This window comes from Equus caballus, chromosome 1 (genome assembly GCF_041296265.1).
Source record: "Equus caballus isolate H_3958 breed thoroughbred chromosome 1, TB-T2T, whole genome shotgun sequence".
In the NCBI taxonomy this organism is placed as follows: domain Eukaryota; kingdom Metazoa; phylum Chordata; class Mammalia; order Perissodactyla; family Equidae; genus Equus; species Equus caballus.
The window spans coordinates 5,363,924-5,436,012 of record NC_091684.1 but is presented as its reverse complement, the minus strand read 5'-3'; the positions used below and the strand labels follow the sequence as shown (position 1 = coordinate 5,436,012).

At 45.1% G+C, this 72,089-nt stretch overlaps 2 long non-coding RNA genes across 3 annotated transcripts; one reads left to right on the top strand and one right to left on the bottom strand.

Annotated features, from left to right (window-relative positions):
• Positions 1-2,124: 2,124 nt before the first annotated feature.
• On the bottom strand, positions 2,125-7,791 carry LOC138920757 (uncharacterized). The gene is made up of 4 exons (XR_011432521.1): positions 7,524-7,791; positions 7,265-7,381; positions 6,461-6,609; positions 2,125-2,996 (listed from the first exon to the last, which is right to left on the bottom strand). It is a non-coding gene; the product is annotated as an uncharacterized lncRNA (long non-coding RNA).
• A 21,322-nt stretch (positions 7,792-29,113) lies between these two features.
• On the top strand, positions 29,114-51,911 carry LOC111772761 (uncharacterized). Of its 2 annotated transcripts, XR_002806782.2 has the most exons (5): positions 29,114-29,267; positions 39,961-40,169; positions 40,698-40,762; positions 47,195-48,509; positions 50,650-51,911. It is a non-coding gene; the product is annotated as an uncharacterized lncRNA (long non-coding RNA). The 2 variants fall into 2 exon arrangements; XR_002806785.2 differs by lacking the exon at positions 47,195-48,509 and having other exon boundaries at positions 29,127-29,267; positions 50,650-50,996.
• The last annotated feature ends 20,178 nt before the right edge of the window (positions 51,912-72,089 follow it).

Here is a 72,089-nt window from a genome sequence, read left to right as displayed (position 1 = left end):
GTGGGGAAAGAATAAATGGTGGTAAAGAACCAGGCTCCTCACTGTGATTTTGAGAGCATAATTAATTTGCTGGTAAGCCTCCAAGTGGGCAAAAAGAACCCCAACCCATCTGGAATTTTTTGTGCTGCTGTACAGGATTGCTACTGTGCTGCTGAAGAGGTGAGGGCCGGGGCCGGGAGGGCGCGTCAAGGGCAAGAAGACAACAGGGAGCGTTCAAAGCTCTGCATCACCCTTTCTCACCCTGTTTCACTCAAACTCAAACGGAACTGGCTCTGCCGCTTCCCAGAATATCAGGAAGAGTAAGAACCATAGGCAAGGACTTCCAAACGCAACGCACCTGCTGGATCGCAAAGGGTTTAAGCCAACGTACAGATCGAGTTAATTATTCATTTGAAATATACTCAGGTGAATCATCCTAACCCATGTTCAAATATATGTTTTATTTTGCTATATTAAGCCAATTTAAAAATAGAGCATATTTACTTATTTCATAGTGGGGATCATAAAGTCAAATATGCACAGGGGCAGCCAGGTAAGATGAGTTAGTGAAACCAACTAGGGATTGAGGTTGGAGAGGAAGGGCTGGCGGGGTCATGGGCCGACAGAGGCCAAATGCCCCAAGTAAGGGGTTGTTTCCACCCAGTGTTTACTTGATGGGAATGTGGGCCCAGTGTTTTCAAGGTTTCAGCTCTGTGATGACTAATTTCAAGTGTCAACTTGACTGCATCATGCAGTGCCCAGGCATTTGGCTAAACATTATTTCTGGGTGTGTCTGTGAGGGTGGCAGAAAAAACTCAGCTATCAAAGTGAAATGGCTCTTAATTTTTATCGAGTTCTGACAGTTGTAAGTACAGTGAATCAGGAAAATGGATTCAGCCGCCTCGGTTTTCTCCTCTGTTAAATGGAGATATTTCAACCCCAATGGCAGAGTTATTGTCAGGACTAGAAATTATGTACATTAACTACCTCCCAACAGCTGGCACCTAGTATAGAGTTTCCAGTGGTTTCATTATTTAATTGTAATTAGCTATGCCTAGAGATAGCATGAGAATAAAATTAGATAAATTAGACAAAAAATATCTGTGTGGAAAGGATCCACCATTTCTCACCTGCAGGACAAAGAGTGGTCTCTGATCTTATTATGCCCTCAACGGCCTCATTTGCCAGAAGGCCTAGGTTCTTTGTGAATAAGTATTACATAGGAGATAGCAGCCCAGAGCTGGGACTCCGGCCCTGATACCTTTGCTCAACAGTCTTGTGACCTTAAACATGTCACCTCCTGTCCTTTGCGTAAGTTAGGCCCTGAGACTCCCCCAGGAGGAAGTGGGGCTCCTGCCTGCTCCTGTCACAGGACTGTGCTAAGCTCAAGTGAGACATGAAGTGAAAGGCCTTCGGAGTCTGGAAAGTGCTGCAGAGATGAAGGGACCGCTGGTATTGCTGAGAGAGAGCTTTCCTGACTTCTGCAGGGCGCCCTGAAGCACTATTCCCTGAACCAAGGCCAATTTACACCCATGCCCCAATTTCGATTTTGCCTGCTTTAGATCCCATACATGTATTAACAGGAGAAGGCATCCTTCGATTAGGATTCCAGCCGCCTCTTAGTTTTCCTGCGTCTGCATTTATAGTGGACGTGCCGTTAGTCTTAGAGTCACCAGAGCACATGGAGCACTGGGCTCAGGCCTCGCCGGGACAGCGTTCCTCTGGATGTGTTTTCCTCCTGATCTTATGCCTTCGGCTGTGTCCTACAGAATCCACCCAGGCTTCAGTGGTTTCAAACTTTTAAAAAGAAAGTGTATGGTTTTACAAATTGGAGTGACGTGTCTACAAGTCAAGGATGCCAAGGATAGCTGGAAGCCACCAGAAGCTGGGAGAGAGGCAGAGACAGTCTCCTTCAGAGCCTCCAGGAGGAACCGACCTGCTGACACCTTGATTTCAGTCTTCCGGCCTCTGGCTCCCTACGCCATTTGTGGCACTTTGTCAGGGCAGCCCCAGGACATAATACCCACTTTTCATCAGCTGAATGCTTCTGGTGCCCTAGCCCAAAGGCACCACCTGTCCTGTGGCCTCTCAGTCCCTGAAACCCTTTCTGAGGGCTGTAAAGAAGAAATTATTCTAACACTTGTTGAAACAGCAAAGAAGAGTTTATTCAAGACTATTAAAACAAGGGCTGACTCTATTGTAACAGGGAGAGAGATCAGCTCAACTCCAAATCCAGCAAGGACAAGTGGGAGCTTATAGCCGCGGAGCAGAGCGAGGGGTCATAGGATGGGAAGTTACTCGGATAGGACATCAGAGGTCCAAGAATGCTCGCTCATGCAGGCTGGGAATCCTACATCAAAAGGGGGCATGAGGACTGGATCAGATATCAAGGATGGGCATTCTCGCTAAACTGACTTCGCAGCATACTTGCTAAGACTGTGTTCTGCGGGTGGAGGCCTGGTTGAGAAGAGAGCTCGGGAGTCTGCCAAGATTTGGTCAAGGTGAGAGTGTTTGTCAGGGGGATGGCATCCTCAGCCTCAGGCCTCTCCTGGGCCCCCTTCACCTCTGAGGCTTAAGCTGTAGATGTGGACTTGCTCCTACATTCGCCAGGAGAATCCTGGCCCCTGGGATGGGCAATCGGCTTGCTTGGGGTTACTTCCAGCCAGTGCTCAGGGCCTGGGGATTGGAAGGAGAATCCCCAGGTCCGACTGCTCGCCTGCCTGGCTGATGCTGTGGCAGAGGTAGCCCTTCAGACTCCCCGCAAGACCATCTCTTCCCACTCTCCCATCCTCCATTCTTGCTCCCTGGATGTAGTGATGCTGGTGTACGACGGTCCTTCTGTCCTGCTCTTGCTGTCGCAGGCTCGCAGGTGCTGCGGCAACACTCTGATTTCCAGAGTTCACAGACACTTCCAGATGGCCTCTGCAGCTCCAGGACTGGACATGAGGGAAGTCAGTGCCCTGTTGCTGATCTATGGGGGCTGGTGCTTCAGTCCCAGTCTCCTGCTGCTTGTCTGCCTGGAACACCACCCAAATCAGTTCCCAGCAAGAGCCGCCAAGCTGCCACCAGGGCGCAGAGCAGTTTAGGCAGGGTACCATGGGGAGTTCTGGGCTTCCGCTTGTTCACCAAGAATTTCTTGCCCAGTTCACACGTGCACAAGATTGTTAGAGGTAAAAGAGAAGATATAACATCATGGCCGGCAGTGGGTGGCGACAGCAGAGCCCCTCACACAAATTTCAGCAACACGAGATAAAGGGAGCCCAAGCAGAAGGAGAAGTGGGACAAATTGACCAGGAAAGCCATTGTGAACACCGGCTTCCTTGACTTGTCATGAAAGGTGGAAGAATGCTGTAGGCAGAATGGAGGCAAAGAGACCATTCTACGCATGCACCAAGGACCCCCAGCCTGTTCCAGAGACAAGGGTGCAACATCCAGAAGGGCCGGGCTGTTTGCAGTCAGAACTCCCACAGAGCAGAAAAGCCCCCTCTGCTTGGTCAGAGTGGCCTCATGGGCCTCAGTTCAGAAGCTAGAATCTCAGAAAGAAGGTTTGAAGTGGGGGATGAACACAAGGCTGCGGATGGAGCAGTTAGAGGGCTGCTCTAGGAGAGGGCTGGGGGACCTGGGTCCAGCTATGCCCTTTGCTGTGGTTTGACTTCTTAGCATTTTCCCATATTCATTTGTCAATTAAAATTTTAAGATTAATCAGTAATATTTATGACTGGTGATAGAATAAGAAACTGGAGAGAGAGAAACCATTTAGGAAATTGTCTCAAAAATTCATGAAGGAGGTAATCAAGCCCCAGAGCAGGAGGCTGGCAAGAGAAAGCTCCATGCTGGCCCCCCTAGTCTTTGGTCCCATATCCAAGGACGACTGGAACATTCCAAGGGATTCTCCTTGACTAAAGAGGCTACCAATTTGACTTAAGTGAATGAGTTCAAGGTTTGAGTTTAGACCTAGCAAGTGCAAGGTGACTGACGTGTAGGTGAGGAGAGAGCCCAGGTGTGCAAGAGCTAGGGGCAAGGATGTGGACAGGGAAGATCGAGGAAGATGAAGGTAAGAGACCAAGTCACCAGGGCCCAGAGTCGCCTGCTAGTTCTCCTCTTCAGCCTCTCACCCATTTTAAAATTCCTTTTCTGGTTTCTCTGAGGGTAAAGCCATAATCCAGGGCATGCTGAAGCTCTTCAGTGGCAGGGAGAATCCCACTTCCGAAGCATTCGTTCATTACACTGCTGGGTCATTAAAGTGCTGAACATCCTCTTCCCTTCTGCCAAGCCAAGGTCTGCCTCCTTCTAATGTCTGTCCATTATTTCCAGTTCCATCACGGGGGCACCAAAAGATATGTCTTTCTCTCCCTCAACTGCACCAGAGTTTTCTTACTCTCCTGCTCACTTCTGCTACCCACTTGTGGGTTTATTAATGACAATTAATACATGCTCAGATCTGAACATGTCCACAAGTAATGACCTTCAAGAGAGTGTGGCTCTCAGTGTAGGGCAGGAGGTGGGGGACAGTAGCTAATGGTCAAGGGGAGAAGGAGGGAGTGAGAAATGGAGGCAGGGAAGAGAGCATTCCCAACCACAACGCCCAGGAGAGAAGGCAGAAAAGAAATCAATGGAAGCTTGCAGTGGCTTCTGGGCTGTCACGGGCTGAATTGTGTCCTCCCCAAATTTGTAAGTTGAGGTCCTAACCCCCAACAACTCAGTGTCACTGCATTTGGAGATAGGGTCTTTAGAAAGGTGATTAGGTCTAAATGAGGTAATTACGGTGAGCTCTCATCCATTCTGACTGGTGTCCTTAAGAGGAGGTTAGGACACAGATGTACACACAGAGAGAGAAGACCCTGTGAGGACACACGGAGAGGACGACTATCTGCTAGCCAAAGAGAGAAGCCTCAGAAGGAACCAACTCTGCTGGGCATCCTTGTCTGGGACTTCCAGCCTCTAGAATTGTGAGAAAATAAATATCTGTTGTTTAATCCACCCAGTCTGAGGGTCTTGTTATGGCATCCCCAGCAAAGTAATCCATGGCCAAGGGGATTCTGGCCAAGACAGGAGGGGGCCATCCTACCAGTGTCTCCTTGACCCAGGGATGCCTGAGCACTAAGTGTGCAGGGATGTTGAGAAGAACCAGCCAGAAAACTTCTGATGCTCCCCACCCCCACCCCCAGGACTTCTCTTCAATCTTTCTGAAACAGAGTCATCTGTCGAAATGTACATTGTGAAAAAGTTTCAGGCTATAGGTTTAGGAGGCCATGAGAATGGGCTGGTCGATAGGGGTACCAGTAATGCCCTACCGGCGAGAGTTGAGGGTGGGAAAGAGGGAGCACACACAAACTGCATAAGCAGGTAGCCCCCACCCCATGCTATCCACTGCTATTGCACTCCAGTGACCTCCCTGGGCTCACACCTACAGCCATGTGGGCAATCCTTTAGGTGCCGCTGCTGGAGGAGGGAAAAATGTGAGCTTGATTTTCTGATTGGTCACCCTGGCATGTGGGTGCAAGCTAAAGATGGATGAGGGCATCTGCACTGCAGGCTCACCCAAGAGGGGCCTTGAAAGATCCCCATGGCAACTGAAAATCCTCCAGGGGCAGAAGCGCAGCCCATACACCTGGTCATCTACCTTGTACTGGCCCAAGGCTAGAAAGAGTGGATGAATGGGGACGAGGAGGAGGGAGGGACAGCCATGTGGATATGGGGGTGCAGGCACAAGTGTGAAGACACCTGTGATACCATCCAGAGAGTATCTACGGTCCTGGAGGACTAGGCTCAAAGCACGCACATAACTCAGCCAGTTGACATGGCCCACCCCAGTTTTGGAATGTAGTGGCCACAGTGGGAGAGATGTAGGCTACACGAGGCCAAGAACATGGGTTCTTCTTACGAGGAGTGATCTAGCTATTGCTGCTCCCGAATGTCCAACCTCCGCCCCTGATAAGGCATTATTCCTCGAGAAGTTGACTTCAGTGGGTCCCTTCCACGTGGAAGGGCCAGATGTGTTTCTTCTTATAGGAATAAACACACCCTCTAGATATAGATTTGACTTTCCTGCCCACCGGGCCTCAGGCAGCACCACTACCCAAAGGTTCGTGAGGGTTTGATCCACTGCTATCCATCCCACATCCCACACATGGTAAGGGACTGACTTCACAGTAGAAGAACTTTGAGAGCAGGCCCACGATATCAGACACAGAACCGCCCAGAAGCTGCCATCCTGATGGGGCACTGGAGCGAGGGTCTGCTGACACTCACTTGGGGACAATCCTCTGTGGGGATGGCATGCTCCCCTCCAGGAAGCAAGGTACTCATGGAAACAAGTCCCTTTACAGTAATTCACCGCTTGGGATAGGTGGGGTGGGAGGAGGAGTGACCCCACTTGCCATCACTCCCAGTGCCCCACCAGGAGACTTTGTGCTTCCTGTCTCCACACATCTGTGCTCTGCAGGGTTAGGGTCTCAGTCTCCAAAGGAGGCATACTTACCCGGAGATACAGCACAGTCCCTCTGAACTCTAAGCTATGGCTGCCACCTGGGCATTTCGAGTTTCTTGTGCCCAGAGATCAGCAGGCAGGGAGAAGGTCATCATCACGGCAGGAGAATTGACCCTGGTCATCAGGAGGAGGTTGGTCTGCTGTGACACGGGGGGCAGGAAGAAATGTGTTTAGCCCCCAGTGACCCACGTGGGCACCTCTTGGTGCCCCCTCGCCCAGCTGTGATAGTAAATGGATGAGCACCAAGTCCTGCCTGAGAAGGACACAGAGACCAGCAGCTTGACCCCTCAAGCATGATGGTCTGGGTCACACTACCAGGCTGGCCACAAAGCCAGCAGGTGTGCTAGATGAGGAGGAGAGGGACCTAGAATGGGCAGTGGAGGAATTGACAACGAGAATCTGTCGTGGTCCTGGGACTGCTGCAGTGGTGGAGGCTGCCTGGTCTCAGTGGAGGTACAAGGCCTTGCCTTTTCAGTCCAACGCAAGACAACTGCAGGGGCCCCTGTGATCAGAGCTGCCCATGGGGTTGCTGCCCAGCCTCCACTGCAGTCCGCTTTGCCCTTTCCCCTGTGCTGCTTCCTCTCCTTCCTTCTAGAGGGGTTGATTCCTAACACCCTGCCCGCCTCACTCCATCTCAGCATGGGCTTCCAGGGAACGCAGCCTGCAGGTGGAACGAAGCAGAAGCCACGGTGTTCATGTTAAACACCGTAGTAACCTTGAATATCATGATGTTATTAAGAAAACGAAGACCAAAAGACAAGGACGAGATGCCATGAGCCCCAGTTATACACTTACATAATCTGCACGCACATCATCCCAGAGTGGAGGGTTTCTGACAGAGCTGGCCATGCAGCTTCTGACACACACCTGATTTCGGAGCCCTGCTGACTTCTGAGGGTTGTGTCCTGGGACCTGTGTGCAGGAAGCCAAGTGGAATGAGAGGGTGACCAGTCTGTGTGTCTACCCTATGGTGGCATCTATCCAGTCAAGACTGGCCCTTTTTTGTAGTAGGTAAACTCAAAGGGGAAAAAACCAAAACCAGAACACTTCTCACCTTGGGGGTACAGCTTCTGCTGTTTGCATTTGCACCATTCCACGGAGGCGCTGGTTAAAACCCGTCTGTTCCCTCACCTCCTCTCCTGAGACATCTTCCTTGTTTTCTGCCTCTTCTCTCATTTCCAGAGCTGAAGTCACACACACACACACACACACACACACACGCACGCGCACACACACACGTGCATGCACACGATTTCCTGTGAATCCAAAAAACAAGAAAGAAAACAAAAAGCTGGCAGATGCTGATTTTTCCGCTTAACTGCACATATTTTATAGTATTTCTCTGTGTTTTTCTCCCAAGACGCCCACCTGACCTCACTCGCTCTCCAAATTCTCTCCATTGTGGCCAAATGTCACAGACCATGTGAGGCGGCTTCAGCCCAGGAAAATATGCTGTAAATGCGGGCATCTGCCCTTTGATCTTAACCCTTCTCTCTCCTCTGGCAGCAATTTCGTTTTCCTAAACGAAAAGCTCCTTCATTAGCAAGGTCTTTCTGACACGCAGCACGGAGAGAACCATAACACGCCCTCACTAGAATCTGAAGGAAAACACTCAGCGTTATTGGTTTACATTTGCATACAAAAGTCCTGGCATTTCAACTAGTATTTCAAGATCTGGGGGGAAAAAACACCCAGCTGTGCCTCCCACAAATAGTGGGAAGACAAAGAACATGCTGAAATGATCAGAGCTCTGCCATAGAACTACAAATTTTAGAAGTATAAAAAAAGGAAGGAAAGATAATGCCATCACAAAAATCTAAACACTTATTTCAATAACCAAATTAAAGGAAAGACACTTCTTTTGGCATCATAAATACACATTGAGCTATGATTTCATATTCACATCGAAGTCTACCTTATTTTTTTTTAGAGAGACTTTCAACAGTTTATGCAAATACCAACAGTTTTCAGGCATCCTTCGTGCCAGACACAGCCATGTTCCCAGCTCCAACAGGACTACCATAGTGTTTTATTCCTAAAATGTTTCTACCAGACATCTAAATAGATGTCTCAATTTTAACCTAATTTGGAAAGAATCTTATGTGATGGTAAGCTTCAAATCTATGAGTTCCCTGCCCCTAATGGCACAGAGATGTGGCTGGAGGGGAAGCATTCACAATTGTGCTTCTTATGAAACTCGTGAATTTTCTAGGTTTCTCTATCACCTGTAACTTTGCTTATTTTCACTTTGCTGTTTTAAGCCTGTGTTCAGGGTTTCTAAATGGGAAAACTGCTGTGAACATGAAAAATTTGCTTCGGAAATCTCCTTTTTGCTACTTAGTACTGGGACCAACTGCTGCTTTTAATCTTATACCCACTGGGACTGTGCAGAACTCTCTCTAAAATTGCAATGTATACAACTCCCGAAATTTTTTAAGTACGTGAAAAACAAATTAAGAATAAGTTTAAAGCTTTTGATTTCTCCCCTTCTCCTCCAATTCAAAGATACCTATAGGAACTTCAGGCCGAGCTACACTGAGGGAATCAGGAGCAGATGGCGTGAGGATGAAATGGTCCCTCCCAGCCACTGGTCTCAGCTGCAGGCTGCATGGCCCTTCTTATTGCTTCTTCAGTCTGCAGGACGTTTTTGTTCTCATTGTCTACCTCTACGAAGATGAATAAGATGATGCTGTAATGTGTAAAGCACGTGTATGCTGCTGCCCGAATGTGAAGCTTATTTTTATGTATTTCGTCTTAGTTATTTCTGTGCAAGCTAACTATAAATTCTTCGGTGAGACTGAAATGGTCTGAAAGGTAAGTTTGTGTGATGGCATGGAATATGGGTACGTATATTAACACATAATTTCTGGTGTCTGTCTTTTTCAGTTGGAAAATATTTTATTGTTTAGCATACAACACAGCTGTAGAGATCTGTTATTTCAGCATCTCCTTAGCAACAGATGCTAAAGTCCCTTGTGTCCAACTCTGCCAATCTGTGGATCAGGCCACTCTCTGTGGCTCCACTTCTCCTTCTGGCACTAACTTTCTGAGCCTTTCTAGAGCAGACTGCCAAGAAGGAATCAAATTGGTTCTAATTTTTTTTAATCGTGGTAAAATGTATACAACATAAAATCCAGCACTAACCCTTTTTAAGTGTATATTTCCATGACATTAAGTATATTCATATTGTCAGGTATCTTATTATTTTCGGTATTGATTTCATACCCATTTATTGAGCCCAGCCCTGGGCCAGGCGGGCAGTAAAGCAATGAAGGAGTCAAAGTGCTTGTCTTGCTGTAAGTTGATGGGGCTGACGTCCAGGTACATCAGTTTCTGAAATGGTCTTGGTAAGAAGAAAAGCAGAAGTCATGTGGCAAGTCCATGATTCTAGAGAAAGTAGTCAGGGAGGACCCCCTGAGGAGGCGCTCCAGGTCTGAGACATGAAGAATGAGGAGGACCAGCTCTGACAAGCTCTAGAGAGAAATTCTGTGAGTGTAAGAAATGCCAACTGAAGGTTTTGAGAAAAAACTGCTTGGTATGTGTGAAGGACAAAGAGGAAGCCACTGAGGGGGAGCTGGAGAAGCCTGAAGCATGGCCACAGAGGCCATCAGAGGCTGGACAGGAGTCAGATTCTCCAGCCAATGTTGGGAAGCCAGGGGAGGGCAGTAGGGGGCTGTTAAGCAGGAGCTTGTATAATATGCTTTATGTTATGGAAAGGTCCCTCTGGCCTCTGTTTACAGGATGGGCACTCAAGGGTCCAGAGTGGAAGGAGAGAGTGTCTCAGAGGCTCTTCTGGAAGTCCCGAGGAGAATGGTGTGGCTAGAATCGGGTTGATGGTGGCAGAGATAGAAATGTGCGTAGAGTCAGCACAGGACTTGCTGTTGGAATGGTAGTGAAGTGAGAGAGCAAGAGAGAAATCACAGATTCCTTCTAGGCTTCAGGCCTAAACAACAGAATAAATGGTGGTGCCATTTACTAAGTGGGGGAGAGTGAAAGAGGAGATATATTTTTATACGGAGGGAAGCGAAAGTCAAGATTTCTGTTTGGGACAGGTTGGGCTGATGGGTAGACTTAAGAATCCAGTGCTCAGTGGAGGAGTCGGGCTGGTTGACATGCCTAGGGGTCAGTGGAATATAGAGAGTGTTCAAAACCATGGGGCAGATAAGACTTCTTAGAAAAAGAATCAGTATCTATTTTTAAAGGGCACAGAATCAGCACGTCTTGGCCTATGACCCTGGATAAGTCCCTACTCTGTTTTCCATCTGAAGAGCAAGGAAGTTGTCTGTGCATGGCGCCAAGGCTCCTTTCCAGTTGTAACATTCAAAGACTCTTTTTTAATCTCCTTCCAAGGGCCTCATCCTTCACGCACAAAGATTCCTCTGGGCCATCTACCAAGTGATGGCTCCTGGCTGGAAGGCGGTCATGTAGAAGTCCACCATTGCTCTTGAAATTTCCCGCTGACAGAGTTCACCACTAGTAAGAGGAGAAAGGTAGTTTTCTTGTAGGAAAATGATGTTTCTGTCTTATTCTTGAAGAATATTGTGGTTGTGGTCGACAGCCTCTGTGAAGATTGGGGGTGGAGGAGAAGGGGAAGTTGAACGAGCCAGGTCACAAAGTGTCACTTCTCTACATGTTCTCAGTGGCTTGAGGTCTGGGTCATCACTGTCTCCCTCTGAAACTTCCTCTCTGTCTCCTGCATCTCCCCCTCTTCTCCCATCTTTTGCAGCTCCCGGGGGACTATTAACAGTGAACCAGTAAGATAAGCAGGCAAGCAAGTTGGAAGCAAGTCTATCTCAGAGTTTATTATAAAAAACAGCTATTGCAGAATGTTTCGTAACTCCTCGGGGGAAATACTTCCAACAACTATATAAATCCCCTTGGCCTTTGGCTCTGAGCAAACATACCATGGACTCAAAAAGGAACTTGGTTTAGGCTCTCCAGCCTTCCCTGTGTCCAATCCATCACCATCATATTGATAAGTGTTCAATCTGTAGGAGGTTTAGACAGTGAGAAGAGAAACTGCCCCAGAACCTCAGGGTTTTTTTAAAAAAATGATTCCCTTTGGTTTTGTCTGATGTCACTTAGGTTGACAGGATGGTCTTTGTGCAGGAGCGAGAGGATGCAACAAGTTGTTCAGATGTGGCTTCAGATCCCAGGTCAGGCAGGCACTTCCAGCAATGTGGCTTCCAACAAGTTCCTCTGTCTGAGCCTGATTGCTTATCAATACAATGGGTAGACTATCTAAGGCTCTTGTGACTATGATTGCTCCCATCACTCTCAGAATTGTTATTAATATTATTATTATTACTAGTAGTAGCTGGAGTCCTCAAAATTCCCCAGTCTCTCAAACTGATCAATTTACTCACCATATACAATCATTGGTTTTTCACATTTTCCTGACAATTAATATTGTTCCAAGAACAGTGTTTGGTAGTGGGCAAGGGTCTAACCACAGGAGAAGGAGGTACCCAGGTTAGAGCCCGACACCACGTGTTGTGAGGGCACCATGTTTATTCTGCGGGAGGGAGAAGTGATTTCTTAGGTTGGAGAAGGAATTGTGAAGTCCCGCAAAGCTTTAGCTGGAGTTCCCTCACCTTCATTACAGAGGGAGCAAGATGTTAGTAAACATGTAGAAAGTGGTCCACGGACGGGCCTGCAGGAAGACCTGGTGGTTGGCATGACCTCACCGGGTCTGAAGCAACGGCCGAGGCAGAGCTAGGACTGAGCCGCGAACCCTGATAATCAGCCACCAGCATGGGGAGCCCATACAACTGCGGGGTCAACGGCACTGAGCAGATGCATAGTCTTCTCCTCCTCCCTGCTACTGGGCAAACAATTCAAAGTTCTTGCCCCGGCAAAGGTCACCCAGTACAGACGTCCCTCAGTATCCACGGGGGATTGGTTCCAGGAACCCCATGGATACCAAAATTGGCAGATGCTCAAGTCCCTTATGTAAAATGGCCTAGTACAATGAATACAGTTGGCCCTCAGTATCCACAGGCTTTATATCCTCGTATTCAACTAACTGCGAATCCATTCAGAGTCGGTTGAATTCACGGATGCTCAACTTGTGGATACCGAGGGCTGAGTGTACTGCCATCTTCTGCTCCACAAGGGACCACAGGCTTCAGTTCTATATAGCGCACCCTGATTCCTACAGTGGGCGAAGTCCCATGGGGAGCTCACTCACCAATAGGACAAGCCTCTGTGACTACCGTGTGTAGATACCTCTCCCATTACCAGTTGGGGTGCAGGGAACTGTGATGCTGTGGCCTAGCAAAGGTACCTACAACATCTTCATGTGAGATTACTTGAGCAATGCTGAGAGTAATCTCCCGAGAGGGGAGATTTGCATTGGCCTTGCAGGCTCCCACTGGCAGATATGGCAAAGGACCTTGGAAGAGGGAAGAAGGGTGACTTCTTAACAAGGAACAGCCCTAGCTGGCCGGGCCCCCAGCTCCTCCACCCAGGCTAGGCGGCATGCACAGATGCCTCACTGGTGCTGAATCATGCTATTGGATTCTGCAGACTCTCAGGGAGCTCTTCCCAGGTGCCTTCCCAGGTGTTAAGGACAAAATGGAGAACATGGCAGGCAAGGCCCTCCTTGGGAAGGACTGGGTAGGTGAGGGAAGCTTACAGACAAACACCAACTAAAGAAACAGAGCAACAAGGGGCCATTAGTCTTGAGTGTGGAGATGGCCGTAAAGCCAAGGAACGTGCTGTAGATCTCCAAGGGCGCTGCTCAGGGTCTCTGGGGAGCCTCTCTGTGGATGCCAATGTCTAGGGGAGGTCTGCGTGCTCTGTGGGACAGGAGGAAGGCCCACTGGGGACAGCTTGACTTTTTGAGGAACAAGGAGAAGACAGGTAAGATGGGGCTGTGTAGGGATACAAGATGAGATGGAGAGGGCCCTCCAGCCATTGCTTTTCCTCTCTGTATGATGGAAGCCATGGAGCGTTTTAAGCATTGTCATGACATGACCTGATATGCTCTCAAAAGAAAGGATCTTGACCGCCCTACGGACAGTGGAGGGTAAGAGGACAACAGTCTGGGTCCAGTTAGGAAACCACTGTGGTTGATCCTGAGAAAGACTCGTGGGATTGGCAGCTTCAAGGAGACAAAGCAAGAGAATGAGGGGTCAGGAGGACGGAGCAAGTGCCACGCCTTGCTCTCGTACAGGCTTAAGTCACCCTGCCTCCACTGGGGGAGCTCCTTGCACATCTTTTGTTAAGTAACTATGACTGCTTCATCAGCACTTTTTAAAGGGCTCTTCCTGTGGGGCCGATGGGGTTGTTGAGAGCTACTCGTAACCGAGCAAGTGTGATGGGAACACCGTGTGGGGGATCTTAATGGAGGACAGTGTTTTGCCAGGTTCAGAAAGTTCTCTGGGAGGGTCATTAACTCTGTTGAGCCATGAGGGACCATTCAGCATACTTGGGAATAATCCACAAAACCGGGCTCTGACTGAGGGCATGAACTCGCTCTGGTTCCCACTTATCCTAGAGAAGTAAGCGCTTGATTCCCTGTAGAATCGGTGAATGGTAATCTCAAACCTGTTCTGGAATATTCAACTTTGAATTTCACTATCATGCTACTCTAAACAGAGGTGGGGTGATATTCTCAGGAACTCCAGTTGTGCACCTTTAAGATGCCACTTGGTATTTCTGTGGATGGTTTCCAAACAGTCAAATCTTCAGGCAAATCACTGAGCTAAAAACATAGTAATCAACTGAAGATGCCCTTTGATATTAGTACTGAACATTTCCCTGTTACAGTTTAATTAAAATCATGTACCAGGAGTGTGTCTTAACCTAATGACTCTTTTACAGATCTACACGGAGAAAAATTAACCTTCACAGTCTTTTGTCAGTTTACTTAAGAAAAAGAAAGTCACAATTTATTATAAATGAAAAAAAAATCAACCTTATATGTTCCTCTACTTTCCACTGAGAAAAACTTTTCAAAAAATAGAAGATTCTGTAGGAAAACTTAGAAAGTTTTATTTTAAAAGTATATTTTAAAGTATAACTATGCGTAAGAACCCTGGTTATGTCATCTGGGCACTTCCTGAACATTGAGACCTTCAATAATTAATTTTAATATGAAATTAGGCTGCCTATGCAAATTTCTAGCAACAGCTAAAAGCATAGACTATTTAGATTTAAAATACAACAATAAGACATTTATTTCTTACAACGTGTACAAATATTTGGGGGATTTTTTTGATTAAGTGGCAGAAGTTCTTTCTTTCCAAATAGAGTAGACCTCAAAGAAGTTTATTTTGCCAATATTACTGGCCTGTAAAATCTTGGACATAAAGAAATATAAAAGGACGGATCAAGTAAAAATCTTTTCCCACATCAAAAACCTAGAATGATGTTAAAACCCAGCAAAACAAACAAACAAAAGATTTCAATTCGCGTACCATGAAAAACCTGCCATCCGAAAGATATATAAAACCTCTAGATAAATTATAACAGACTTGTGGAAGTTGCATATATTGATTAAAACATCAAGCAGCTACATACAAACCAATAATGAATTACTTCATGCTGGAAGATAAAACTTTGTGATATTTAAAATTACAGACTTGAAAGTAAGTAAAATTACCCCTAATTATGCAGAAGGGAGTAACACCTTAGCAGTAAACAAGATAAGCACCTCAAACAGCGCTAATAATTTTAATTAACATTTTCTAGTTTCTTTTCACCTCCTTTCAAGGTCACCTCCTCCCTCTTTGAGGAACAGCATTATAGCTGCTGCCATGCAAACTTCCATGGCATTCCTTATCATTAGGATTCAGCAACAAGAGTATTTTATAAGACTGATTTTTAAAAATAAGTAATTGTTCACCAAAGTAAACACGGACTCATGGCAGTCCATTAGCACTGATTTTAGAACGAAGTGCAAATCGAATTTTCCATCCTTGTCAAGATTGTAACTTGTCTTTACTAAGTCCCTCGATTTGAATTATGAAATATGCCTGAACTGTTGAATATTCAGCTTATAATCCAAGTCTAGAAGAGTTTAGCCATCAATGCTGCAAACGAACCTCATGCATAACACAACCTATCTACAGAGTATTTGTATTCTCTGTTGAGTAGCGATTAATACATTCATTTGTTCAAGATTTATGATTTTGCTAAACTGTTTTCTCTCCTTTGTAAATTAAGAAACCAGTAAGAATAGGGCTTTGTTATACCAATGGGTTTGTTCCATGCCACAAATTTAATGTACGGGGTCACTCAGAATATAATGTGTAGTGAAAGAATCTCATTAGGCTAAAATGAATGTAAAATGTGTCAATTTGATCCAAATGAGAACTGTAGTAAAACCATGTTTGATGTTCATGTGCAATAAATCTTTAACATTTGTCTGTAAAGTATTAGAGAACCCACAGGGAAATCCGTGTTTGTGATAGCAGCACAGTTCCATCATTTTCTTCTATTATTCTTTGTTGGCATTTAGCATATGGAAATAAAGAGTGAAAATCTGAGATGGGGGTTATTAACTATGATTCTAAAGTAAATAGAAAACGTACCTCACACTCGCAAAAGTGTTTTTGCAAAACTAGGAATTATTTTTAAAAATAAGAAAAACAAACCTTCAACGATACCTTCACTGTACATTTTGAGAGATGCTACAAATAGTCTTTCGGTTTCAATCTTAGAAAACAGCACCTGATCTGCTCTGTTTGCCTTGAGTGTCTTTTACTTTAGATTTGATCTGGGGAAGGTTTTAATGTTTTCATTTCCTGTTGCCTATGTGATGACCGTTATCTTTCCAATTCATTTTTATTTTGATATATTCATATTGTTAATTACTGTTGTATTTCAATTTTCTCCCTAGTATTTTTGTTCCTTCATAATGGTTTTATGGTTCACTGGACCGAAATGACTAAAATGAAAGATTTCCAAGATTTCTTCTGGGAGTAATTTACAAAAGACCACCATTTTTTAATTGCTCCTGATGTCTAGTTCTGGATATCTGCTTCAGAAAGAAATCAATCTCCGTCTTTTAGGGGCCATACTGAGCACATCATCATCTTTCTTAGAAATCTTGATAATTAAACCTTTTTTCTTTTAAATTACTTGAACGTTTTCCTTCTCAATCAGATTTCTCTACCAGTTTAGAGCACAACAATGCACTTAACTATATCTGTTTACGTTAATTTAATTCATTTTTTGCAGAAACTTATTCTGCTCTTTAATGTAGTGAAAAATAATAGTCATCAGTGTGACGTCAAAAATAATTAAGAGAAATAGCAAGCTTTGCCCAATAGGAGAATTCTTTGTAGGAGAATGAAAGGAAATTAATTTCCCAGTGTTACTGTGATTAAAATCATCTGCAGAATCCCCAAGTAGAAGAAAAAGTTAACAATTGATATGTCTTCAGTAAGAAACAACTCATTAAAAATATTGATATGTTAAAGATCTTATAGCATCATTGATAATACCGGTGGGAACATTGGGTCAAGAAGCAATGTCTTATGCAGCACCATGCTAAGATTCTCCTAAAAGGGGATGTTCCTTGTTCTCAGTAATATTGACACACATTCCCAGGAAATATGCTGATTTCAACGTCAAATTAGCATGTGGTGGAAAGGGGTGTTTCCCTTCGTTACCTTTAATGAGATGGCCATTGCTGATTTGGCTCAGAAAATTGTCACAATGGGACATCTCCTATAACTATTTTCTGTATTATATAGTCACCCAAATTGTAAAGATTGTGGTCATAGATGACCAATATTCTTGTTTTCTTTTGCAAAATTCTATTGCTAATGTTCACACTGATTTAAAATTTCTGTGTTTGAAAAAATATCAAGATTAAACTACTGTACTTATGTCTGCACAACGTATAAAGTTACGGCCCACGTCTCGATGAGATCATTTCTCCAGGCCAAGCCTGTGCAGCCGAAACCAGACAATGATTCTGTGTTGGACAATTCCATTTTTTTTGTTTCACTAGATATCCAAAGAAGGACTCATCTGTGGTTTCCCTTGGAGTTCGGAATATATTACACCACACTTTTTGTAGCAGATTTATTTTCCTAATTATGCTTGGCTTTGATTAATATTAAAATCTGTTGCCGTCTCCTGAATGTACACCAGGTTGGAAGGAGGCCCAGAAGTACGCTAGCAGTCGAAGGGAAGCCGGCCTGATATTTTACTATGGATAACTCAAATATAGGATCAGGAGCAGACTACGGTGGATTCTGGTAGAGAATCATCATTCTAGAAAAACATTCCAGAGGAAGCTTGTCCGGTGTCTCAAGTAGGGGCAGTCTCCATCTGGCCCGGGTGCATGAGCTTCCATAAGCCAATACCCACAGTCAGGGCGAGATTCACTGTTAAGCTAAGTCTTAAGTTTTGGGGCTCTCATTTGTGTGGGCACCTTGCAAGCCCCTGGGAGTTCTCATAACAGTTTTGTATGTGTAATTTGAGGGACTTCAAAAATGATATAAGCTTCCAACACCCACCCACCTCCCCCAAAATGGATTCATTCTGTCTGTTGTGAAAGCACAGATTATGTTTTCTAATTGTCATTCTAACTTGCTTGTATGTTCAGGTTTGAATTAGAAACAACCTATTTAAAGCAAGTAAGGGAGGAGGGCTCGTCTCTCCTGGGGGACCATTTCACTCTCCTAACCCAAGAGGCTTCTCTTGATTCAACTGTGGAAAAGAACGAGACCCTGGATGTACTGTCCTCCACATGGCCCTCACCGTGTCACCGCCTCCATGCCTCCCTTCCAATTTCTGAGCCAACTGTAACCCCCAGTCTGGGACCACTTTAAGCATTTCTCATCCATCTCCTCAACTGTCCTCACCTCCCATCCCCGATTCCGTTCCCAGTGCTCCTCCCCAATCCATCGCCACCACTTCTTCTGCCTGATGATCTTTCTGCCGACCACATCACTCATCTAATTGGATTTAAATTCACACTTAAGAGAACAGTTTCCTTAGCTGGCACTCAGGGCCCTCCATAGCCAGTTTCGTATCCTTCTCAGCCCCCTGGCCCTCTTCCTTATCTATACTCTGTATTCTAGGCAACTCGTAGAGGTGGAAGAAAGAGCAGGGAATGAAGTCCCCACCTGCCCCTTGCTAGCCATGTAAATTTAGATGAATACAGTTCCCTAAGCTTCCATTTGTGCCTCTATAAAATCGTGCTAAAAATATTCCTACTTCAGAGGGTTATTGTAGCATTATCAAGGTAAAATATGTTGAATTTGTGGCAGTGCTTGGTGCACAGTAGGTGTTCAATAAAAGTTATGTTCTTTTCTCGGTACTGACAACCTCCTAAATGTTCTCATCCCAATCATTCAGCCCGTGTCAATTTACAGAATGCTCTTCCCCCACGCTCAATTACCTGTCAAAATCCTCACCATCCTTCAGGACCTATTGAGTAAGTCTCCCACATTCTACTTTGTCATCTTCCAGTCAGGGCCCTATCTCAGTCATCTCTGAATCTCCAGGGCCAGCTGGAACAGAGCGCACACTCAACAAATTAGCGTTGAATGAATAAATGAAATGAAATGAAACTTCCTCCAAGGAACGCTTCCTGCCTCTCCAATCCAAAAGTGATCTTGCCCTCCTCCCAGCTGGGATGGACCTTTTTTCTGTACCTTTAAGGTGGTGTCTAATAGTTTCGGTCTTATAATTGGGGAGATGAGCTATACACAAACACAGCCATAATATATTGAGCTCCTTGGGGGCAAAGGCTGTCTCAGCTGCTATGATGGAAACATCCATGACATTCATGGCAGACCCTAAAGGATTATTTTGATGGAAGGTGTTCCTTGCTCCATGTAATAGATCCAATTTAGCCAAGTGCTCCATCAAGCAAGTTTCCGATCCTCTCATTGACTTAATTATAGATACATAAAATTTGGCACAGATTACATGAGTGACTATTTAACCCCTAGATCTCTAGATAAATTGTAGACATCGTTTTGGAAATAATCCTTAAAACTTCAGTTGTTTTTTTTTCCTCCCACCAGCACAAAGTTTAGAACTAAGGCAATTTTTTTTATGAGCTCCCCTCCCCCACATTGTTCCAATCCTTAAACCTGCAGGTCTCTTTCCAGACATCTTTGCCCAGTAATAATTATAGTGTGTTCCCAACCTAACTGATGGCTGGCGTCCTCATTAAGGACCATTACCCTGAAAAGGGTGTTTATTGAACCTGGCAGAGTGCTGATATTTGTTAGACCCTGTCATATGGTTGACGGCGTTTAGTCAGAACTCATTCGGAAACAGGAGTGAGCCGCTCAAACTGGCACTGGCAGCAGGGACACGGAGGTGGGCTCAAGATGGCAGCACAACTCTCCATGGCGCCCGCAGGCCAAGGAAGGCTATTCTACCAGGTGTCTTGACTCCTCAACTCCCCCGGCTCTGAATTCTGTGAAATAGATTTCTGTTGAGTGAGAGGTGCTCACACCAAGTCAATGGAAATGAGAGAAACCACAGGACGTTTAGGTTTCACAACTACTTTGTCCTACACATGCCGTGCCAGGGTTATTTTAAAGGGATCGTGACTAACTGGAGAACTGATACCGCTGGGGAAAAAATATTTTCAGATAAACAATTTAATTCCCTATATAATTACACAGGCTAGAGTTCACTGAGAGAGAAAAAAAATTCATTGTCTTCTAGGGAGATATTACAAAGATAGGAATTTTTGTGTAAATACTGAGAATTGCCTTATGTTAGTCATCACATTCCTTAAAAATACGTAAATCTTGGAAAGTGGAGTGTTGGGGCATCAACATACAGAGACAAGGACCAGAGCCTTGGTCAACACTCCTGAGCCTGAGCCTGGCTCCATCGCTTCCCTCCAGCTATGGGAGAACTCAGCATTTCCAAGCTGCAGTCTTCTTTTAGGTAAAATTAATTGACTCCAATGATTTTAGAATCTGTTGGTTGTGCTGGAAAAGATTATGTAGGACTAACAAATGAAATATGCTTTCATCTCTTAGAGGTATTTCTAGCCTGGTAGAGGGAGGGATAGAGTGTTTCTGTAAACATTTCTGGGTGTATATACATTCTACAAATAGACCAGGAATTATAGAAAGACCTAACTCTGTCCAGAGAGAATGGACTCAAAGCAAAGAGAATGGCTACCATTGATGGCTGATTTTTATGGAGGGCTTACTCTGTCAGACCCTGCACTGATTATGTACTGACATTGTCTCATTTAATTTGTTGAAACACCATCTACTGATTCTCTAAATCTTAAAGGATAGTTGTAGATGCCCAGGAGGAGAAAGAAATGAGAAGCAAAGGGAACAGCCCATGGAGAAGAGCCAGAGCATTCATCTATTTGTGCATCCGTTTATACCACAGATACTCTGGGGGTGAGCACTGTGCTAGATTCTGGAATTATAATAGGAGACAAAAACAGTTCCGACATTCAGATGATCAAAAAGTCCCTCAAACAAATGCAAAATACCCTGTCCAAAGGTTCTTTTTGGGAGGGATGCAGGCTTGTGTATGAGAGAACGTGTTAGGTAGACAACGCGGACAGAGAGACCAGGAAATGTTTCCATGGGGGCCTGGAAGTAAAGCTAAGTTCTAAAGGAGGGATAAGAGAGAGCCACAGTTAGTTGAGAGGGAAGAAGAAAGTAGATTAGGGAACAAGGCGAGTACGAGTGCTGAGAAGAGTCTACGGAGGCTGGGAGCCCAGCATGGAGAGTGGAGAAAGATGGGGAGGGAGCCTGGTGGGCGCTGCAGGCCCTGAGGCCACATGAGGGAGTTCTGTCTTTGTGCTAACAACTGTGGGAAGCAGGGAGATCAATCAAATTTACACTTTGAAGGGAGTATTCTGACTGCAGTGTGGCGAAGTGTTGCAGGAGGCCCTCATGGATGCTGGCTCACCAGCCAGGAAGCCACTGCCCTGGTCTACTGGTGGTGTGGGGGAGGAGACATGTAGATGAGTCTCTTGGGTACTTAAGAAGCTCTCTGTCTGTACACTAGGCTGCAGAGGCTCGGCCAAATGGGGTCGGGGCATGTTTTTCTCACAAAGCAAGAAGGTTGGAGACCATCATCCAGGGCTGGTGCAGTGGCTCTAGAACCCCACTTCTTTTTCCTTCTGCTCTGGCACCCTTGGCAAGGACTTTCATCCTCTCAGCCAGTCCTGGCTACCTGAGGCTGCCCAGTTTAAACCTCTTGCTCACATTCCAGAAAAGAAGATGGAATCCACAGAAGGCCTAGGAAGGCACCTCTATCTGGAGGGCACTCATTTCTCAGACACCAACTCACCAACTCTTACATCTCTTTGACCAGAATTGTGTCACATGGCCACGCTTGTGGCAAAGAGGGCTGGAAATGAAGCTTATTTTTTATTGTGTTGCTGTGTTTTTGGCTAAGCACATAGCTACCCCCAAATAAAATCAGGTTTTTTATTAGTAAAGAAGAAAAGGAGTGTGGATATTGGGTGGGCAATCAGCAGTTTTTACCACACTGCCCTTTCCCCTCCAGTCACAATCATATTTCACTGTGTTGATAGGATTTCTTACTATCTAGTTAAATGACATATTTGTTGACTATTTCTTCCCTCATGTAAACTCCAGGAGATCAGGGGCCTTACTGGTCTTGTTCACCATTGAATTCCCTAGGCCCACATGAGAGCCCGGGACATAAATGGTGTCTCACAAATATCTGTTGGATGAATAAATGAGACGCAAATTCTTCCAGAGTTGGTGATGAATTGGAGATGGGTGAGGGGAGATTTAAAGAAAGGGACCCAGAATGACTCCTGTTTCTGCCTGTTCCCAGGAACAGATGGTGGTATCATTTACCAAGAAAGGGAACCTGCAAGAGGACAGTTCAGAGGTGAGGCACATTGACTTGTAGGTACCAGTAAGAGCTCCAAACAGGCAGCTGGCTCAACAGATGTGGACCCCGGAGGAGAAGTCTGGCTAGAGATGCACCTTTGAGACTCATCCAAGAATAGGTAGAAATCGAAGCCAAGATTGTGGATGAGATTACTGAGGGAGAAAATGTAAGAGGGAATGACCATTAAGTCATTGGCAACTTAGAATGGTTACGGGAGAGTTGTGGGAGGTGAGCTGAAAATGCCAGAAGAGACCAACTCTGCATGACTTGGTTCCCCCTGGTAAGGCATCTGCATTGAAACATGTCTGGAAAATATCCTGTATTCACTCACTTATTCATTCACTCATTGAGTATTTCTTTATGTTTACCCTGTGCCAAGCCCTGAGCTGGGCCTTGAGACAGGAAAATGATTAAGATACCGCCTACAAGCACCTCACTTACCACGGAGAAGACAGGGATATGAAGAAACTGCCATAATTCAGTGCAGCAGGTGAAATGATGGATATGCCCAGGACCGTATAGGTCACAGAGAGGGCTGTGTGGCTATCAGAATGGCATCATCACTGCTGGAGACAATGACGAGGAGTTAACCAGATGATGGAGTGTGTATTAAAGAAATACGAAGCCTGAGAGACTGCCTGGAGGTGGCGTAGTTTTTCCAAAGCACTTTGAGCTGTTTGGTGCTGTGAAAAGCAGCACGTGGCAGGAGATGAAGATGGAGAAACAGACAGTAGACTGGGAAAGGTGAGAGATTACGCTCTGGAGCTGGCCACGTTAACTTGTAGGTGGCAAGGTGTCCCTCAAAAATTTCAAAGAATTTTATGTTAGCTAGATCCCTGGCAGCAGTGTGGGGGTTGGGATTAAGGGGAAAAAGTCAGGTACAAGGGGAACAGTTAAGAGGGTTGGGAGTGGTCTAGACGGGAACTAGTGTAGTTCTGGTTTGCGAAACAGATTTTTTAGAACATGGAGATAACTGAGCTTGGGACATAAGGAAGAATGGAAATCAAGGATGACTCAGACTTCTAACTTGGAAGACAGGTACATGGTGATTCCACCAACCTAAGGAGAGGGTTATGAAAGAGAATGAGCAGGCCAACTCTTTGGTTAAATTACCTACCTATAGGATAGTATCCAACTGGATACTCGTTGACTGATAATATTTAGATAGTGAAAAAATAAAAATTTGGAGGCTAGGATGTCTCTCGAGTTTCTGACTTGGGTGATCAGGGGAACAAGCATGACAAGAACTGAGAGAAGGAGGCATAGATGTGGGGTGTGAGGCACAAGTCCAGTTTGGGACTCACGCATTGAGGCATCTATAGGACTCCCAGATGAAGATGTCTCCCCAAGGACCAGAGGACAGAGTCTGGAGCTTGGGAAGTAGAGATTCTTGAGGTTCGAGCAACTGGTCCTTGTTGAAGCCAAGAGAAAAGGTCGGTTCACCAATGGTAGGAGGGCTGGAGCATAAGGAGCCCTAAACTTGGGGGAGAAAGAGAAGATATGCAAATTAGATGTAGGCATGATAGAAATACGAGGAATTATGTCATGACACTAAAGGACATTCAAAATACTGTCAGTTGATAATGTCAATCTACAATTACACATAAGCTAAAATTATAAAAGGCTGCAATTATAAAAACAATGTAAATTTTATATATGAAACATAAATGTGCATATACTTATATGTTCACATACTGATATTTTAACATCCAGGGCCTCAGATGGCAGAATGAAAAGTCAGAAATGCACCTGAAACACTGGCTTCTGACTCACCAAGCAAGTAGGTCCCCAGGGTGTTTGATGGAAGACAAGGAACACAGAGATGGAGGCCATCCTCGTAAAGCTTCCTTCCAACAAATAGATAGATTCCTCCAAAACTCCCAGAGAAAAATGTAAAATTAAACCGATGTGCATGCTTGTGTTCATTTTTAAGAGGCTATCAGAGTCATTTCAATTGAACAAAGGCTGTTTCCAGAATCGCCACAAAACCCACATTGACTCTATGGCAGTAAATACAAAATCTAGGCTTTTGACTCTCAAAATCGGCTTTAACTGTGCAATTAGTTTGCTTCCTTAAGATGCTGGGGCACTGCCCATGTCCAAGGAGAATGCCTCTGAGCAGACTGAGGCGCTTTCTTCTTGACGGCTGCACTTTGAGGGGTGAGTCCTGGGACTGGGGCCCGAGTGTGAGCTGAAGATCCTTCACGAATCAGCTGGGGGAGCTCTTGCAAATAGAGTAACTGCTTCTCAAGCAGTTTCTTCATCTAAAAGAAAAAAAATGTGGCTAAGGATCATGCCTGCCCCTGCGAGGTCACACCGTGGTTCTGAATTGATCAGACAGGAGGACGTATGGCCCAGAGCAGGATATCAGCAAACTGGAGACATATTTCTCCCAAAAGCAGTAGGAGAAACAGGCCATGAAAAAATCCAATCAAGGAAAGAGAATAATTGAGTAGAAAAGATATGCTGCTCTTTATACGAAAGTAAACTGGCCCTTTCTCATTCATCTTCGACCAAGTGAACATTTTTGAACAGAGAACATCACCTCCAACAGGCATGAGTGTTTTACTTCCCACTGGTCTCAGGTGATCCTGTAAATTTCTTCCCAAGGCTTCATGAGGTCAGCCTGACAAACATGGGGCATTTTCCCAAGGGGACACCAACCATCCCTCGCTTCAGCTTGGTTCCAGTTGTTAATTATATTATATGGAGCCCAACAGATGTCTCTTCTTACAGCTAAAGTGCATTTTCTCTTCATTCATATATTTTATGCTTTTGATTTACAGTTTCCATATATTTCTTGGCTGCAGTGTGCTCTGCTCAGACCATTCCCTGGGCCCCGAGGAATCGGGCTGGAGCGCCACGGCCCCGCACAGGGAGCCTCTGCAGGATGGAGACCTCGTCCTGCGTGCGTGCTTGCATGTGCTGCTCACGGGAATGCTGGCGAGAGCCAGAGTCATTTTCACTCTGCCACTAATTTGTATTCCTTTGTATCCGTGTCCAGAGTTTCCATCACGAAGGCACAAAGGGACGCCTCGGCCCTGCCCTCCAGCTGCTGCCCAGCCCGGGTGGCACATGCTGGCAGATGCCAGCTGGCCCTGCTGCAGCGCAAGCAGTTCCTTCTCTCTCAACGCGTGATTTACCTCCAAGAGGTATGCCAGGCTCTCAAAGGATAAGAGCTGCCATAACTCAGTTCTTTTTCTCATCTGACTAACGAGGAACAAACTAAATGGCGGCAGTGTAATTATAATCTGCGTTGGTGGGTATGGAGGCTTAGAACATTTAAGTGATTTCATTGGACTGACCTCCATTTCTCCTGCACCTGGAAGCCCCCATTGCCTGACCCACACACGTGTTCCTACTTGCTTTCCTTGTTCGGGCTGGCGAACATCGGCTGCAGGTTCAGTGAGTGGGGAAGAGCTTGGGCTGGGGGCCATGTGGACCCAAGTTGGGGGTGTTGGCTCTGTCTGACCTCCCATTTTGCCATTTGCAGACAGGCTTCTGGAGGTTTTTCTCCATTCCCTTTCCCCACTTCTTCATGATCCTCTGCGAAAGTCACTGATGACCTCTGGGCCCCTAAGTGCATGAGCACTTTTCAGCCCGGCGTCACTGACTTCTCAGCAGAATGAATTCAGGCGAGCCTTCTCTCTGCCCTGCCCTCCTCCTCCAAGCACCTCCTCGCCTGGAGTTCCTGCTCCGCCAAGAGTTCCTCCAGAGTCAAGCCCAGCCCTCCACTCTACCCTCCTCACAACAATCCACAGCGTTTAGGGCCCATGGCTTTCAAAGCCACAGATGTCCCAGCCTGGGCTACTCTTCTGAATTTCAGACTCATGGGATCAAATGCTACTCAGCATGTCCCCTTAATCTCAAAACTCAAACGTCCCAAACAGAACTCATAATCTTCCACCAAATGGATTTTCCCCAGTGTTCCCTTCCTCAGCATGACCCACTCAAGCCAGACACTCAGATCAGAATCTGTACCCCTTCCTCTCCTCTACTGACTTCATTCAGGCAAATGAGTCCTGGGCGATCAGCTCGCTGATGGTCTCTGGACCCACTCTCTTCACCGCCCCCCCAGCACTGCCACCCCAGTGGGCCATCACCCCCTATCCTCTACAGGCTGAATGGGCTCCTTCACAGGTGCCATGTTTCATCCCTCCCTCTTTATAACCTTTCTCGAGACATCCTGACTTAGGTATGAAAAAAACAGCATGTAGCATGTCATGCTGCCACATTAAATGGTACCTCCATCCTCCTTAGTCTGATCTTCAGGGTCTGCATGGCTACCCCTGCTGTGTGTCTGGCTCCTCTCCCATCAGTCTCCCTTCCCTAGCTATTTGGTCAGTCAAAAGTCTACACACTACCTCATGCACAGCTTGGGCCATACAGGAGTTCTGTGGGTCACTTTCTTGCTTAGCACCTGCTCACCTGCAGTTTCCTCAGCCTGGAACGATCATGTGTGTGCCTGTGCACACACCTACACAGACACACACACATGCATGCATGCAGGCACATACACACACGCCCACACAGACACAAGGTCATCTCTCCCAAACTCTGCTCACCTCTTAGTGCTCAGCTCACAAGTAGCTTCCAGAATGAGGCTTCATGGGCTGACCAGGGCAGACCCAGCAGAGCTTCCTTACTCATGCTCCCTTCACCCCACCTTTGCTCCCTGGGGCTCCTCCCAACCACCATTTCTCAGCTCCTGTTGGTGTCACCTGTGGTGGGACACTGACCCACCCACAGTCTACAACACTTGCTGGGGGGTCCCTGAGGCTGAGAGTGAGGCTGACTTGACATGGCTTTGGGCTCTACACTGACCAGGGCTCCGGAAGGAGCGGTCAGTCTCTTGAGTAGGTGAAGGGATTGATGCTGCTCAACAGCGTGTGGCCATGGGACTGCCAAATGTTCCACAACATGTTCTGGATGTCCTGGAACTGGAAGTGGCTTAAATAGCCAACAGTAAGAAATGATTAAATTATAAAACACTCATAAGACAGGAAAATAACTTACCATTACACATTTTTTCAGAGGATTTTTGGTGACCTAAGAAAATGATCACAACCACATGTTGAGGAAAAAAAGCAAAATAAAGAACTAAATACGCAGAACCTAGAATTTGTTAAATAAATGCAAATATAAAACTCAGTTCGATAAATACATGTCGCTACATATTAATATGACATAAAATAGTACGTCGTGGATACTAGGTGCATAGATATCAAAGGAAAGGACCAGATATTATTCTAATTTTCTTTATGCTTCTCTGTGTCTTTCAAATGTTTTGTAATGATCATATATTATTTTCATGATCAGAAGGAAACACTAAAAATGTAAAGAAAACAAATATGTAAGAAAAGAAAACTCTAGATCACCCTTTTTAATTCCCGAGCACTGGATGCAGCATGTTGTCTTGCTTTGTAACCCCTTTGCTGGCCTCCACACCTCCTCCCACATCCAACCTCCATGCATACCCACACCTGTGCCCCACACACCCACACCTCCATGCACACCCACACCTGTGCCCCACACACCCACACCTCCATGCATACCCACACTCGTACCCCATACACACCCACACCTCCATGCACATGCACACTTGTGTCCCACACACCCACACCTCCATGTACACCCACACTCATACCCCATACACACCCATACCTCCCTGCACACTCACACCTGTGCCCCACACACCCACACCTCCATGCACACCCACACCTGTGGCCCACACACCCACACCTCCATGCACACCCACACCTGTGGCCCACACCCCCATATCTCCATCCACACCCACACATTTTTTTCTTCTAAGAAATTTACCCTAGAGTATAGATAAAATTTTAAATAAAATGTAATCAATATAGTTATTTATAATTTTAAAAGTTAATAAATGAACTGAGAAATAGTTAAATAAATAAGGATTAAAATCTAACAGAAAAGTCTTGTGATTTTGCACCAGAGCTCTGCAAATTCAAAGTTAGAGCCCCTGCCTGGCCCGTTGCAAAGACGTGATGATGACAGACGAAACACAAGAGGGAAAAATAAAAAGACACAGGCAAACACAAAACCAGGTCCGTGTCTCCTTAGCCCCAGAACAGGAATGCTCAGTGGTGAAATGGTTCAGGCTGCAGACCCTGTGCTGGCAGAGCGGGAGCTGCTGGGCTGGTCAGCTAACTATGCTCCATGGGCTGCAGAGGCACCTGCTGGACCCAGGGGCTGGAAGGGGGTCCCCATTTGTGAAAGGGGGCTGGCAAAGCTGCTGCTGATGGGAACCTTCATGGCTGCATCTCCTGTGAAGCTAGGGCCTGAGGAAGAAAAATCGGATCCCAGCCCTGTGCCCAGAACTGAGCCAGGCTCTGGTGGGCACACTGACCTGCTGGGACCCAGGAAGCCGAGTGCAGACTACAGACAAGCTACTGTACTGGGCGGAGAGCAGGGGAGGAACAGAGCACTCTTTTCTCTCTCAGGATCCATAAACACAAAGTTCCAGGAAACACTTGCAGAAACCTAGCGCTGAGAAAAGCAGACAACACAATCGTTAAAGTGGAGATGCATTTGCTCCAGATGAAACGAGAACAACAGAATTACACGAAAAAGACCTTAAAATAAGTGTGTTTAGAATCCTCAATATGCAAAGAAAAAATAATACCTAATTTTAGAAGACAAGAAATTATGAAACAAAAAGGAAAACTTCAAAGGAGACTAAGCAGCCACAAAAAAAAAAGAACCACTTGGAAATCTTGATGACATCACGGACAGAGGGAAGCCCTCCACAGCAACAGAAGAAGCCTGAGCATAATGGGGACAATCGCCAAAGTTCTGAGAGCAAACGTGGGTCAACTGATGGAAAAATAGATATTTTCAGAAAAGCAAAGGCTAAACATTTGCCACTCAAAGCCCCTCACTGAAAGGTCTGCTAGATGTCTGTCTTCAGCAAGAATTAAAGCAAGCTCCGAGAGAAGAGGTGGGCTCAAGAAATATTGATAAAATACTTGGTAAACTTAACTAATTATTGACATTGAGAAATAATACTTAATTACGTGAATTTGGTATGATGAACTCAACCTTGGAAAACCTTACAGAGAAGGTAAGGGAGGGGACAGGAAGTTAGCTGTTGGATCCTTAACATGCTGAAATCCTAGCCTTGTTCAGGAGCCAGATGGAGATATGAAATAACTCCACATTCATGTTCACATAATTTTTAAATAAACTCTAAACAGTTAGTGATAACCACAGAACCAGGAGGGCAATCTGTAACTTCCAAACCAGCAGAGAAAAATACAAAGGATAGAGAAAAAATCTGAAACCCCTCAGAGAAAATAGAAAGGAGAAAACACACAAAGACAAACGTTAAAAAAAAGGACCCAAGAAGTACGACAGTCATAATCCTAAATGTGTCCATTACTGCAAAGAATAGAATAAACTCACATATTAAAATCAGAACATCAGCCAGATTAAAATATAAATACATATATGCTTCTTAAAAGATATACAACAAAAACAGAATGAATCAAAAATATTTTTAGTAAAGAAATGGAAAAATGCATCTCAGGGAAATACCAACTGAAAGAAAATTGTTTAGTGAGATAGAAAATATAAAAATTGAAGGTAAAAAGAGAGACCTTTTGTTATGATAAGAATAATCAATAAAGAAGATATTTCAATCAATTTAATTAGAAAACTATGATAAAACACATTTTGAAAACTAAAAGATTCATTAAACAAACCATAGTTTAAGGAGGAAATCACACTGCAGCAATGAAAATTATAAAATATTTGGAATGAGACCCTGGACTCTAGTACGTACAAATATTTGTGGGATGTATCTAAAGCAGTAATTGGAGGCAAATTTATAGTCTTAAATACATTTATTTAGAAGAAAGAAATATTGAAATAAATAAAAAAATAGAATAAAGGAATAGTAACACCAAGAGCAAATGTAACTGAAATAAAGTAAACAGATCTGAAGATGGCTCTTTAAAAAGACTAATTAATTAGAAAAAAACAAGCAGCAGCAACAAAAACTCCAACAAGAATAAACAAGAGGAAAAAACTGCAAAAAATAAAGATATCAAGAACAGAAAGGAGGCTTAAGTACACACACAAAATATTCTGAACAATGCAATGTGAGTAAATTTGAAAAGTTGGATGAAATGCACAACGTTCTAGAAAATGTTTACCAATACATTAAAAAAATATATTTCGTTAGTAAAATGCAGAAAAATCTGAATAAACCTATACCACTAAATAAATTGAATTGTTAGTAAACATCTAATGCTGCAAAAGACACTCTCCTGGATAGTTTTAGAAGCAAAGATAGCCTTACGGCTGAATTTTTCCAAACCTTCGAGAACAGATAATCCCCATTTTATACAGTCATAAGGACTAGAAAACAATCAAACATGAACTCAACTCAGGTTTTTTCCAGGAGTGCAAAATTGGTGATACGTCTATAAATGTATATGCCACATTAACAAATTAGCAGAAAAAAAATACTTTATATGTGATCATTACGGTGGATTCAGAAAAGCACTGAATAAAACCACTACTCATGTTAAGCAAATAACTCTGAACTAACAAGAAGTAGAAGGAAACTTTGACCTAATCAAAAAGATCATCCGCAAATACACAGCAAGCATAATTCTCAATGGCAACTTATTATAAACACTTCCCTTACTATCAGTTATGAGGAAAGGATACCCCAGACCCTGAGCACCGTGCTGGATGCCTTAGTCAATGCAATCCAAATAAACTAGTTTTAAAATGTAAGGAATAATCTAAAGGCTATTATTTGCAGATAGCATTATCTGCTCAAAATGGTAATTCAAAGGAGAAATCAGTGAGTAATAATCGTGAAAATCATTCATAATCTAATAAATGTGAGTCAATACAAAACACTATCTTGTATATCAGATTGGCAAATATTTTAACAGAAGAATCAGTGGTTATAAGTGAACCAGAGATGGTATTCTAGTACTCTCTCAGTAGGCACTTAAATTGGCATGACTTTTCTAGAAAGAAATTGTAAATACATATTTATTTTTATTTCTATATGTCAATGGAGATATAGACTTTCTGAGATAATGGGTATGATATTGACATCTTAATGCCTGGGTGCTGATGTCCTGGCATGTTAGTAAGCACTTAGCAAACACTTGTTCAATGAATAAAAGAAACATGCACAGACTATTCTTATGTTTAGGATACACTTGCTGCTTCTGTTTCAAATACCTTCCCAGTGTGTCACTAATATTTTACGATGTTGTTGACAGTAGTTAATTCTTTCAAGGTCAGGCACCTGGAGAGTGAAGGAGATGGGTTCCAGACCAGGTATGTCTGAGAGCAAAGCCCATGCCCTCATCCAGGACACTTCGTTAGATATAAGGATGTGGGATTGATGTGGCCAGACAGGCAGGCAGGGACCAGGTAGAGCATGAAGGTTCTTAATGCCCTCAGCTATGGAGTTGTGCTCTCTTTAATAACTCTTCCAGGTGAAGGAAAGAGGCAGCAATAGAATCGGCTTGTACCGGTAGGGGAGGGCGCCAGGAAGCCCTTTGAATTTAACAGTTTTACACAGGGGATAACATGATCCCATCCCTGTGTTTAGGGGGAGGGAGGGATGCATAGGTGGAGTATGGAGGATTTTTAAGGCAGGGAAACTATTCTGTATGATGCTGTAATGGTGGATACGATACGTGCCGTTATATATTTGTCCAAACCCGTAGAATGTACAACACCGTGAGGAAACCCTAAGGTAAGCCACGGCCTTTAGTTAATCATAACGTGTCACCACTGGTTCATCCTCTCTAACAAAGGTGCCACATTAACACAAGACATTACCCATAGGATCTAGGGGGTGGGGCCAGCCTGAGAGAGTGTATGCAAACTCTGTACTTTTTTTCATTTTTCCATAAACCTAAAACTTTTCTTAAAAAACAAAATCTAGTAATAACAATACAAAAGGTCATTCTGGTGATAAAAGAGAGGCTGATGGAGGAGTGGTGGCGGAGGCACTGCAGGCGTCCTCATCTCGGATGCTGGAGGCCCCCAAGCAAGCCTCGACCTCTTGCAGAGGGCCACCGTCCTCCCCGCTTCTGTGGGCTGCACTGGGGACGGGGGCAGGCAGGAGCCAGCAGCTTCTTCCTGGTGCTTTGTCTGGGGAATTATGGTGGGTTGCTGAGACTCAAGGAAGCCCCTGAGAGCTGCCAGCACACGGGAGGGGACTCCTTGCCAGGCTTGGCTCTCAACTAACCTTCCTCACTGTGAGGGCTACCTGGGGAGGCCGGTATATCCGCGTTCTGAATACAAACGCCAGAAGCACAGCTTTGTATGTGACCTACACCCTGGGAGAATGGAACCAAGATGATTTTGATAAGGACCTGCTGCGGCTTTGATGAGAGGGAGCATCCCACAGCATACAAGTGGAGCTGCACCCTAGCTGCTTAAAGAAATGAAAGGGCCTCAGAGTCCCGCAACCTGGGCTGTCTCCTGCTGCCAGATATAAAAACCTCCTTTAACAGGCATCCTCAGTCTTCCAGACATTAGGAAGAACAGGAATACTGAGTTCCAGGAGTTCAGTTTCCCGTTGAGTCTCCTTCTCAGCCAGCTGTGACTCACAAGGCCATAGCAGACCACCTCACAGGACCCGCTGGCCCCGGGTTTCTGCCGCCTCGCTCCAACTCTCCCCAAAGACTACATTGGAAGACTTTCCATTACAGTTGTTTATACTAAAAAAAAAAAAAAAAGCAGAAGTGAGTGGTATTTGTACATTACATGTCATTCATTATTCCAAATGTAATTTTAATCAGTTTGACATGAAAGCATCTTAATATTCTCAATAATGGCAGTGGTAACTTTAAATATTAAAATCTACATTAGGAATTCCCCTGCCTATGTAAAAACTGTACTATTTGCATTATGGCTTGTGAATTTGACCCAGTCTATACTTTCTGAGTTCAATTTTAGATGATCCTGGCCCTGCTTCCTAAGCCCACAACAAATGCCAGGGAGATTGCTGGTAAACAGGCCCTAAAACATCAAAATTAAATGTTCCTAATTATCAACTTTAAGCAAATCCTCATCATGCAGTGGGGGTGACTGCTCACCACGTGTTTGTGACACCCAGAGAAGGCTTTTAGGACACACAGCATTACCATAATTTTTTCGACTGGGGTTCTCATAGGACATCAGATGAAGTCCCTACCCTTAATTTTAATTGCATAGGCTGCATTCTTAATTAAAAACTGTACAAATGGATTTTATGCCATGCCAAAAGAAATCCAAGTTCATTAGTTATAAAACCTTTTAAAAATTGATGCAAATATGGGAATTCCTTAAAAGTTTGAACTCAAAGTCCTCATTTTATGTTGAGCTGCTTTTAATCTAGAGAATAATGAAGTCAACATAAATTAAGGGGTTTTTTCCTTTTTTTTTCGGTTGCTTTCTGTCTTTCTGATTTTACATGTTTCCTTATAGAATGAGATTAATTTTAAATTCAAATTCTTTGGAGATTTGCAGGGGGGAGTCCTTATTGACCTTTCTCCCTGGGTTTCACAAATGAAAGCGCATAAGTCCTTTAATAATTTCGCTTATTAAGGCACAATTACATCATCTTCAATGACAATAGAAATCAAACCTGCCAACCTCCAGAATTAAGACGAGCCTTCTCTAAATGCACAAGTTCCTTATTCTTGTAAATTCATCATTTTCTAATTTAAATAATTTTACTCCAAAATGTTATCAAAGCCACTCCTGCAGTTTTGTAAGCTTTAAACAGCCAGACTCAAAGGGACTGCACGACCCTTTTCTCCTGTTTTGTGTTTTGCCAAGCAGAGCACCTTGCACATGGAGAACAGTCCATGATGACACGCACTTGTTGAACATGTGGGTGCTGGGTCCCACTGAGCTGATCTCTTACAGACAGAAGAAATTTGGGTGGTTGGGAGTGTGGAAGTTAGTTATGACTAAATCAGAGCCCAGTGTTTCTCTGAAAAAAATAGCTGTACAATATTTGTTACAGCAAAAAAAGAAAATGTTCGTCTCTACCTCGCATAGAGCTGAGCTGTCCCATATGCTAGTCACTGGTCATGTGTGGCTATTTAAGTTTAAATTAGTTAAAAGTAAATGCAATTTAAAATTTGATTTCTCAGTCATACCAGCCACATTTCTAATGTCAATTGCCACACCAGCAATGCAGAAAGTTCTGCTGGGCAGCGTCCATGTGGGACGCTTTCCTACATATATGTACTCCCCATTCTTATCTGTCTCTGGACCTTGGCTCAGGTCATTTCCACCTGACTCTTGACAAAATTCAAAAACTTAAAAATCATTCAGCTCCTTAGAAGTGTGCCTCTCCCATGCAGCCACCTCTGACCTTGCCCTTCCCTTCTCTCAGCCCTTTGCCTGAGCCTGTTCCACAGCCCTGCCCCTGGCAGGATACAGGCTCCTTGGGAGCAGGCTCTCCCTCCACTTCCCCAGCCATCCCAAGACACTTAATGGAGTGGGGGCTTCCATAAAACATCTGCTGTGTGAGGGTCGTGAATCTTGTTTACATTTTTGCAAGCTGATTTCCCCCCATTACACAAGAGTGGACTATGTCAGCCACATCAGGATGCTGTAGGTGTGACCCATGTGTAACAAATAACAGCTGGCCCTACTTTTGTGATGAAAATGCTTCACAGCCCCTCCCAGGTTGATGGGAAGGCTGGGTGCTCCAACCAGCCCAGCACTTTCCTCTCCAGAAGGTCCTAAAATGTTAATGTGATGTTCATGCCATCTAAGGGCAAGTGTCCAATGATCACACCTCTGACCTATCCAAGGATGAGTTTCATTACTATTTCAGGAAAAATGAAAGAATTGGAAAGTTTTGGTCAAAGACTAAAAATCGGAGTGAAGTTATGGTCCCAGTGGGTAACTAGTGCAACCTGTGCCATTTTCTCTTCCCATGCTGCTAGAGTCTCAAAGAGATTGCCACACGTATCAGTCAGGCATTGCCGCAGAACAAATTGCCCCAACGCTTAGCATAAAATGACAATTTCTTATGCCTCATGCATCTATGGCTCAGTGAGCAGTTCAGCTGTTCTGGGCAGGCTTGGCTAATCTTGCCTGGGCTCGCTCATGTATCTGCAGGCACCTGGCAGGTGGGCTGAGATGGCCTCAGCTGGGATGACTCAGCTCTGTCACACAGGTTCTCTCACCTTCCGGGAGGCTAGCCCAGGTGCATTTTCATAGTGAAGAAGTGGAGAAAGAGTGAGCAGAAGCATGCAAGGCCTCGAGGGAATTAAGTCTCAGAACTGGCATACTGTCACTTCTGCCATGTTCTATGGGCCAACAAGAGCCACAAGGTAGCCCAGAGTCAACAGATGTGAACGTAGACCCCATTCCTTGATGGGAAGAGCTGCAAAGTCACATTGCAAAGGGCGTGGGCTCAGAGAGGAGTGAAGGATTGTGGTTCTTTCTTTTAGTATAACAGCTTTATTGAGATTTAATCCACGTACCATACAATTCACCCAATTAAGGGTACAACTCAATGGTTTCTGGTATATTTACAGAGTTGTGCAATCATCCCCACAATCAATTTTAGCATATTTTCTTAACCCCAGAAAGAAATCCCATTCCCATTAGCAATCACTCCCATTTCCCTCCAGCTCTCCCCCGACCCTGTGTGAGGCAATCACTAATCTTCTTGCCGTCTCTACAGATATGAGGATTGTGGCTAGTTTTGCAATCCATGTATTCACACAACCTCTCCTTCTAAAGGACTGATACGAAATACGCTATTCCATGAACACCAGAGCACTGGTCTAGTTGGATCAATGATTTAATTTCCGTATCTGTTACACCCTGAGAGGTTGGGCTAATGGGTGGTGAGGCCAGAGGCTGAGTTCCACCATCAGATGTCCTAGACTTGATTTGAAACGGCCATCTTCAACCAGAACCTTGGTGAAGGAGGCCCCTGTGACTGGGAGGTTTCCTAGGCAGAGGCAATTGGCCTCAACCGGGGATGTTTTGGCTTGAAATTTCATGTAAAAGCTGCAATAACTTCTAGGTTAAGAAAAGTTCAACCATGTTTTTCTCCCATTCCCTTTTTTCCCCCCTCTGCTCTTCTCCATCTGCAAATGGAACTAGGAGTGTTGAAATGTTGCAAGTAAAAAAAAAAAAGATACTCTCATGGTATTTCTGATCCAAGCAGAAGCAGAAAGTGCCAAAGGATCTCATGGGAAAACCTCTTCTCAATGATTTTCAGTTGAATTTTTACAGGCCCATGAGGTTAGGATAGTTAAACAAACTTTGGATAAATGCCGCTGGCTTTTTATTCATTTATGAACTAACCCTTCAATTCTTTTGAGGTTCAACCATCAGCACTTTCTACAGAGCCTGAAAACAAAATGTTTCAATATGATTGGAATACACAGTGTTCAGAAAATGTAATAAAATGGAAAATAAAAGCCCGGCATTTCATTTAATAGAATTATTCAAAGACTTCTTCATAAATTTTGTTTACACAGAAATTCATTTGGGTCAAGTTGAGTAAATCAGCAAATTAGCTAGGCTGGTCCCTGACTTCATTCAGCAGCCTTGCAGAATTCCACACTTTCTGCCCAGTTGGCTCAGTCTGCCTGTGGATTTCAAGTGTCTCACCATGAAGAACAGCCAGGAGAAAACTGTAAATTTGATCCTCCAAGAGAGGGGAACAGTTGAAGATTTGCACTATCGTGGATCCAACAGAGTTGCTGGAACGAAATGCGGCCTTATGAATAACGTCAAGATTGTCTCCCCAAACTTACCCCCCTCACTTTCTGCTTCAAGGGGAGGACAGCTGGAGCCAGACAAACTCAGAGACATTACATCAGGGAGAAAGAGGGAGCGGGGAGAGAGACAGAGAGAGAGAAGGGCCGACTCAGCACCCAGCACAGCACAGCACGTTTGTAAATGCTGCTTTCTCCAGAACTATTCAGGAGATAGAGGAGAGAAGCAAGAGAGAGGAAGGAAGAGGAGAGGTGAAGCCTTAACGCAGGCCCTTTCAGTGCTTTGTTTCAAAAGAGAAAAGAGCCAGGAAGACAGGAAAGTGAGCTGAAGGGGGAAGCCAGCCTTCTCTGCCAAACCAGCCTTTTCTCTGTAAAGCTTTTGTTTCTTCCAAGTGCCATAAAGCCTGAAAGGAAAAGAAATGAGGAGCTAGAATGTCATTCTTTTCAGATCTTTCTTTCGCTGTTGACTTTGATTTCGGACTCCCAACCTGCCTACCTTGGCTTTGCTTTCTTCGTCACCCCATTTTGGTGCCATGAATTAAATTTATCAGCCAGTAACGGGCTTGTAGTTAGCAATCCAGGTAATAGCATACACAGCGTAGGTTTGTATGGATTCCTTTACACCTTGAAAAGCAACATCTTGTCTTGGACTTCCCTATTACAAAGACTTACTGGAGACGATTTCGCAGAATCTTGGAACTGCAAGAGTCCTTGCGGACCTGCAGAGTGCAATTGCTAAGCCATGTGCCAGAAAAAAAATGCATACAATGCAAAAACCTTTTTGATTTGTCCTAGAATCATAAACTTTACCAAGAAACTTTAGACCCCTTCTAAATATATCTTGGCTCCATCCCCAGGAAGAGGAATAATAGAAAAAGGTGACTAGTTAAGGACCATGTTTTCTTTTACCCCTTCTCCCAAGGTTTCATTATCAAAAACAAATAAACACCTCAGTGCAAGCTGGGCCCTCATCTGTTCCTGCACTTTCTCTTCCTAACCGCCAGCCCCCTTTTCTCCCTGCAACCGCCAACCCCACAAGTCTTTGATCTTTCTAATTCACACTTGTGTTCAGATATTTGAGTACCTGTGATTTCCAGGCCTTGTGCAAGGCACTGAGGGTGCCTAGGTGAGCAAGACACAGTCCCTGTCCCCAGGCACTTCCTAGACCAACGGAGAGAAATTGCGATACTGTGTGATAAATTCTCACCGGAGGTACATACTCAAGTTTCCTGGCACGAAGAGAAGGAAAGCACTGACTTTGATGGGGAAGTCAGGATGATTTCATGCAGGGGGAGCGGTGATATTTTAACAGGATATTAAATATGATGTCAGAGTTTTCAAGGCAAAGAAATGAGAAGAAAGTGTTGCAGGAATAGGAACATAGCAGAGCAAGAGCAGAGGATGGGTCCAGGCAGCTCACACTGTGTTCAGGAGAAAGAAAGAGTCCTAAGACCAAAGCACAGTGCCTACACTGCAAAGGAGCAGAGAGCAAACCCAATGTGGCCAACTGTGAAGGGCCTTGTATACTCCGAGAAGAACTCTGAGCCTTATGTACCTTGGATGGTGCTAATGGAAGGTTGGAAGGTGGCCTGAGAAGTGAGGAGAACCAGGAGCAAGAACACCTGCCAGGGAGCTGGTGCAATTATCTAAGCAAGGAAGGGGCAGATATAAGAGGTTTCAGAGGTGAATGGGCCTGACTCGGTGACTAGTGGACTGCTGAGAAGGACTCAAAGGAAAGACTCAAAGATGCCTGAGAGGTCTAGATGACATGAGAAAGTTAATAATGATGGCATCAACCCAGGGGCAAAGAGCATGGGAAAGTGTCCGGGGCAGGGGATGAGAAAGGAAGAGAAAGAGTGACTTCAGTTTGGGTTGTCCGTAGTCAAGGTACCTGTATGACTCATCCAAGTGGAATTGCCTAAGAAGCCACTGGAAAAGCAGGAATGATTCTGAGGAAGGACTGTGGTCTGGAGAGAAATGTGGGCTTCGCAAGCATGACAAGCACAGCTGGAAGTCTTGTAAAGAATGAAATGACTCAGAAAATCCCATAAAGGAAGGGACAGAGCATATGAGGTCACACTGATGTTTAGAGGCCGTAACAGTGCTTTCTACCCCAAGGGTTCACAAATACTAACTGCCCACTTTGACCTTGACCCTGAAATGCCAGGAGAAAGCTCTAACAGCATATATATGCCACATCCACGCCTCATCTCATCAAACTTCCCAAAGTGCCACTTCTCTGTCCTCTGCTACTCGAAAGCATAAGACATGATCTCAGAAAACCGTATTCCATCAGGCAACCTACATTTATTTAATAGACATTTGCTAACTTATATGCATGAAGGATCATGACAAGATACAGATAAAAAACTGCAATAAGACACAAGCCCTGTCCCCAACCTCACTCAGCTGCCCCCTGCAAAGGGGCAAAGGTTTACACACACCAGGAGGAGATGATGGACATCAAACCAATAGATGCACTAAGTTGTTATGAGCCATTGATAAAGGTGAGCCTTCCCGGCTACACCGGTAGCTCACAGAAGAGAATGTTGAGGGTAGAGGATGAGAGAGAAAGAGGGGAAGACAGGCAGAGTTTCTCCAAAGAAGTAGGCCTTGAGCTGATCCCTGAAGGCAGGAGGAATTCAACAGGGAGAGGGAAGGAAGGAGAGTAGCCCAGGGGCCAGCAGGACCAGCCACAGAGGTGTGAAAGGCTGAGGGTCCCTTAGCTGGGCCTTAGCTGGCAGCAGGGGAGGTGGCTGGAGGTCATGGCGAGGGAAGATGCTGAGGATACACTCAGGGGCCAGACGATGGGGGGCATTTATGCCAGGATAAGGAATTTGAACTCCATCTTGTAGTTAAGGGGAAAATAACAAAACATTTGGTAAGACGGTCACATGATTGGATTTGCAGTTTCGAAAGGTCATTTTGGCGGATGATGGAGGAGGATTTGGAGAAGTCTGAAATGTAGGGAAGCAGACCAATCAGAAGGCCACTCTACCTACAGATGAGAAACAGCAATAATTTGAACTATGGGCTGGAGAGGAGAGAGAGCACAGATATTAAGAAGAGAAAGAAGAGGCAATAAGAATTGTCTGCTGGTACAGCTGTTGGCAAACAAGGTAATTAAGAGCAAAAGACACCTCTCAGTTCCAGGCTGGGGCCTGGTGGACACGGGTGTGGTTGACCAGGATGGGAGACCAAGGCAGAAAAGATACCGAAGGGAAGATGACGACAAGATTTCTAGGCAGAGGGAAGGAACTTGAGCAAAGTGATCATCAAGTTCTCTTTGGGCTATTCCACCCTTACCACCTCAGCTTCCAGACAGGGCGTTGCTGTTCCTGTTATCATTGTCATTGGCATCTCTATGTTGAGCCCTTAAATGGTAGTTTTACCGTTAAAATGTTGAAATACGAATTGTTATATTAAAAAACATATTCAAATCTTTATCTACAGAGATTAACCCATCCTCAACTTCTCTCAAATTTCCAGTAAGCATCGTACTGTAGAAAACCTACCAAACACAGCTAAATTCACTTAACAAAAAAGTAATGATCCTACATGGGTGTCTAGTCAGACTATTTCACCAATCCATGAGGGAACCCAAATTCCTCTCAGTCTACTCATTGAAGTTCTCATTTCTATCATAGCGTATCATCTGTCTTGCTGGTGTGAAATAATGTAATGGGCAGAAAGCACAAAATTTATGCAAATAGTAAGTACCAAATAGTCCAAAATTTTTCAGAGCATAATAATGTCTTCCAGAGATGGAATCATGGATTATCTGCAAATAATTATCCAACAAGTATTGTGTAACGGCATTACTCATCTATTTTCTGGCATTACTCATCTATTTTCTGGGATAATATCATCATTGAAAACTACCATGTGTTTGCTAAGCAAACCTATCACCTCTTTTAGTATATGCACGGAGTAAGTTTTATGACAGTTCTCTGCTCTTCCCAAAAGCCAAGCCCAATAGATGTACCCCTGAGGTAGCTCACAAAGCAGGTACCACACACGCAAAAAACACAATTGAGAAGAATTTATAATATAGTTGAATTTTTTTAAATTTAAAAAATCTATTAAAATGCACTCTTTATTGGTGTCTATGTGCCTGGTGCAGCCAATTCTACTAATGCTCTCTCCTTTTTCAAAGGACGCTGAGAAGGGAATGCATAGTAAATATAAGAGAAAACAAGGGGGTGAGTTTAGAGAAATACAGAAAAGATGAGGCAGAAATACTCCTTTGAATGCACAGCTTCAAGGCTCCCAACCAAGTCACCGCCATTCTTCAGAGCTTGAGAAAAGGCCTCAGGAGTCATTTTACCAGTTTCCTCTGCCTGGGAGTTCTGCTTCCATTTAGGATGTAGAAACCTTCAACAGATCTTTGCTCCCACTATAACAACGATTTTTTTAAAAAATTGGATAATCTATAAATCTCACATTTTCTTGAACTGATGTCACAAAGCAACTAGGTAAACTGAATTCTGAATGTTGACAAGCCTCTCCTAGGAGACATCAGACATACTAATGGTTTCACTTTTGGCAGTGCATGGGGAAAAAGAGGCAGATATCATGAACACAAGTCAGAAGAAAAAAGCTGAAATTTTAACAAACTCTTAGAGACCAAGTGTGAGTGGGCTACAATGAGGCTTTTAAATGCCTGGGAGCCCCAGATACAAAGAGAATCCACAATCCCTCACAAGGTCCTTTCCACTGGCCACTACTAGGTGCTTACGAGAAAGGCTAGGGGAGGAGAGATGACCTGTGTGAGCTCCCTTCGTTGGCACATATGCACTAAACCCCTCTTCTCAGAGTTTTCTCTCATATTAAGAAAAAGTCTTAAACCATTGAGGAAGGGACAGAAAACCCCTACCCCCACCCCAGGACACAGGCAAAGACTCACTGCCTCCCTAGAAGACATAGAGACAAAATGCAGCTTTCTCTGCCCCAAACAGGAGCCTGGAAGCCTCCCTCTGGGACAGGGGCAGGAAACTCTCCCCCAACAAAGACACTCTTAAAGATCTACAGCAAAATCCGGCTGCCAGTGGAGGAGGCAGGAACACTGAAACCCCACCTGAATGTACAGATATACACAGCCTGCCCAAGACTGAGGCTAGGCTAGGAGAGATGAGAACCAGCCCCCGATCTCACCCCAGGTCTTACACGAGGTACAAGCAACGGTAGTCGGCCACTGAAGGAATGCAGATCGTGGAGAGGGCCCCCCCAGTTTACAGAGGTGTGCAGGAACTTTTGGAAGCTAAAGCTAGAACAGGAACACTGAAGAACCCTCAGGCAGCCAGGCCCACACAAAGAACAAGACTGCGGCAGCCCACCAGAGAAGGGATTTAAGTCTGTGGTGCACTATGTATAACTATGGCAACAACAAAACCCAAATGCTACTCAGCTAGGGACTAGATTGACTCAACTCCACACAATAATGATCTGACAGAGGAAGAAGTATGCTGATTTTAAGCACAAACACACTTTACCTCAGTATCTACTATTCTTCTATACTTAATGTCCTTCTTCCAATCAAAAATCACAAAACACACACAGACAAAAGCAAGGGGAAAAAACCTTCAAGAGGTAAGATAGCCAACAGAAACAGACCCAGATTGAACCAGACGTGGGCTCTAACAGGAGGGGCTTAAAAATAACTGCAATCAATATGTTAAAGATCTAGGGTAAAAGTGGACAATTTGCATGAACAAATGCAGGGAATTCAGCTAAGTAATGGAGACTACAAAACAGAGTCAAATGAAAATGCTAGAAATAAAAAACATAATAGCAGAGTAAAAAATTCCTTCAATTGATACATTAGCAGACTAGACAGAGCACATAAAGAAAAGATAGTGAATTTGAAGCTAAATCCATAGAAATTATCCAAACTGAAAAACAAAGAGAAAAAAGAGTAGAGGCATGGACGAGAAAGAGAACAGAAGTCCCAAGACATGTGGGATAATATCAAATGGTCTAACATATCTGCAAATACAATCCCAGAAGGTAAAAAAGGGAATGGGACAGAAGAAATATTTCAAGAGATTATGACCAGAATTTTCCAAAATTAATGAAAGTCAAACAAGTCACAAAACCAAAAAGCTCAAAGAACTCTGAGAAAGATAAATTAAACACACACTTTGTCAGATCATGGTTGAGCCACTAAAGAACCAAAGAGAAAATCTCGAAGACAGTCAAAGAAAATAAACGTTACACATGGAGAAACAAAGATGAGAAATATCGGAGGTTTAACGTCAGAAACTTTGAAAGCTGGCATATAACAGAGTGATATTTTTAAAATACTAAGGAATATAAAGCAAAACAAAACAAAACTGCTAACCAAGAATTTTATAGCCAGTGAAAATACCTTTCAAAGGGAAAGCAAAACAAAGAGTTTTTCTTACAAACAAAAGCTGAGCAAATTCATTGTCAGAACTGCACCATAAAAATGAAGGGACGTTCTTCAGACAGAGACAGTATGATACCGGATGGAAATTTAATTCTACACAAAGCCATGCAGAGCTCCAGAAATGGCAAAAAGAATGATAAATATAAAAGAATTTTTAAGATTTTTAATTTCTTTAAAGGATCTTTGACTGTCTAAAGCAAAGATAGTAAAAATATATTGTGGGCTTATACATAGAAAAAAATGCGTAACAACACTAGCACAATGGATGGGGGGAAGAGATGAAAGTTTACTGTTATAAGATTAGTACATTCTACCGGAAGTGGTATAATAGTATTTGAGGTGACTGATATAAGATAAAGAGGATTATTACAAACCCTAAAGCAGCCTGCAAAATGTATAAAACTATAATTAATAAGCCAATCGTGAAGATAAAAATGGAATCATAAAAAACACTCAACCCAAGAGAGGACAGAAAATGAGGAAAAGGGAAACAAAAAAAAATAGATGGGACAAATAGAAAACTAATAGCAACATGATATATTTAAACTCAACTATATTAGAAATTACATTAAATGTCAATGTTTAAATGCCAATATTAAAAGGCAGAGTTTGTCAGAATGGGCAAAAAAGCAAGAGCTGACTGTATGTTATCTCTAAGAAATTCACTTTAAATATAAAGACACATAAAAGTTAAAAGTAAGAGAATGGAAAAAGAAATGCCAGAAAACACTAATCAAAAAGCAAAAACAAAATAAAGCCGGAGAGACTATATTAATCCTGGACAAAGTAGAACTTTGGTGAAGAATGTTACCAGGGACGAAAAAAGATAGGTATTAGATAATAATGAACAGGTGACTTCATCAAGAAGGTATAACTTTACTAAATACGTATACCCTTAATAAAAGAGCCTCAAAATACATAAACAAAAACGGAGAAAACTGAAAGTAGAAATGAAAAAATCCATAATTATAGTGGGAGATTTCAACTCTAAAATATTATTAAAGAGTATTCATTCAAACTGCCCTCTCAAGAGCTCACAGCACTGTCAGAGGTGAAAGGACCCCCTCGGGTTGCGTGTGTCCAACTCTTTGGATGTGCGGGTGAAACTAAGGAGAGCCAGAGCAATGAAGCATAGGGCTCCACGTGGGCAAACGTCAGGACTCATGCACTTGCACTGAGTGCGTCTCTGGCTCCTCCAGGGCTTCTCTGGGCCTTAATAACTTTGGAAGGGATTGGCTCCAATATAGTCCTCACGTACCTTTGCTCATTTATTAATCCACTAGCACTTTTCCACTTTTCCTCACAAAATGTTGCATTTGTAGATTTTGCTCTGTACACCAAAATTTTAATAACTATTGGTTAAATGGGATGAAATAATGAATCATACATTAATCACTTTGGAATGAGTAATAATAACACATAACAGTAACTCAGACGAAATCAGAACACCACAAGGCCGTCATAGCTTCAAATTTGTCTTCAACTATCCAAGACAAATTGGCTTGACTATAGCTACACCAAGGCAGGCAGATGAGGGAGAGAGAGTGTAGGAAACTGGCCAGATTAAAATATTATTAATCGCATGATTAAAATATTATTAATAACAACAGTAATAATGGGCACTGCTGGAAAGTGCCTCTATGTCCCAGGAACTATGCTAATAATTCTGCATTGACTCCTTCAGTGCCCTGAACAGTCCTGTAGACACAAATAGCCTCGTTTTCGGGATGAAGATCATCAGGCTTGAGGATGACGTACACTGCTTGCCAGGTCGCTCAGCTGGTAAATGACAGAGTTGAGATTCAAACCCAAGTTTGCCTAAAAGAGCAAACCTCACTTGAGTTTGGTGGTTAAGAACAATGACTTTGAAGCCAAATACTTATTGAACGCTCCCTTTGCTTAAGAAACCAATTAGAAACTCTGAAAGCACGTGGGCCGACAGTGCCTTTATAGATATTCTGGTGGCAATGCAAACAGCCTCGAACTCATAAAGCCATCTCCCAGGCCCACAGTCAGAGGCCACAGGTAATTGGAAGTAGGTTACTGATGGTCATTTCAAAGGGCAAACAGATTAAAATCGACTCTCTTTCCTTCCCCAAAACAGCACTTGTTCTTAGGGATAGGAAAAAAAAATAGCCTTTAAATTGACTCCGCCATCTGTTTTGAATAATTTTGCATAATGTGAATGAGGTTTCTAATTTATCATCTCGGATTAGTATCAGAATTTTTAAAAGGAGATGCAAAGATTGAATTTAGTCCTTGTTGATCAGTGTCACACAATTCATTTTACACATAAGAGAAACTGAGGTGGGGAGATATGATTTTTCCACTATCACTTATTTATTTATTCATTCATTTATTATTTTTTCTTATTTCCCCAGGAAAGACCAGCCCCAAGCGAACATCTCCCACCAATCCTCCTCTTTTTGCTGAGGAAAATTGGCCCTAAGCTAACATCTGTGCCCATCTTCCTCTATTTTATATGTGGGATGCCTGCCACAGCATGGCTTGATAAGTGGGGTATAGGTCTGCACCCGGGATCCAAACCTGCAAAACCTGGGCCACCTAAGTGATGCATGAGAACTTAACCACTACACCACCAGGCCGGCCTCATGTCACTTATTTATTTAGGGAATAAATGAGGCAAAAATCTAGAGTTTTTGGCCTAACAGGTATTTATAGTTACTTTTGGAAGGATTGTGGTTTGAGAGTGATGGATGCTCTAGGATATGAGCATACCAAATGCCACCCAGGAGCGGAAACAGTTGTGTCATCCACTCTAGACATTCTAGCAAGGACTGGCCGGTCACCTGGGTCATCCCAGAAGGAAGCTTCACAGTAACACCTCAGGGCATACTCTGAATCCCCCAGCTGCAAGCTGCACACACAGCCTTGCACGTGTTTCCTATCGCCAGGTGCACCAGTCCCCCCCACCGCTGCCAGCGCATTCAGAGACCTGGCCTCCAGTACCAGGAGTGATGTGGGGTTGTGAACAGTCTCGACTGTCTCTGATATATGATGTGAGGGGGAAGAAGCCTGGACAGGGGGAAAGGCTGCGAGGATTACTGAGCATTCCATTTCCAATTTCCTGACTCCCTCCTCTGGCAGTGTAGATGGGCCGGGCTTTAGATTGCTCGTGGTGGCATGTGCACGTGTGTGAGAACAGGGTGGGGGACGTCTCCTACCTAAACTGCTTATTTAGAACATCAACTCGAAACAACGCACTTAAAAACTTTAAAACTCGATTAGGTTTCTGTATATTTTTCTTTCATAATTAATACCTACATCAGTTTTGACAAAATGGGTGTTACTGGCATGGTGACACAACCTAACATAATTAATAGTATTGAATTCCAGATATCATAAATAATTATTTAGGTATTTATGCCATCTGTAACCTACACATTGAACTAGAATGACATTTTATGTATGTTCTTTCACCTTCTAGTATTTTGATGAAGACAATATCATGAGGGAGAAAATGAATATGACCCTCATTGTCTCATGCAGCCATTAAAATGCTTCTATTTTGACAGAAGCCCATCAGCTGCATAAGGAAAATCAGATTCTAATTATTACTCCCCAAACCAGCTCTGGTAGAGGGAGCAAAAATCTCTCTTCTCTTCTTTAGCATCTTTTTTTCTTTCATGGTTCAAATTGGCACAGTCTTGGAAAGTGTGCTCACAGGAGAATTTTAATTTATTGATGCTTCTTACGCCTACTGTACATTCCCAGCTCCTATTTGAGTGTAATGGATGAAGCAGATGTTTGACACCGCAGCACCTCTTCATAACTTCACTCTTCAAAAACAGTTTTACAAGTACTTACTCGCATCGGTTCCCATTCGGCACAGGAAGCTGAGGTCATCATGAAACATGAGGCTGGGGCAGGAGCCTGAACTCATGTGCTCTGCAGCTGGGCCTCCATCTCCTGAGCACGTTAGCGATTTATGAAACAGCCATAATTTCCAGCTTATGGACAAAGAAATAAAAGTGTTGACACCATTATTGTAACATCTGTGAAGGGAAAAATATGAGCCGATTTCTAAGTGCACAAATGGTCCCGGAGTTATAAAGATTCTTTTATGCTTAATTGTATTCATTATCAGCAGTAATTATTTCTAACATGAGCAGTTTCTTCCAATTTAATGTCAACCTAAAAGGTTAAGACCTTACAATAGAGGCATTTCTACCTCATGATTTGTTGGGTCTGCAAAGTTACGCTAATTGGTAAAACAAGAATTGCTTCTGGGGGCTGGCCTGCCTCGATTTCGTCTTGTCTGGGTAAAGCAGATCTCTCTGACTATTAACTTCGCAAAGGAGTACTACTGGGCAGAGTGGAAAAGGATTTCCAGGCTTACACTAGGAGCCATATTTATGTCATCAGTGGAGGGACTGCTGAAGGTTCTGTCCCACCATCTCTATCCCAGCATCCTTGGAAGCAAGCTTTTGTAATTGCAGATGCTTGATGTTGAGTGATGCATGGAGGGAGAAGGCCCCAGAATGCTCCAGTAGTCATTTATGGATGAGAAGCTGGTCTTGCTAACTAAGGCAATGTGAGCATGTCCTCCCATGCCAACAGATAAAAGCCCCAGTGACCCAAGCTCTTCTGTTCACAATGGGCCAAGGGGACCCCAGAATGCCAGACTTCATCTAATAGGCAATCTCTTTTACCTGGTGGTTCTGTCTCCAAAGGACTGCTGCCATGGAGAGAACTAGTGGTGTAAGGGGCTGTCGGGACCACAATAATGCTGGATAAGTACCTGACAGCCCCACCGACATCTCAGCTATAGAGACATCGAATCAACGAGATCATCATTTCTGCCAACTTGACGAGAAAACAACGCTGCACCTTCAAAGGCATGAGGCCGAGCCTTTCACGGTGCAAGACAAATGACCCTCAGTGTGATCCCTGGTGCCACCTCTAACAGGAAATTATAATAATATGACAATGATTCACTTCCAGAAAGTCATTTGGATATGTGCCGATGAGGAATGTCTGCCAGGCTGCATTGCACTTGTCTTTCTTCTGCCCACCACAGCAAATTCAGGTCAGATAATTAGCACTCGTCTTCATGCCTTATGCTTTCTGAATGTCTGCAGTACTCTGAGTAGGAGGTAAAAGTTCTGAAACTTTCCATGAGGTTGTTGTTGCCATAGAAACCACTCCCTTGGAATTCTCACACTTATTCCCAGTCGGTGAACAGAAGATGTTCCAAAGCAAATAGTGAGAGTCCTAAAAGCCAGGCAGGAGGTGGGAGGGTGTGGGGAAGGTTGGGTAGTCCCTGGAAGGTGATGGTGGAGGATGGGGATATGACACTCATTCTGCCGCTTGACCGAGGAAGGGACTTGGACCCCACACGCCTGTCCTTGTGATGTGTCAATCAGGGAGCTCCACACCCAGCCTCAGAGCGGCAGTATGAGCTTGTGTCTGCACTAACCTCTTACTAACTCCTTTCTCTGAACCAACTAGCTGCTCTACCTTGGGCAAGCCGTGTCTGATCTCTGGGCTTTGGTGTCTGCATCTCTTCATAAATGAAGACTTCCGGCTGGCTGTTACCTAAGGTCTCTTTCCACTCTAGGGTATTATGAGGCAGCTGCAAAATGGAATGGCGGAAGTTCTGGTTGAGGGCTTGTTGGCTTAGAGTCTTCTCTTAGAGTGGGCCAAGCTGAGCTCTCCAAAGAGGTCAGACTTGAAGGTGCCCTGTCTACAGAAAGAGCCTTGCAGGGGTGACAGGACCAGGTCTTTCTTCAGATCTCAGAGGGAGCGGGTTATTGTGACTGTCTTTAGTTGGTCTTGCCAGAAATCATTATCAGTAAATATTCCATTTGTCTTCAAATCATTTGCAATAATATTGCGAAGAATAGGGACAGCGGGCAGAGATGAGGACTCTTCAGGTCTTGTATCTAGCTTGAGAGGGGGTTTGGTGAGTACGACTTCTCTACTCCTTCAGATGAGGAGACAGAGGTTCAGAGAAGTCAAATAGCAGTGAGCCGCCACGACAAGACATGTACTTGAGGCATTCCATCCCACGCCACTGGTTCTGTCCAATTTAAGCCTCTGTTTCAACTCCTCTCAATTTGAGAGGAAAAAACACCTACTCAGTTCTCAGGCACTGTATTCCACTGCTAGGAGAATCCTAAGGATTTGAACTTGAACCTTGGCCCCTCTTGGCTAGTGGGGAATACGTTGCAAACAATGGATTGCCATCCTGAGGAGGTGTGAAAGTGTGTTAAATTTTTAAGAAACAGTCTTGCTAGGGCAAACTTAAAGAGTAAGTCTTCGAATCTGCCCTCCAGGCTGCGGAGGGAGGCAGGGTGAATGGCAGTCTACAGGGAAGGAACAAAGCAGGAAAAGGAGGAGAAAAGGGAAAACTCTCTCAGAGGAGGGGGAACGGAGCAGTTCCTGCCCGTCTGCAAATCCTCAAGGAGGAGCGGGAGACTCAGGCCGGCGGGCAGATGTTGACTTAGAGACAATTCACTCCGTGGGGGAGTTCTGGGTCCTCCCTCCCAACGCAACGTGGGTGGCCATTTGTGCATCCTCTGAGTCAGGTGTACCCGGAATTTCACAAGCGCCAAGAGGATGATGGTTTGAACATGAAAGGCTATTCCTCCTTGAACAGTTTTTAAAAGTCTAACTTCAAAATTTCAGCGTGTGCGTGGGAGGTGAGGGGAACGGGAGAGAAAGGACAGGAGAGGCTGCAGGGTCTGAGGCAAGCAAAAAGGCCCTAAAATATGCATACGCCGCACACCCACTGGAGTGCTTTTTCCTGAATTTAACGTTAATTTATACTACAATTGTGCCAGAGTATACAACAAATGTCTGAGGCTATTTGGTTTTTGTTTCTGATTTTTCAAGTTCTAACTAGTTCATTCATATTTGGGAACAAAGCATCCACGTTTTAAAACTGATTTAACAATATATGCTGCTACAAACCAATTTAGAATTCAGACCCCTCCATTCCAGACTGAAAGAAAATACTGACGTCTGCCAGGAGCAATCGGTGGAGACAAGAATGAGGTTTTATTTTTTGGTTTTGTTTTGTTTTTTTTTAAAACACAGTAGGAAATGATTTTAAGCAAAATTCCCAGGAATATCATTTGGGGCAAAGACAATCGAATGCTTAATGAACTCTATTCCCGAGCCTGCTATTTTTATCCCCCGTTTGTCTTCTCGGCTTTCATCTCCAGGAGCAGGCGGTGGCGGGTGCAGCAGCTGCAGAGTCCGACGCAGGGGCAGCGCTTGGAGCTTCAGAAGGAAGGCAGGCGTCCTTAGATTTGCAGCTTGGTGGCATCGTTTCCCCCACCACCCAGAGGCACTTCTGGGCTGGCACGGGGACAGACGCAGAGACATCTCGAGCTGCGCTCTAAGAAATATCTTCCAATTCCTTGGCAGGTTGCTAATAAACCTTCGCAGCAGGAAGGTGGCCATGTCTGGAACCTGGAAACGTGTTTGCAAGAAACTCTCATAGAGTCATCAAGGTCAAAGTTGATCTTCCTGTTATTAAACTTGGATGAGAATGTTCCTGTGGACTTTGGCAGCAAGTCCATATTCTTTATTTAAATGGAATAGTAGGAAGAAAAGGTGAGGGCACACCTTCAATAAACCTGGGCCAGCAAGGATGCTGCCAAGGAGGGCAGGGGCCCTGACCAAGCAACGCTTCTCTCCTCTCTGTGGAAGAGCTCTTTTCTGGGGCGCCTTCAAGAAGTTCAGCTTTGACAAAGCAGTGGGGCAACTGGTCCCTTGGGTCACATGGCAGCTACACCACATGCCACTGACCACATGTCAGAGACCTGATAGCTTGGGGACAGACCTTGCCTCCCCTTCTCCTTGTTTGTGTGTGTGGCTGTGGTTGGTGGCATCATATCTTTGTCTGAGGGCTGCTGTTGCTGGCCAGCAGGGTCCCAACTCCACTAGCCACAGGACTAAGGGGTCATCTTGCAAACGTACCATTTCCTGAGTCCCCCATGTTCCTTTCCTGGGAAAGTTTTTGGGTGCATTATTCACACAGTGAGCCATGAGCCCCAGGAGGGCTCCCCCTGAAAGCATATACAGTCACAAGGGCTTTATTCTCTAAGTCAAGGAGGCTCTTATTGGTTCTAGCAAAGTCGACTCCCGCAAGCTGTGAAACCCCCGCAGCATTTATCATCTGCCTGCGATGGCTGTTTCCAGCGTCAGGCTCTCCGTGGGACACGCTCAGGTGGTTTGTTTTTCCACTGAAGCTGTGGCCGGCTTTCTCCGCAGTGGGCCTCAGCTCTGCCCATCACGGGGCCTCCTTATTTTCTTCACCATATTGAAAAGGCATTTTCTAAATTTGTAATGTTTTAGACACGTTATGGTCTTAGGATTGGATTGTAAAGTCTGCATGGAGGAGAGTCTGGCCTGCCCCTCAACTCTGGTCCCATGTCCTTAAGGAATTGATGAATGCAAATACTATACTTTTATATTTTTACAGCTGCCTGTATTTTCTCATTTGATTCTCATAACTCTGGGAAGTAAGGCAAGGGTTATTATTCCCATTTCTCAGATAAGGAGGTGGAGGCCAAGGAAAGGGAAATGACACACACAACCACGCAATTTTGCAACAGGGACCGGAACTCAGGGGTCTGATTCGGAGCGCAGCCATAGTCCTCTCCAGGCCCCTTCCCCATCCTGCGTCTGCACACCCCCAATGTGAACAGTTACACCGCCTCTGCCAGCCCTGGGACCCAAACACTGCTTCTCCTAACTCGTCATCCATCTTCCAGGCAGGGGACCCAAAAGGGGAGAGATGAATGAGGAGCTCAGGAGCACTGAAATCAGATGCACAATTCTAAGTCTGTTTTGTTTCTCTCAGGGTCATTGTTTCTTTGGGTCATCCCTGAATCTTCAGTCAAGTATGTCGATGCTGCATGCTAAGGCTTGTGTGCCCCGAGAGGCCAGTGGATGCACGCACAGCCTGCAGCAGCAGAAAGCGCCTGTTGGGATGGGGGCAGGAGTGAGGAGTGAAAGGTGGACAGGGGTGTCAGAGCCCCTGGGAACCCAGAAGTCCTCAGGGAGGCTGCAGGATTTCACGAAGGACTCAGTCCAGATTGTTTTGACTTAGAGCAAAGAGAGATTCAAGGAGGCTTGACATCTTGGGACCGTTGGGTGACCTTGGTCAGACTTGGCAGTTTGAACGTCACCCTCTGGGTTCCCCTGTGGGCAACAGAGATCCCTAAAGGGCTATGGCAACGTGGTGGTTGCGCATTCAGATATGAGTTTAGGGCCTCTCCCTCTGGCAAAGGGAGAAGGGGAAAATAGGTGAGGTGTCAGGGATAGATCCAGAAGGAAGGGAAGACCAAGAGTGAAAGCGCAAGTTGCTAAAGCTGGGACTGCAGGCCAGGGCAGGAGGGCCCGATTTGAGACTTCACAGGGGAGGAATCCATGAATGTGGAAGTCTACGAGGAAGGGATGCAGTGAGAGGGCGATAGAAGAGTTTCTGGTTTGGGGAGTTGGGCTGGGCCTGCTCTCCACAGCCTGGAGAGGAGGGTTGCAGGAGGAACAGAATTTACTGGGATGTTATGAGGCAGGGAGGAACGTGTGCTAGGGGAAAGGAGACACAGGCCGGGCCTTTGAAACCCAGCCTGGAGATGCTCACCGAACGTCTGAGGGCAGAAGGCGGTTGGATATTTGGATCTGGAGCCCAGGCCTCGACATGGGTCTGGTGTTTCCCTCCTCACTAAAGATGAGGCAGCAGATGAGGCCCCAGGCGGAGTGCAGAGGGAGCAGAGGGGAGAGTCAGGGAGTGTCTTGAGGCCCAGGAGGTGCTCAGTGCCCGACCTGTCCAAGAGGTGATGAGCGGCAGCTGAGCTGTGATGCTGGCCACAAGGCAGAGGAGCCCAGGGAAAACTCAGCCATTTTCCTTTGTTGAAGTGCTGGAAAGCCAGTCCTTGCTGTGTGGGTCCTGCAGGCCTTCACCATCAGCAAGCATGCCCCAGTCCTGGAGCTGAGGCATCTTGGCCACTGAAGGCACAGTTGGGACTCACAGTAGTGCCTTGAGGAGAGAGCCCTGGGGCTGTTGGCTCACACCTCCCCTTGCCTCCTTCTGTCTCGGGCAGCTCAGTTGACTGTGCCTGTTAAGAACAAACACACAAGCAAACAAGAACACTTTTTTAAGGGAGCTCTGGCCTGGGAAACCTCCTGGTTCTCTTGGCCAAGCTGGCCATGTGCTGCTTTGGCAGAGAGGAAGTGGGAGGATGGCTCAGCAGCTGCGTCCCACGTGAACCCTGCATGCCACTGGTTGTGTCCTTGTTCAGCAGAACACCTCCTCTTCCTCAGCCCTGGTCACCCTGGACGAGGGGCTTCTGCCCAGCAAGCACATGTCAGAGGAGCCCTCCTCTGCCAGCTCACTGGCCCAGCCAGGCAGCTCTGCTGACAATCACAGTGACTCTGCCAGGAAAATGTCAATGGGCGACATCGCTCGTGGCAACCAGAGCTAGCTCTTCTGAACTCACTGCCATCAGAGGCGATTTTCCTCCTGGATGAAGGCACTGTCAGAATGAGCAGGACATGGAACAACTCCTCATGGAGTGACACACCACCGTGAGAGTGACACGGTGTGATGACAGGATGCACCTGTGACAAAGTGGAAGGTGTGTGAATGACTTACTGAAGATGCTCACAGAGAGACTGGGAGTTTAAGGAAAAAGTAATTGCATAAGTTTGAGTTTCCCCATGTATCAAAGGCACCTCCGTTATGCCATTGTCCTGGGCTTACTGCTCCCCTGACTCCTACCCCACCCCCACCCTTTCCAGCCCTTTCCCCACCTTCTTTTCCTTCCTGTGCCAGGGCAGCAGCACCTCCTCGCAGCTGGCTCCTGCTGGAGTCCTCTGTTCCTCCCACACTCAGACCTGGGAGCACCTCCCCCACCCCAGGCTCCCCAGAAGTGCTGGGGAGGGCACAGGGCTTCTGGTGGTCTCTGAGGATACAGGGTTGGCTTATTTTTATTTAGATAGTGAAAGAAGGCTGTCCAGCCTAAACAATAAAGCCATTTTGGGATATTTGGGAGAAATATTTTCTCGAAGATTAGCTAAGAAATAAACACGAAAGACTAAGGCCTCATTCAATTCTTAATGATTCTTACAGCAGAAACTAATCAGCACCAAAGAAAAGTGACAGGATAAAATGCACATGGTAAAACTGTCGGAAGACTCGAAACCTCTTTGGCAGACCCAAATCTGTAAAAATGATCTAGAAAATATTGGAATTGAAAAATATGACCACAATAGAAAGTATACACTGGCAAAAGCTGAAATTAATAAGAAATTGTGTGGACAGAAAAACTGACCTGTGAATCAAAGCTTGACTGCAAAATTTACTTGGGAGAGAATTGATCTTAAAAATAATTTTGATGGGGCTGGCCCAGTGGCACAGTCGTTAAGGGCGCACGTTCCGCTTCGGCGGCCCAGGATTCACCATTTCGGATCCCGGGTGCAGACATGGCACCGCTTGGCACACCATGCTGTGGCAGGTGTCCCACATATAAAGTAGAGGAAGAGGGGCATGGATGTTAGCTCAGGGCCAGCCTTCCTCAGCAAAAAGAGGAGGATTGGCAGCAGTTAACTCAGGGATAATCTTCCTCAAAAAAAAAAAAGAAAAGAAAAGAAAAGAAAAATAAATAATTTTGGTAAAATAATTCCTTGACCAACTTTCTACATGGCAGTGAAATGTTTCAAGTGTTTCTCTTTTTATTTTAAATTGATTTAACCAGATTTGCTCCAGAAAATGCTTTCTCCACAAAAACTCAATGTTCATACAGTTCTGTTTCACATATTTGCGTTCATAAAATGTTATCAAAGTATTTCCAGGATGGAAAATATGAGGACAAAACAGCAGACTCAAAATCCTGTAAGCCAGCTTCTAGTTCCAGACAAGATGGAACAGACAGACTGCTCCCGGATCCTCCCAGCTAAGTATGGATAAAAACCACAGACATGATATGCACAATAAACCTGTGACTCTGAGTAGTGGAAAGAACGAACGAGCTGGGACCTTGGGCCTTGACAAACAACACCATGAGGGTCCTGAGCTTTCCGCTTGCCTCCACTGTACCCTGAGTGAGGTACTCTGAAAGCATACAGCCCTGGAACACTGACAGACACAGGCCAAAAGGCCCAAGAAAAGCTGGTTTCCTGGAGCCAAAGGTCCAGGAAAGGAGAGATCTTAGATATTAGGGTAAAGCACTATCCACAAACAAAAAATTTCCACAAATTAGACTTTATCAAAATTTACAACTTTTGCTCTACAAAAGACCTTGTAAGAGGATGAAAAATTAAAATGCAGATTGGGAGAAAGTGTTTGCAAACCACATGTCTGACAAAAGACTCATATGAAAAATTCTCAAAACTCAACAGTAAAAATACAGACAATTTAATGAGAAAACAGGCAAAAGACAAAGCATTTGCTAAAGAGGCTGTATGAATGGCAAACAAGCATACAAACAGATGTTCAACATCACCACACTTCAGGAAAATGCAGACCAGAGCCACAGAGAAGCCGGTACCACACATCTATTAGCGTAGCTAAAGCTAAAAATGGTGGCAATACAGATCCTATCAAGGAGAAGCTTGGTACACTTTTATGGAAAATGCAAATGTACAAATACTCTGGAGAACAGTTTGGCAGTTTCTTAAAAATCTAAGCATACACTTAACATATGACCCAGCAATCACATTCCTGACCATATATCCCAGAGAAATGAGAACTTCTATCCACATGAAAATCTGGACCTGAGTGTCCATAGCAGCCTGATTTATAACAGCCACACGCTGGAAACCACCCAAATGTCCTTTGATTGGGGGACGGTTAGACAAACCCCTGTACATCTGCATCATGGAAGACTACTCAGCCATGCAAATGGAAGAACTGTCATACACGAGGTAACTTGGATCTCAGGGGCACTACGCTGAGTGAAAAAAGCCGACCTCAGAAGATTATCCACAGTCAGATTCCATTTATGTAACATTCTTGAGCTAACGGGATTGTAGAGATGGAACAGATTAGCGCTGCAAGGGTTCAGGGGTGGGGGAGGAAAGGAGGAACTTGGAAATGACAACAATGCAATGGCATGTAGGAGGTCTTGTGGTGGTGGGACAACTCTGGATCTTGACTGTGGTGATTATACCAACCTACACGCGGGATAAAATCGTGCAGAGCTAAACATGCACACCAGCGCACATAAAACTGGCAAAAGCTGAGTAAGGTCTGTGGATTTCAATAATGTTAATTGTCTGGTTTCGATATACTACAATTACGTAAGCTCTTACCATTGGCTAAAACTGGGTGAAGCGTACATGGCACCTCCCTGCATTATCTTTGCAACTTTCTGAGAATCAGTAATTCTTTCGAAATAAATAGTTAAACGCAATGTTATGTACCCATATGCCCAGAATTGAAAGAAGTCATGCCTTACTCTTAGCCAAAATTTCTCTAACCTGACCCATATTAGCTCGTTCCCAAATCCAACCATGATAATTAATAAGGATTGTTTTTGCATTGATGTTATTTGCCATTTTCCAGACCTAGCAAATTTCTTTGAATGCCTATGGTTTCACTTATGCCATTTTCTTCATTTAAAGAATATCAGCGCCCCTTCTCAGGCATAGTGTCAGCTTCTCTCCTTCGAAATTCAGTTCTAAACTCATTCCTCTGGTGCGTGCGTTTTAATGAGAATTAAATATATTAATTATATATTATTAACATATGGATTACACATTAATGAGAATTGTAAGAATATATATTTGTATGCATATATGACATATAATATAGCAATCATATGTCATATAGCATATCTCATAACTGAATCACAGCTCCCAGCAAAACCATATTTTTGATGGTGAAGGGCAACAGAACATGCCACCCCAAAATATGCCTTTTGGCTTAAGGATTTTTTTGAACTGATTATTTTGAGAAACTGCAGACACAAGAGAAGATCTGTAAACAGAGTAGAAGTGACTCATTTGTAAAGGAAATTTACATTTATAAAGGAAATCTCCCTTTGTAAGAGTCTCCTTCTCAATGGAGAAGGCACCCACTTCAATCTGCATAACAACCTTACCTTTGTTACCTGCTTTTCCACGTCATCTCCCATAACTGGCTTCCCAACAACTTTTTTTTGATCTTTAGCTGAAGATGGCATTTAAGGTGGTAGCTTGAGCCATTTCGGGAGTTAGTTTTCATGGTTCTCTCCCATGTATATGTGAGGTATACATGTTAATAGGCTTCTGGGTTTTTTCTCTTGTTAATCTGTCTTCGATTACAGAAGGTCTCAGCCAAGAACTCAGAAGGGTACAGGGAAAATTCTTTTTCCTCCTCTACAGTGTGAACATAAGGGTCCCTCTGACTCAGACACTAGGAGAGAGATGAGTGCCCTAGAATCTGAATACTTTGGATCTGCATGACCAATCTGAAAGCCTATGCATGTCTGTACACGTATATGTACACATACCCCCCACGCACATGCTGCATTGGCTATATATCAAGATATACATAGGGGCCAGCCCGTGGCCCAGTGGTTAAGTTCGTGCACTCCACTTCGGCAGCCCAGGGTTTCACCCGTTTGGATTGTACGTGCAGAGCTAGCACCGCTCATCAGGCCATTCTGAGGTGGCGTCCCACACAGCACAACCAGAAGGACCTACAACTAGAATATACAACTATGTACTGGGGGGCTTTGGGGAGAAGAAGGGAAAAAAAAGATATATGTACATACGTGTATAAAATATACATATATAAACATGCATAAAATATACATATATTTGATATATGTATATATAAACTATGTCACATGCAGGTATACATACACACACATGCAGAGGCTGTCATGGAGAGATTTCCGACTGCACAGTACCTGTCCCTCTTCTGGTGACTGTTATAGCTCCCTTGGGAACCACTCCTCTGACCCAGCTTCCTGTGGTGAAGGTGACTGTGCTATGCCAGGGCCACCTGCTCATGGTCCCTGCTCAGCCTGTGATTTTCTGGCAGTTCACCCCAAGCCGACTCCTCCTGCTGCCAGGGCAGAGCTCCTGGCAAAGGACTCTTGGACCCCAGGCCAAAATTCCTCCCCTCTTTCCAAGGATTCTGCATCTGGTGCCCAGAGTCCCAGACTTTGAGGGCAGTGGGAGGGGAGCATTATTCCCCAGTAGGGCAGAAGTGGCTCCTGCTCTCTGCCCGCCCCTCGCCAACCCAGAGGCTCTCCCCAGGCAGGACGGGCAGCCGTCCATGGCCCACAGCTCCAGCATCTGTGCAGTCCCACGAGGCAGAGGAGAGAGGACACACAGAATGGCAACTGCTCTTTCAGAGCAGAGAAACTTGCTCCCAGTGCTGCATCTCCCATTTACAACTCTATGTCTTTAACCTGGCTGGAGGTCCAAGATGGGTCGAATCTGTTCTTAGCCATGTCCTTTATGAGTTCTGCACGTGGCAATCTGTCACATACTCGCTTTGATATTTCATATTTATCAAATTGAAACTGAGGGGAGAGAGGTTCCGTTTTAAGACCTTGTTAATATCCTTTACCAAAAATCACATCTTGAGCTATTTGGTGATGAAATGGGTTAAGAAAGGGAAAAACAAGTCAACCCTTCCCAAGGAGACTTTGCAGGTAAACTCCCAGCTTTCTGAGGCCTCAGAGTCCCTTCCACGTTGAGAATATTCTATTCTAAGCACTGAGCATATGGTCACACGGTCCCATAAGCCAGATGAAAAAGCAGCCATCGTCGGGCCAGCACTAGCTCACACACCCTGTGACTGGCCTCAGGCACTTGAAGCTTTATTGGCTGGGACGCCTGGTCTTTCAGAGCCGTTGATGGGAAAATACTCTTTGGGCCCCTTCTCCATCTTGAAAGGAGGTAGAGGTTGACACAGGAAGATGGGGTTGGCAGCTTGCTCCCTTGAGGAACTCAAAGTAAGGATTTGGACCGGGGGTCCTCCGACAGGCCGTCTGCTCTCTGAATGAATCTGTGTTAAAGACCATCACCGGATGACCTATTCCCACAATCGCCCCGTTCTCCAGGGACACTTCACATATGTGTGGCGTTTGTGTTTTATTTTCCTTCGACTTTGCTGTTCCTTTCCAATTGTTTCAACAGCTCCGGCATGCTGGGTTACAGAGTTGGAACTTTTTAAGACAGGCCAGCAAAATTTCATGAAACTGCAATGTCTACAACGTCCAGTGGAATCGAAAGAATTTCGTTGTTTATTTCGGCTGTAGAACTGAAGGAAAGTCCGCACTATTTTCAGTTATTTGCAATTCTCTGTGATAGTCTGCATATTTTGTGAAAGGCTCTAGGGAGGCTCCAGGGGTCCAAGGAAGAGTCCCCACAGCCCCAGCAGCAGGCTGGAACTGGGTCTGCACGCTTCCTAGGGGTGATGCCACTGGGCAGCAGCAGCCCAGGAACCGTGTCGGGGGGTCGCCCACACCGAGACCTGCTTCAGACTTGCAGGGAGGGGTTTGCAGGCTTGGGTCAGTTTCAGAAGTTTGATAACTGACTTGCTCCAAACCAGTGAGAAATTTAAGGAACTTGGACCTCAGGCAGTTTGCAGCACCTGGCCAAGCACCGACCCAGCAGCCATGAGCAAAGTGTGGAATCCCATTCTTCTCGGTGTGTGGTGGTGGAGGGTAATCCAAAATCGAACCAGAGCAGGCTTTGCTCTGCGGAGTTAACCATCCGGATAGAGAGACAAGCACCAGTAGAACGTGAAGCATTATCTGAGTCGTTTTAATACGGCAGCCTATTTATTAGTGATTAGACATGCAGACCCCTCTGGACCTGCAGGTGGAGTGAGAGAGAGACTGGAGGGACCCTTAGGCGGGTGGTAGAGGAGGTGGCTGGCAGGCAGGCTCTTCATGGGCCAGCTGGGTGGCCGTGGGCAAACCCTCTAACCCGGCAGAAGCTCTGTTTCCTCATCTGTAAAACAGAAATGGTGACAGTAGGGGATCTTCTTAGGTGGTGTCGCTACGTAAGGAAAACTAAAACAACAAAGCGCTGGATTCTAGAAAGTAAAGGAATTGGGTTTTTATTTTATTTGGAGATTCACTTTTACATTTCAATAAGGAGACAGAGATGCTCAGGGGACTCCTTCCTTCCTTCGGGCCTCTGAGGTCGGAGCCAGCGGTCTGGTCTGGTGGTGGTCCAGCAGTTCTGACCATTTGCCCACAGAGTGCATCTCCATCCGTGCGTGTGACCCGACACACATATGCAACTCCAGGCTCTTGCACCAGCCTGCATCATGCCCTGTGCATTTCCCAAGCCAGGGACTAGGACTCAGCTTAATCAGGAAGTTAACAGGACACCATCCGTTAGCACTTGAGTGGTGGTCCTAAGTGGGCATTTTAAATGCCTCCTTAGGGGTTCATGTCTGTGTTTTAGACCCAGCCCCTTGCTGCTCTGGTTCTGGGGGGCAGGCCTGGCCTGTGGCATGTGGCTTCATTTAGCATCCTGCTGACCAGGCAAGTGTTGTCCCTGGGTCCTTATGCTGAGTTTAATACGTTAATAAACATGTTTCCAGTGATTCCTGCTCCCTGATATCTGGCATATTAACAAGTAAGTGCTGCTAGGGGAATAGAAACCAGAATTATACCATCAAAAATCATATTTGGGTTGGGGGGGATTCCTTTCCCTCTTGTGATCATAAGCTGGTTTCTTTATTTTAATAAAAAACAGAAGCGATGGATAGCTCCACCCTCCCGGCACTTGAGAAGGGGGCGTTCAGACGCAGGAGCTCACTTCTGGAATTAGAAGGTTGACAATCTGGGGAGCTTTGGATTGTTTAAATTCTGGACGCAAACTAAAACAGTATTTTCAGATGAGGAAGAAAGAAAGAAAGGGTCATATAGCAGAATGACTGGGAAAGAACTTAGGTACAAGGCACAGACTTTAAAAAAACAAACCCCAGAATTACACCTTATACAAACTAGAGATTTTTTTTTTTTTAAGGAGGATGTAAGTGCCCTACCCTTGTCTGAGAGACTTCTCTTGGCAGACTTTCCACTGGTGGCATTTTTTTGCCTCGGTCCACGTGCGCATTTTAGGAAAATCATCCAGGTCTTAGAGACACGGTATCTATTAACTCAGCTGCACTCAGCGAAAAATATACACAAGGTAGTGCAACATGGCGAGGCCTCCACCATCTCTCTTGAACAAAGGCCAATTTTTCAGTAACCAGAGCCACCAGAGGCCAGATTTCTTCAGAGCTGGAGGTTTAAACTCCTGTTTATTTGGATATGGCACCAAACGAAGCATTTTCTTTATGTTCCAGCAGTTTCTGGAACACCAGCTGTTCTAAATTTGGTTTAAAACATTTGTTAAAGTCACCAATAAATGAAAGAGAGAAGGAACCGAGCTGGCTTTGCAAAAGGAAAAAGCTCTCAGGTTTCCTTAAACAAGACGGGCCTTCCTTCTAGATGGGTTTTGTATTTGAGGTTGTCTTTAGGGGATTGTTTCCGTCCAGGCCCTGGAGGGAAGGGTTTTCCACCCTGCGTCCTCCTCCGCGCGCCGCCGCGAACCTGACTCTGCAGAGCCCAGGGCCCTTCACAGCAGGCCCAGAGGACTAGGTCGGCTGAGCCCTCGGAGCAACCTTAGCGGGAGGAGCAAAGAGTCCCCGGCCAGCTGGGCGCCGCATATGGAACTGTCACGACTCCTCGCCTGTGCCCACAGGTCCTGAGGTTCCATAGCATTTTCACAGCCAATGTGATTGAGTAGGTCGCCAACGAGCAGCAGTGGGAACGGAAATCCTCGAGTGAGGAACGTTTCCAACACTGTAGTGAAATCATTTGTCTGGAGTGAAACGCTGGGCTCCGCTGCCTGGGTGCAATGGGCCCTGGAAAGACAGGAACCTCCCGCTCCCAGACCCCCGCGTCCATCGCTGTTTCTCAGAGAGCTCGGGGCCCGGGCCTCCCTCCACTCGGGGGCGCTCTCTGCAGTGCTCCTTCCAGGAAACGTAACGATAACAAATGAGTACACGCTGTGCAGCGGTCCTCGGATTCCCGAGTCTTCCCGTGCCACCGAACATTGAACGGAACTGCGGCATTTCTGAAAACAGCGTAGAATCTGAGCTAAACGTGTCTCCGAAAACGGAGGTTCCAAGTGATGGCAGGGTCTTTCTCTCGAAAACAGAAAACACGTTGTAAGGACTTAGAACTTGCTTTTGAGTTTCTAATCAACATGTTGCACAGAACACCCACTGCTACCTCGGGGCTCTTGCTCGCGCTCGCTCACCCCATTCTCACCCAGGAATCCGTTCCTCCTCCTGTCTGTCTCATGTCCCCTGGATCTTCCCTCATCTGCTGTGGCCCCAGTGCCCCGTTTTTACAGTCGGCGCTACAGCAACGCTCCAGGGACAAGCCTCACCTCTCTACCTGGACCGTGAGCCTCTTGGGAGGAAGGACCCTGCAGGTCCCGCGGTAACCAGGATGGGCGTTATTCCATGGAAGTCTCCACCAGTGGGTGTGGATTAGTTGACGCGACCAGACCAGGAAATGCATTGCCAAGTCCCACATCAGAAATCTTGTGAGTGAAAACGCTTTTTCACGAGGCATTATAATATCTCACAGTGGAAGAACATTTTCCAAGATCCAGCGAGGTGTGTAAAGTGAACACTGAATGCAAACCAGAACCATATTGTAGCCCTCTTGACATTTCCAAAATAGTGACCAATAAAAGTTGCTATTTATGCGTGCCCTACTGGTGACACTATTAAATCTTTTGGCTGCACTGTTCGGGGAAGGTTACAGGCTGAAAGCAGTGTGAATTGGAACCGTGTCTAAATTGGAATTTTATCTGGCACCATTTGGCTTAAACTTGGATCGCTAACCTTCAGGTTTTACTCATTCTGGAATTATTCAATAGGGGGCTCACTGCTGTGTGGCATTTTTAAAAAGTGTATGTGAAAAAAAAAAGAAAGAAAGAAAAACTTGGGCATGCTGCCCACACATGTATTTTGTTTGGAAAGGACCATTTTCTGACCTTGGGGGATGGCAAGGACATCTAATGTATTAGCATTTCAAAAATCGTCACAGCCACAGAATGCGTAAACAGGGCGATCGTGATTAATCTAAATTGAAAAGGCACATTTTGTGGACTAGATCCCTAAACAGTCCAAGCTACATTTTTTGTAATAGTTCACGTTGTTTTTTTCTCCCTCCCCTTCAGAAGTGACAGAGAAAAATCTATTTCTTGGCTGAAGTAATCTCAGATAAATTAATATCATTTTTCATATAAATTTGTTTGGGGAAACTTGAAACTGTAGCCTACCTATTGATTTCATTATTTGAATTAAGTTTAAGAAATCCTACAGCTGTTTGCTGTCACAGTTTAAACCTACTGTCCATTTTCAGCTGGGCATTTAATATACATTTCACCTGGTGGCTCAATAATGTTTTAATATAAAAGTACATGCTCATGAAACATACGCTCCGGGGCCCTCTGAAGCTTAATAGCAACAGAAGGGGTAACAATTAGCAGTTTTGTTTTCCTGGGCTTGAAAGTTTTTCCTGGGCTGCTTCCAAAAATTTCGTTCCTCATTTCTTGACCTTTTTGGATCTTGGAATCAATGAACCACATTGCCTTCCATAAGAGTGTCAAGTGTAGAATAAAAAATTGCATCACGTCATTTTTCATCGTGGCCAGATGAGGTCTGAGTGGAGGAACAAGGAACAGGAAAGAGCAAACATCTGAAAAATTGGCTCTGCAATCTGGAATGTGATTCTGCTCGAAGGGGCCACTTTTTTTTCCCCTTTTTTTCCAGAACAGGCAGGTTGTAGACAGATCTGGGTCTTAGCCTGCCACCCCAAGGGCCCCAATGTCAAGAAATAGTGATAGAACACTGTTCATTTATGCAACATCTGTAACACATATAGCAAATTATTAATAGCTCAATATGCCAATCTGCCACTGTGCATTTTTGACATAGTAGGGGCCAGGAGCACGGAAGTTTTGCAGCTCAGAAATGAAAACGGTGCTCCCAATGAAAATTAAACACAGGTGCTTTGAGTTTGCGTATTTGAAAGAGAGCATCACTGGCTGTTTTGGGGGGACAAAAAGTGGCAATGCTTCCAGCCCAGCCAGAAGGTTAACAGAGCTAATCTGCTGTGGACGTGGGCATCGGTATTGTTTATACCATGTTGTGTCACTTAATGCTAATGTCTGTGATGCTGACAGTGCTGTGAAGAGCCAATTAGGCCTCTTGCAGTAACGGAGGGTGCTGCAGAGGACCAAGGAGTGGAAGCCTTTTGCTTAAAAGAAAACAGCACGGAAGCCACAGTGCAGATCAAAGCCCAGGGCAACTGGGAGCAGATCTACAGTCACCACACGCCATTCCCCCTAATTATTAGCCACCACTCAGAATTTTTAAGACAGAACTTCCCTCCTTCTATTGCAAAATTTCACCTCGTTTTTCCTTTTCTTTCTTTTTTTAATTGATAACAAAATCGCACGTTCATCGCTTACAAATTAACACACAGCAAGCTTTTTTTTTTTTTTTTTCTGGAATATCACCATTTGAATTTCCTAAGCACCTCCATCCTGTGTCGCTGCCGAGGCGCACACCCAGCCTTCGTTTTGAAACCACTTTGCGTGGCGCTGCAGACAAAGGCCATGCTTGAACTCGCTGCCATGATATTTTAGCTACTTCCCCTTGGTTTCAGGTTGACCTTAAAGGCACTGCCCCCAGTGACTCAGCACGAAGTGAGGATAGCAGGAGGAAGCGCAAATTAACCCTCAAGCCTCACGCGGTTCCCAATTCCCCCTCTGTGCCGACCCTGTTCTAGGAATGGGAGCTTCAGGGGTGAACCCAACACCTGCCGGCAAACGGAACTCTGCAGGGTGGAAGTAGTGCGTGCGAGAGAGGAGGCGAACACGTTCCCAAACCCTGCCGGAACAGGGCACTACCTTAAAAACCATTCACGAGCGTTTCTTTTATGTCATTTGCCATAGGTGCCTCGAGTAGCCGCTGCCTGATGGATCACCGGGATTTGTCACCCAGGCGAAGAAAGGCAGAACTGGGTAATGTCCAGCTCCAGGCACCTACACAGGAAAAGACGAGGCTGCCCGGTAAGCACTACACCAGGAGGACAACTATGGGGAAAGAGGACATTTGCCAGATTTTTCATCACCTTCTTTTAGCCTATTCAAATGAGCTTGAGGGACTCAGCCTGAGTGGGAGGGTGGTGGCCCACCTGCCCGTGACAAGGCTCCACCGTCTCTCTGGCAGGAGAGCACATAACATGGGAAAAGCAGCAGGAAGCCGTGTGCTTCCCAGCTCTGAGGGTAGGATGGGGAGACAAGGCAGGGGAGTGGGTTGGGCAGGTCTCTGTCCTAGTAACCGAGAAGGTTAGGAACTTCAAAGGAGGTGTCTTAGTCCGTTTGGGCTGCTATCACCAAAAGACTATAGGCTGGCTGGCTTAGAAACAGTAGAAATTTATTTCTCACTGTTCTGGAGTGTTGGAAGTTCAAGATCAAGATGTTGGCAGATTCTTTGTCTGCTGAGGGCCCCCTTCCTATTGCGGGAGGGGTTCTTGTTCTCTGCCCTGTTTGGGACTCCAGGAGTCAACTCCAGGGGTCATATTATCTACTGACTTCTAGAACCAGCAGGAGCCAAGTGAGGCCAAACCACCAGACTCCAACCCTGTTGATGGGGACGGTCCTGGGTGGAGAAGGCATGATGCCCTGGAGACCAGAGGAACAGCGGGGTCATGCCCAAGGTCCCGAATCTTCCCCACCACATCCCTCTGCAGACCCCGTGGTAGGAGGAAGAGGAGGGGAGGGGAGCCTCGGAGCAACTGACCATTCTTCCTTAGGCTAACTGAGAACTGCTGAAGGAGACTCTCTAAGTCATCGGGTCTGAATGAGCTTCACACTGGCCTGTTGTTTAGCTACTTTTTCTCCCTACTAATCGATGGGTAGGTGATGGTGGGCAAAGCCAGATTAGTTATAAATAAAAGGATTCTATGTTTCTCTTCACATGACTTGCGTCAGATTCTGGGAAAGCTTCACAATCAAGTGAACTCCAGGTCTTTTGACTCTATTTCCTCACTGACCACGTAGAAACGCCAACATGGAAGGGGATTCTCAGGAAAACTGCCAGAGCCCGTGGAGCTCACGGGGTTGCGCGTGTCCTCTGGGGTTATGGCCAAAGGCAGGAGCTCTGCTGTGAGATGGAAGCAATGGGGAGAGGGGCATGTAATTCAAATGTGCACTGAACACCTTCTGTGCGCCAGGCCCTGCACTGGGTGGGAGGAATAAAAGGTGCCCTGAGGGCTTCGTAGTCCAGGGGAGAGAGGCATCAAAGAAGAGGTCCAATCTGCGGACCCCGAAAGACAGGGCTTTCTTAAGTTAATGGGAGAGTTCAGCTCACGGCATGTTACGTAACAGGATTCGCTTGGATTTATCGCCTTTATATTTTTTAGATTTTTTACGTGGCTGTTTTTCTTCTTCCTTTATTTTTGCCGATTTGATCAAGTTACTAGTGATTCCTTCTTCCCTAGTTAATTTGGACGTTGTGCTCTGCATTTTTATCCCACTCTTGGTCACTCTCTGTGTTGGGCATCTTCCACTTGCCCTGAGTCCCAGTCTGCATCCCCATCCCCCGCCCTGTGCCCAGGGGCTGAGCTGGACGGACCACGTCCTCAGGCTTCTTTGCTCTGGGGCTTCATGTTAGCCTGCAGCAATGGGGACATCCCCTGGAACCTGGAGGTGGGGGGTGAGTGTGCTCAGCTCATGGATCCACCACATTCCACCTGCAGCTCCATAAAGGCAGTTTGAGTCCTTTGAGGAAAGACCTCAGCTCCTGCCAGGGAGGGGCCTCCACACACAGGAGACTGTCTTCCCAGCTCTGTTTCCTCTGCGGCTTGGTGTCCTGCTAAGCCTGCTCCCTCCTCCTCATGTCCGGGCTGTGGAGCAGCAGAGGCGTTACCCATCCCTGGGGTGCCGAAATGTCGCTGCTTGTCCCTAGTGACCTTTCTCAAAGTGCCCAATGTAAGTAAGCCCACCGTTCCCTACTGGCATTGGCTGAGAAACCTCCTCGTCTTTGGAAACCATCATCAGACAAGTACTTCCCTAAAACGATGTAAAAACAGATTCTGAGTTCTCCCTTCAAAAGATATTCAATTCCTCCATTTCTTCTGTGACCCCTGAATTACTTTCCCTACCCTCACGTCCCCAGATGAGGCCCTGGGAATGACTTATTTCCCCCTTTCACAGCCCCCACTCGCTCGTAGGTTTGCCGGGTAATTTATTACTTTATTTCGAGATGATTATTAGAATTTCCTTTGCACTATGTCTCTTCTGTTTCAAGAAGCTCATGCGTCTCCAGACAAGCCGCCATCACTCATTTGATTTACCCGTGCGGCGCAGGACGCGTCTGGCGGGGGTTTCTTCTCTTCTTCATCCTCCTGTACTGTGAGACCCCTGCTCTGATACACTCGTTTGCGCATGACATTTTTTAAATTAACAGTTAAAATAATTGTTTTGGATCAATGAGAGTAATTCTATTGTTCATAACCTCTTATGAAGACACATCGGACTGTCTGTATAGAGAGCTCAAGTCTAAGTCAGTCCATTTCTTGCATTTTTTTTCTGAAATACCAAGTTAGAAAACACTAATTATACACCACATATTATGGGGATTATCAGACTTTGGGTTGTGGACCTTTGGTTTGAATGTGGCCCAGAAATCATGAAGAGATTTCTCCCTGAAGGCCAGAATTGCCAGTTGCCTTTGATGTGTATATTTTACTCAACAGCTGGATGGTGGACTTATCTTTCAATTTGTGAGATAATGGTGAATGGATTCTTAATCCTCTGTTCGGTAGTATTTGTCAGTGAAAAAAAAAAGTTTTATACTCTGTTTCAGCATTTGGATGAAGTTTTGGTGAATTTCCAATACTATATAATCAATTTTTTTTTCAGTGTGTAATAAAATCATCAAGTATTAAAAAAGATAAAATTGAGTGATCAGTCTGTTTGGGCCACAGTCTGATCTTAAAAAAAAATATCACTGCCACTTGAGCTTGCACATTAAAATCATATTCAAACCCCAAAATGCCAGGTTCAGGGATTCAAGAAACTAACTATTTAGCTAAGATACTCTTCTGGCGTAAGTTACTCAAAACGGCTCTGTGAGCATTATCAAGGGCAGGCAGACGTATTTTAATCCCATCCCACACGAATCTTTCCCCTGACTTTCAGAGTACCTCCCTGTGGAAGAGCTGTGTGCTGTGTGCTCTCCACTCAAAGGATGGCTGTGAGAGCTCTGCGCTGGCCGCATTCACCACCCTCGCTTCTCTGGTCCGGAGGCACACTGCTGACCGCCGCTGCCCTCTGTGGCGGAAGCAGGGTCTGAACTGGCATCAAGTGCAATCACCTGTGCTCAGGTGCAATGTGATCAAAAGTCTCATCGCAAAACACACTTTTCAACCTAATCACAATTTACAGCATAAATATGGACTAAATTAAAAATCTCTCTGGCAGCGTGGATCCGCTGTGACCAACAACATTGCACAGCCTGTAGGCCGTGAGCACTCCTCTTGCACAGTAGACCACGCTTCTGCAGCTCTGCCCTCTGCGGTGCCTCTACCTGAAAAGCGGAGCAGCAGCACCCGTGCACACACCGCCCTAAGGCATCCTGTCTGGGATACCAACACATCAAGGCTTCGTGGTGACCAGTGGTGCCAACAGCACATTCTACTTCCTTCGCTGTCACTTTCGTGGCTGGTGCCACAGGTGCTCCAGCAGAACTGAGACTGGAATCCTTTTTTATTTTTTTCAACTTGAAGGGTGTGATTTTAGAGGGTGGTTTTTTACATCACTAGTTTTAGACTCCAATGGAAAGCTTGAGCCATTAATTCACTTTTGAAAAATTATTTGACTACAGTACAATAGTACACCACAAATGCAAGCATAACCGAAATAAATGAGGCCACGTGACATAAAACTGTGTGGGAGGAGGTGAACTACATGAGGTACATATGGTCAAGACGAATTCCATCCGTGTGCTGTGCAAACTTTAAGAACACAAGGGGGTTGCTATAAAGTGCTAATTGTGCTAACAGTTCACATTTGTGAAATAGACACAAATAAAATTGCATGATTGCTCTTTTTCTTTTGAAACCTCTGTTTTTTAACTGCAGGGAACCCCCTGGGGGGTCTGTGGACCACATGGTTCGAGGTGCTCAGAGGCTGTGCTGCCCATAGCGCCCCCTTTGGCTGCCTCCTCTCAGACTTGCCTCTCTGCTTGGGGCCCTCACAGGTCAGCCAGATGGCACTGCAGCCTGCTGGACCCCAGGGTCCGGAAAGCCACGGCTGGCCCTGGGATCTCTGAGGCCCACTCTGCTGCTTGTGGACCAGTGGGGCCAGCTCCATCTCTGCACATCAGGAAACCAGATAAGGTTACTTATGTCTCCCAGCTATCAAATGTGACTCATCCTTGAATGTTTCCTCTTGTACCGAATTCCTGCTGATATAATGTCACTTCTCGGGCAGAGTTTATGACAGCCACTCAGGATTCCCACAATGATGTCTCAGACTTTTATTCTACTTAATCGACGTTGCCTAGTTGAGTTCACAGCAAAAACTACAAAAGCTTTGGTACTTTAATAAATAGTAGCATGTATTTCGATGTCATTGAAATTGTGGATCAAAAAAAAATACAATATATTTATACTAAAAGCTGTATTTGCCTAAATCCTTTGGAAGCATCCTGCATGGCATACAGAATCTTAGGTTTCTCCTTTTGGATTACAGATAAAATTGGAAATCTGTTTCTTATATTAAAATATTTCCAGGGGAAAAAATAATTGCATCTCTTGCAAATCTTAAGCCATGGTGGCATTGCCAGAATCAATAGAATAATCTAGAAAAGATCAGAAATACTTTCCCAGCATCATCTTTTCTTGCTTCGCCTATTCTCTGGAGGCCTACCTTCCGTTCCTCCCCAGTCGTCAACCCTGACCCTCCCCTGGCCAAGGCCACCCAGAGATGGGTCTCTAGGTGATGCCTGCCACCGAAGCTCTGAGCAGGAAGGGACAGAGGAGGCCACAGAGAGAGCTGGAAAACCCCTTCTGGATGAGGTCATGGGACAGCCCTGACATCAGCTAGAGAAGAGGAAGAGGAGGGAGAAGAGCTGAAGGAAAGAAAGATGTGGAAATGAGGAAGGCTGTGACTGAAGGCCAAGGAGGGTTTCCAGACGGGCCAGCTCTCCCTGCGGCCCCCCAGCATCCTGGAAACTAGGCAAGGCGTCCAAAGGGAAGGTCAGGAGTGGGAGAAGCCTTGGGGTCCGTGCTTTCTGGATCCTGCCTGAGCTTTTTATGACACATTATCTGGTTTGTCAAAAAATATGTTTTATTCCATGAGAAAGAAAAACTTTGGCCGAATTGTTTGAATTATTAAGGCTCAGTCCAGCGATTTCCAAGGGCTTTTGAACTTCGATTCTTTTCCAGTTTTATAATCTTGTTCTTTTGGAAACCTCTCTGAGTTTTCTCCCAGTGTAGAAGAATAATGGATCACCATTCCAAGATGTTTTTATGACAAGGTGATTTCCTCCTGGAGTTCGAGGTAAATTATGAGGTTGAAAATCTTGTTGCATCATGAAAGCTCTAATATTTCATATTCATATAGAGTGCTTTACAATTTTCAAACTCCATTTCATACTTTTTCTCATTTCATCCTCCCAAACACACGAGGGGAGGTGGGAAACAATCTCTCTTGACTCCATAGATAAGAAACTGGAGTCAAGGTAGCCAAGCTCCTTGCAAGGATCCCTCAGGTAAAGGCTTCTGTTTCGGGGTCACTGCTCTGCCCACTAGCCCCTGCACTTCCCAGAATGTGTCCCCACAACTCTCAGCAAGGTCACAAGTTCAAAGGTCTTCATCTAACACCCTTATGTCACGGACGAGGATGCTGGGGTACAGAAACCCCTGGAACCACTCCACTGCGTGTCTATCTAGTGGCTTGTGGTCACAGAGGAATGCAGACCCCCAGCTCTGAGCCCATGGTGCCCTCTTGATTCTCAGCTTCCTGCTGCACCCACCACTCTGACAGCTCCTTCCCCCTCAGAACAGGCGTGTGTCTGGAAAGAGCCATTTGTTTTATTAGGTTGAGGATCAATACCAAACCTGGAAATCTTTGCTCTTTTTCTGTCTTTCTTCCAACGCCTTCAAATAGAAGCACATTTACGTGTGACTTTACTTGTGAAACCTCTCTTCAGGCAGGACATAGATATCAAGTCAAAAATCTTTTCACCTCATTTTGCACGGCAGCTTGTAAACAAAAGTGGCCTCCCTCAGAGCCAGGGTGGGGACGGGCTGATCTGTGACAGGGTGACGGAGGGCGCTAGATATGACATCCAGCCGCTGGGGCCTTCCGGTATCAAAGAGAGGCCAGGGGAGAGGGAGATTGGTCTTTGGGTGTTTGAAGGTCGGTGCCTGTTTTTTTCTCATTCCCCTGTGCTCTCTTTCCTTGTCACAGAATTACTTACAATCAGGAAAATGTTTGCAGAAGCAACATTTTTTAACAGTGCAGAAAAAAAGGTGATATGATCCTGAAGACCATTAAGAACTCCCATTACTTTAGTTTAGACCATGACAAAAAATGAGGGGGTATAAGAACATATTAA